Below are 72,089 nucleotides of genomic sequence, written 5' to 3' on the forward strand. Positions count from 1 at the left end.
TCTCGTCCTCAAAGTCATATCAACCGATAGACTTCAATCTACATTTAGTGTATGGTTTGACTGGTGATACATGATTTTTTTCGGCCTTGAATATCTTTCATGATCACGCACGACGCCCCTTACGGGGATTATGTTAACTACTGTTCGTTGTAAACCAATGGGTGTTTTTGCTGGAGTTCAGCCTTTGGATACCTGACCTTAGAACTCGATCGGACTCCCCGATGGTGTGGGAGCGTTTCCCCACTCTTTGTGTCTGCTCCAAATTTGCCTTTTTATTTCATAATGAATAAACTGCTTTACGTTGTACAGTTTGGGGGCTTTCAGTGAGGAGCCAAAAGAGCTTGTTGTTTATTTAGAGACCTACGTGTACTACATGTACGTGTTAAACCCTTGACGATGTTCTCTACTGCATGTACTTTGTTGTCTCATGTACATGCAGGGTCTATATCGCAGCTTCATCTAACATGAATAGGTCGTTTTTCTACCAGTCTTACATTGTGTTTGTTTAATAACGATAGATCCTCGAATTCTCTGATTCAGATGTTTTTGTTATTTCTTAATTTCATCATTTTTTGTTAGCGTTGTCTCGTTCTTTATATTGTACTTCTGTATTTGGTCAAAATTAGATTTCAGATTTTTTTATTGTATACGCTCAGATACATACATAAATGTGTTTCATGAAGTCAATCAGTATAACATACAGAAAACGACACAGGAATGAGCAATAATAAATACAGAGATAAATAGACACATACACTGTACATGTATAGAGAACGAAAGGTGATAAACCTATCAAAGCAAAGCCGATATATTTTTAAAGAACACCGAAAGTCATTTTAATACATTCAAATTGAAGAAGAAAAGTGAACCATTCATTTTGTTGCGATTTTTGATAATCATAATAATACTTTGCCAAAGTCTTTTGTCTAAGATTTTTGACAGTAACTTTTCCCCAAATACATATTAAAAAAATACATGGATTTCGTCGCCAATATTCTCGTTGCAAAAAAGAGTACTATATCTCTCAGGTTTTGAAATGTTATACCAACCTCCTTGAGAAAGTGATTGACTGAGTCATATTAATTAAGCTAAAATAATATCTATTAATTAACATAAGTACATAATGCTCATTTGCATGTTGACTTTTTCTCTACAATCTTTCTAATTAGATAAACAGAGCAATTCGCATTCAATTCAAATATTGACAAAATTTTATACGTAGGTTGAATACCGTGTAAAGGTTAAAATCGAAGACATGAATCACTCTCAGCAAGTAAAACACTGCAATAAAATTCGAAGGTCATGAGGCCAAATGAATATTTCCGTGTGTTTACTACTCTACGGGTATTTTATGACTCATAGAAGGGTACGGTCTCTCAATATAACTCAACTCCTCAGAAGAAAAAGTACAATATCATTACAAGCGTAAAGAACGAGCGAGAAGAAAAAGGTTGCTGCTCTATCACTACTAATTGGGAAATGTAAGTCACGATATATTGGACATTCTGAGATCAAACATACATTATACAAGGAGAGTGATACTGAACAAGTTTCTTTAGCACGTATTTTATGTCTAAGTGCATGCTTTTCATTATTTAATGGACATATAGTTTTCGACACCTCAATTTGTTTTTATTGAGGATAGAAACATATTGTGATTAAGTATATTGTCTTTGTGATACCTATATCTTGCATTCATATATTTGTGATGTGTATTGTATATCTCTTTGCTTTATGACTATAGACACATTGCGGTCTTGCATAATTGCCCGTTTCAGTTACATCAGATTTTCATTTGTAGTTAGACTCACATGTAATTAAAAATTAAACTTTTTAAATCAGTCAGTTACAATGTACCGATATGAGCATGTAACATTCTTTTAAATTTGACATAATGAATTTCATAACTGCATAATTTTTTAAGAGAAAATCCGGGGTAAATCCGTCATTGTTTACGCTGAAGGAGAGAAAACGCTTAAGTTTATTGACGAGATAGTCAAACATCAAGCAGTTTCCGTCAAGATAAGATATAAGTATTTCGATTATAAAACTGTCATATTTGCGGTCTGTGATTTGTTGCTTAAATGATATGCTGAGATTATGAAGTATATGTACCTGACCAGACAGAATTTTCGCAGGATTTGTTTTCTAGTTTAATTTTTTATCTCTCGCATAAGTAGAATTGCATGATCGAGTCTCGCACATTTACATTTTAGAGGATTATTTTCGGTGAACTTGATTTGGACAGTTCTACCATGAAGAAGCTGTTAATTTTAGTATTACTTTGTATTGCTGCAGCCAATGCAAGAAAAAGGAATGGTAAGAGGACATCTTATTGATTTTCATTGGAAGGAGTAGTGGAATAACTCTACCGTTTTAATACACTGTCATTTTTTCGTCGTAATTTTTCCTTCACAGATTCGTTTTCGTCTTTTTTACTCTATATAGGCTATTTTAACACAACGAGGTATTTAGTCTTTTCACCTGGAATTCGGTAAATGTTACAAATGTAGCTGTACTCTCGTTTCCGAACTTAACACCCCCTCGGGGAATTAATAATTAATACCCATTTCTAAAATATGGGATTTTGTGAGAATCTTTCACACTCGTAAATGTAAATGAACATAGCTACAATATAACCTGTTTTTCAAAATGGTTATCTAAGCCCCCTTAATCATCTTTCCCCGATCAATATGTAAGAATTGTTTGTTCTACAACACGTACCCCAATCCTACCTTGCGGAAGTATATGTCACGCATGCTCATCGACTACTTATGCACTTCACAGTTAGCAGGAAAGGGTCTATTTATTGTTTATAGCGTGAAGCCTCCGATTATACCGGCCACTGCCTTTTATGTGAGCATATTAACATTGTCATTAAATATCTACGCAAAAAAATGATTATTAAGGCCATCAAAGACTATAAACAATAAATTTGATAGTTGCATTTATGAACGTATTGTCAGTCTGAAGTGTCATTCATTACCATTCTTTACATTAATTCTTATTCATCGAAAAAAAAAATCCATACTAATCGTTCATTGAGTTATTGCTAGAAGAAACACCATCTAAATTCTAAATTCAGCAACTTTATGATTTATCTTTGTCCCTGGATTACATTCTTCTGGCCCCGTGCAGGTCCGGGTGTTAAAAGAATAGGCCTGCAGCAGCGCTAAGCTTGTCGTATAAGGCGACTAAATAGTGCTCAGAAACTTAGCCGGGGGCTAGGCGCATTGCCCACAGAGCAGCTGGGATGTGTGCCCCAGGTGGTGGAATGGGGTACCCCTGGCGTGTTACATGCTGGGGTTGTCAGGCTATAATACGGAAAACCTGACCGCAAACCATAGTGGTGCACCGTGTTGGGAAAGATGCCATGTTCCTCGCACGTTAAAGAACCCTGCTGTGGTATTCGATAGGAGTAGGAACCTTTGCGCTCCGCCACAGGAGGCTAAATTGCCCGACCTTACCCATCCCCCCTTTTTCCATTGGCAATCAAAATTTGTCGACCCTATTATCCTTGTGACCCATCCTTTCTTTTTTTCATTTCATGTTCATTTTATCATCCATTTCATGTTCATTGTCTGAATATAGCTGAAATATTGCTGCTCGGACGTTAAACCCCAACAACCAACATTCTTCTGATTTCCGATAGAATTGTGGTTCCCTTGATTACCCTTTTAATGTACAGCCACGTACATAAATGAAAGACGTTTAAAAAGGGATTGTACAGGATTCACCATGCCTTTTTAAAACTTATAAGTAGGGAATTACCAACGAACTAAAATATTAGTATATTTATTTTAACTTAGTTCAAAATTATACCGCAATGCAACTTTGCACAAAATCATACTGTAATGTAAGTTTGTACAAAATCATCCTGTAAAGTAACTTTGTATGCTCCCGCTTTTTAGTGGAGTCCGAGTTGCTCATTTGCTTTTGTTACTTTGTATGTATGATTTTAGTTACTTTTTGTTCTTTGTTGTGTATGTCTGTTTTCAATGTCTGGTCTTTGTTCCTGGATTCCATTCTTTTGATTACCGCTATAACCTTGGTTCCCTTGATTTCTCTTTTGTACAAAATCATTCTGTAATGTAACATTGTACAAATATAATTACTGTAACAATGTAATCTCGGAATACGTCATGCAGTAAAATGTGCAAGAATGTTACTAAAGAAAATGTAACAATAAGCTCAGAATTTATGTAGTATAATCTGAAGATAAAATGTTACCATTGAAGTTGTCTTAAGTTTTACAAAAAATGAGAAAAAAGTGAAATATATGAAAACATTATTAATTATCGTTTCCTTTTTTTCTTCAAAATTTTCGCAACTGCGATTTTAATTTAATAAGCCAATTATAATAATACGGGTGTACATATATATTTAATCAAAGTTTAGTTTGAAATCCCTTTCCAACAATGTCCGAGCGTTTTTAACATGTGTAGTCAGAACAGATGCATATGAAACATGTGGATGACAAGACTCCACTGTGTAATAAAATGAGATATTACATTTATCAACAGGACCAAAATGTGACAAGAAAAGCGGTCCGGTGTGTGCCCTGGATGGAAAAACATATAGGAACGAGTGCCATGCTATTAAAAGGTACTGTACGCATACTATTGACATACACGTGTTTTCTGTATACAGATTCAAAACATATTAAGCTTATCCAAAGTGTTTGAAATGAAGACCGGGAATTCTTTACTCCTCCCAAAGTCAAGTAACATGTAACTTGAACCATCTTGTCTTGTCTAAAGACTTTGTTTTATTAAACCACATTTAGGCGCAGACATTTTTTTTCCACGAGAGGAAAGCGGTAGGAAGGGGGAATAGATTTGTCATGAGTGATTTTTGTTTCAGCAGCATGGATTTAATCAAATTATCTGGAAAAATCAATGATAAATTGGGAGGAATGTTGAATGATGATTATTCTGTTCCTGATCGAGTAAAAGCTGGTTTTTGTTGTTGTTGATATATTAATGTTTTATTCGTTAAAACTTGGGTTTAATTTGATTTTTATATGTCTTCTATGTAAGATGGGCTATTTTCCGAAGATTAAGTTTGCACTGAGACGCCATTTACGTCCATTGGTCCACAGTCCGCCATTCAAATCTTCCTATATTGGATTTTAATACTTCTGATGAGAGGAAACACGTGTATGTAGCTTATCGAAATTTACAATATATATGGTTGGTATTGTTGTATTTCATTTTGACAGGAATTTTAATCGATTACATTTATATTGAAATACCATATTTTTATGGGTGGCACATCACTACATGTATTTCAGTTTGGTCTTTTTTGCCTCAGATATCATCTAGAAAACAACCAAAAAGCTATCATGAAGTTTATCATGAAGCATCTATGATGTAGAGTTTTTACCACTCAAAGTGTGGGAATAACTTCCTGCCATTCTTTTCCAAAGTGCTTTCAACTAAATTTGACCTATCAATATCTTAAAAAGGGAAAATTTACAAGAACTATGACGGATATTTCTGGAGGTTATGAGGTATAAATACTTCATGTTTAAAATTAAAAAAGAATCCTTAAATGTACGTTGCGTTCATACATGTATAAAAGCTAATAGCAACAAAATTCCCTACAAAGAAAATAAGACATTCCTATTGTTTACGCGACTTCCGTTTGTGCTTAGACGACCGTCACGTGACTGTAATTATATTACATGTTTCAGTAAAAATGTATACTTTTCTTGTACGGTAACTGTTAATGTGACGAACATTGTTTAACACCATAAGCAAACATATCGGTTTGTCTATAAATATAAAATTTGAATATTGGGACGGACCATGCTACAACTGTTTTTTTCTATACAATCTAACTTTTTTATTCGTGATATACTTTCATGATATAAGCAAATTTAAACTATATAATAATATTAGATGTGCACACGGAAAGTACACGAAACTCTTCGAGGGTACATATTAGAACTTGTACGAAGGCCAAAACTGAGATGAAATAACACAATTAAATCTAAGTTTTAAGAGGTATTAAACGGGACCAGAATAACTCAGTAAATAAATATAGATTATATACAGTCAATTCTGTCTTTTCGACCACTTTTATACAATTACCTGTCTTAAAGTCTATGGTGAAAATATCGCTATGTAGTGTGATAAACTTGTATGTTAAAACCACCTATTTTATGTGGCCATGGCTTTGCTGCCTCTTGGAAAGGTTTCTTAAGACAGGTTAAACTGTATACCATAGTTTAAAACCCGGTTTTACCAAACATTTCACTAGGAAATGCCTGTGTTATCTGCAACAGATTGTTCAAAATAGTAACACTAGCACGGTGCGCATGTATATGTACATATATATATGTATCAATCGAAGTCGCGAGACAAGCGCGAATGTTTTATGCCTTATTATCTCGCGAATGGACTTGTAATATCCTTGTGAAGTGAATATTTCAAGAAATAGAGAAAAAGTATAAATAAAAAAAACACATAAAAAACTAACAAAAACAAACAAAAACAAACAAACAAACAAAACAAAACAAAAACAAAATAAAAGAAAGGTACATGTATTATTTCAAATATGAAATACATGTATAGGATGAAACGGAATTAAATAAATTTGCATTTCACAAAATACCAGTAATCTGTATATTTTAGATAATTTCCCATTTCCATATTATTCACGTTATTATTGCAAAAAGGTTTGTAAAATTAAATAATATCGCCAGTGTGGATTGACCTCTGTGAATGATTTTACAAACTGTCCGGGTGCTGCACTATTTTAGCTAGGCTCTAACCAGATTTACTTTTGTATGTCACAAGTTAACTGTAAATTACTCCTCTTACAGTGTAAATCAACAGTGTGCAAAATGTACCTCATTTTTACATACACGTTTATAACGATGTCCTTTTTGTCTTAACACAGTGTAACATAAATAAGTGTATTCATATTTGGTATTGCAGTTTTCAGTGTCACAGTTGTAGATCCAGGAGAGGGTTTCGGAGTTGGACCTCTTCCCCTATTTGTTGAAACAACTGGTTGAAACTTCCGAAGCTGAACCACCTATTTTTTAAGCTTCTGATTTTCAAATAAAAATTTTAACTGCTGCGGAAAAAAAAAGATTATTTTCGAACTCAACATAAAGTCCTAGTCACCCGCACCCCTCGAGAAGAAAATGGTGTATGCCAAAGTGACAGAAAACCTTTCATTTTATTACAGAAATCAGCTTGTAGGATGCAAACATGCGTGCCCATGTAAACCCTGTGCTTGTACTAAAGATTACACCCCAGTGTGTGGAGTTGATGGAAAAACTTACTCTAACATGTGTCAAGCTAGATGCAAGTAAGATAATAACAGAAGATAAAATGCTATTCGAAAATATTCGACCATTTCCGTCACAGCAAATATAATTTTGGGTGCATTAAAACGAAATTTGGAAGAAGTGTGGCGATCCACCGACCAAAAGGGTCCTGTTTACCAATTGGTGCTAGCATTTTAGTGAGACAATTATTTACTAAAATAAAGAACAGAAACTCATCAAAACAACTTTTGTGCGAATAGACGAGCTAAAAAAGATAAAATTCAGCCAGTAACAATAATTTTATAACTGGATCGTACATTTTTCGGACATTTTTCTCTGTCTATAGAACATACAAGGGTTTTCACAAATGTAAGTGTAACGGGAAAAGCTGCGTAGTTTCCATTAATATAATTACAAAATATTAATATTGTTTAGCATGTTTATGAGCGTTTGAGCATGTTTATGAGCGTTTGAAATTCTTCTATCAATGTGTTTTTATTAATTTGTTAACAAATAACTTCACATTTTATTAAAGCAAATTAAGCTAGCTCAAATTTAATGGATTGTTAGGAGGTCCTTCAACGTAAGAGGTTGGAATTCCGTCCTTCCGGTTACTTCCGACCGCCATATTGCAAACCGCTCATTTTGTTATAATTAGACGTCTCCAGAATAATACTTCCTTTGATGCTTATAATACAGTTTCTTTACTCTGACACGTGAGAAAGTGATCAAATTAAAGAAATAAATATTTACCTTACCTGATGAAGAAAAACTGCAGGCCCTGAAATTCTTTTCAAAAGCAGTTATAAGTAACCTTACATTAATTTCTTAGTTTTTTGAATTGGTACATCCAGTTAACAAAATTGCGGAATTGAAGTTTCGGAACAAAACTGTTTATTTTACCAATGAATAGCCTTTTGTGGTGGCTTTTCATTGTACATGTATAATGCTAGTGGTTAGAAAATAATTTGCCATACCACATCTGAAGTAGGAAACATTTATGTGTGAAATGTTTTCGAATAATACATTGTAACATGTAACTTTTGCAAAAATTAAGCGTTTTCTAGGTTAAATATAAAAAATATATTTTTCCATATAAGTTAAACTGACACGCGTCTTAAGATACATGTACGGACATGTATCATTGGACAAACAAATACACATACTTGTAAACTTGCATCTGTTGTGGCAGTATATTTAATTGACATGTCCTTAGATACTTACAACTTACAATACTCAGCAGCTTGTACGTGATAATAGATTTTTTAAGTTAAATTCGTTCCAATGAGAATACTGTATGCTTCATTATACAATATACTGGTATGTACAATGTAGGACCAAAACGGTAGGAAGTACAGTTTTTTTTGTGAAACGATATAAAATTATAAATATTTTTTAGGGGAATGAAAACGAGATGTAAACGAGAGTGTCCATGTTCTCCGCTGAAGTCATGTGATACATGTGGAAAAAGAAAGAAGCCCGTTTGTGGAGCAGATGGTCTAACATACAGAAATGGCTGTTTAGCCAAATGCAAGTAAGGTCTAATAAAGTAAATAAATAAAATGTACATATATTTCGTATTTTACATTGTAAGTACATTTGTAGGATGGAAGATTAACGTAATTGAGTTTAGATACATAGTATTATAATTACGCTATTTTTATCAAGTAAAAGGAAATATAACCAACTTGCTTCTATGCTTGCTTGTCCGTTATGCACTCCTTTAAGCATGCGCATTCCATGTCAGGTAACAACTAGTATGAGAAAATTCTGCGTCACACTAGATTTAAAATCTCCGTATATTAATGTACATAAAGAAAGAAAACAAAACCGTTTTTACTAACGCTTATCCTCATTTAATAATTTGCATTTTGAAAACAGCCATGTTCTATATGAAGATACAAAACTGTATGTTAAAATACATTTAGCTACATGTACATACGACGCCTATGCTTTTGTGACACTTTCCATCGCTTTTGCGTATTGCTTTTGCTTTTTCTTTTGCATTTTGACCTTGAATGTTTTATTTAGAGGCGTAAAGAAAATCTGTAAAGATATTTGTCCATGTAAACAAGAGGCTCCTTGTGGTTGCACCAAAGATTACGATCCTGTGTGTGGTGCTGATGGGAAGACGCACGAAAACCAATGCTTAGCATCGTGTCGGTATGATGATAGAACAAATTGTTTTTATCTGAATTAAGTAGTCAATAAACAAACCAATTTTAATCTTCAAACAGACTTAATTTATAGAATCTGTATATAATTAAAAGCCATTGAGAACTTTTTTGATACTTATAATTAAGTTTTCATGTTTTCATTTCATGCTAAAACATACATAGTTGTAAACAGGGGCAGATCCTGGATTTGAGTTGGGTGAATTAATTGTCGTGCACAGCAAGGCAAATCTATTATGGGGTGAAACGTGTGATGAAAAAAATTTTTTCTTACCGATTTAGAGGAGGGAGCGTACGCCCGGCACGCTAGTCCTTGGATCCGTGCCTGGTAAATCTTCCAAAGCGGGGATCTCCCTCGGATTTATTATTAAAACGGAAAACTTGCCGAGGTATTGTTTCGAAACATGTCCATTTCATCCAATTTCACTGCGACACTTACTCGTGACATGCATGTACCCTCCCCTGATAAAAATGTAATGTTCCCTTACAATACAATGATACATGTACAAGTACATGTAGCAGTGGTTTTTATCACAGTTTCCAGTTCAAGTTCATTTCCTTGGGAAAAATTAAGTAATTTATTACGATGTTTAGACGAAAAGATCACAATAGACCGGAAAAATCTCCTACTGATACGGGAAAGCATTGAGAGCGGGTGACTCCCGCCAAAAACGGGAGACTTAAAACCTGTGGGTCATATGTCTTTTGTTCTATAGGATCTTTGCGACAGAGGAGGCCATATTCTTCAAATACATGTAGTTCACAAAGTATTTTAATGAATAGAATAGCCCATTACTAGATAACTAGTTTGTATGTATGTGTGAAATAAACGTCTTAATTAGAAACAGGTTGGAACGGTTTTCATATTAAGTGCATGCATTATTGCAAAAATAAAACATCTTTTAATCTTTAAAGGGAACGTTTTTGAAGTTATAATAAGTTCTAGTCACATATTTACAAACGCACAAACAGAAAACCAACAGACACTACACGTGATTCATTGAATACACATTATTTTGCTTCAGTAATACGACGGTATCATGCAAAAATGAATGTCCTTGCCTGCCATGTGGTTGCCCTAAGAGACAAAGACCTGTTTGTGGTAGGAATGGAAAATCATATTCAAATGCATGCTTAGCCAAATGCGAGTAAGTTGTTAAATTTTCACTGTCAAATTTATGTTGTAGATGCAGCAGCTCGCACGCATGTTGCTTTTTGTAGCCTGATTTCATTGCTTTCTTTCAGTGATGACGATATCGTTTCATTTCATTATTTAAATTTAAAAGTTACAAAATGTACGCTTTTGCTTCGAAAATAATAATTAATAATGATTGTTCAAATTGATAGACGATAATCAGGCCCCAGTGCCACAGAACAAGAAAAAACATTCAAGTCTGAGAAATTTCTCATAATTGTTTGTGGTGTCATCAATTTCAAAGATTTCATTGGAGTTACATGTACCATGGAAGTTAAGAGTATTCTAATTTCTTAAAGTTTTGTGGCACCAAACAAGATGGATGCATTTACTAAATGACAAAAACAACATGTATATCATATACAGTAAGCGATTGAATATTAGCACGTGTAGTAAAATGCAACTAATTTCATGCGGACAGCCGATTTAAAATCCTAAAATATCCAATATACCAGCTTCAACTTATTTCCGGAAACTCTAAATGCTTGAATGACGGTTAACATACATGAACTACTAGTAATTACATGCATATGTATACTCTGTATCTAAACAGTGGAACTAAACCCCGTTGTAAAGGTGAATGTCCGTGTAAAGGAGGTGAACCGTCCAATTCTTCCAAACGTCCAAGCCTAAAGCCATGCCGATGTAACAAGAAGAGAACACCTGTGTGTGGTGTCGACGGAAACACATATGGAAATCAATGTATGGCTAAATGCAAGTGAGTATTTACACATTTACATTTCAATGTACAAACACATCAAACTGTTGGGACTTAGATACAACTTTTTGTGAAATGTTAAAACCCGTTTAAGCGTTTTTGTTGTGGCCAGACGGGCGAACGAGTAGCAAAATGATTTAGTAATACAAATGTACGCGTCTTCGTCATATTCATGTAATTTGTATTTTATGAGGTCCCGAAACTAATAAATGAACACTATGTTGATCCTGAGATTTTGAACAGATTGGGTTCAAGGCTAGTTTGCTTAGTTATGCTCAAAATTTGCTCGAAATCACATTGTAAAAAAACTTCCAAAATTAGGGTGAGTTCATCCCACCTTGATCCGCCAATGATTTAGCATGGCACCTTAATACATGTACTAATATATCCTGGCATTTAATTACTCATGTTACATGAGCATAAATAAGTAAAAATTAGCGGCACTTAATAGGTAAAAAGGAACCAATTTAAAATTAAATTAACTAAAAATAAAATGAAGAGAGAGAAGCCAAACTTTTCAGCCTCTGTCAGAGACGAATAACAATAGTTGATAGAATAAGACAAAACTGCCAATCCAGACTAAAAAAATTAAAACGTACTGCTTACGCATGCGTAGTGAACATAATCTACTGAAAGGCCGTTCTTCAAGACTATTATCTGAATATAATAGCATTAAAACCTATGATTTTTCAACACTGTATACTTCTATTCCCCATACTCAGTTAAAATCCCGACTTAAAAACATGATACATCGTTGTTTTTCCAAAAAAAGATGGTACACCTAGATACAAATATATAGTTCTTGGTAGAGATTCCTCATACTTTGTAAGAAATAATTCCAAATCATCTTCCAAATATACAGAGGAAGATGTTTACAAAATGCTGGAATTTTTAATCGACAACATATTTGTCCAGCGTGATGAACGTGTTTTTCAACAAACGGTCGGCATTCCAATGGGAACAAATTGTGCTCCTTTACTTGCTGACCTATTTCTTCACTCTTATGAGGCTGACTTTATAGCTGATTTCATCAGAAAGAAAGAATATCGTTTGGCTAGATCCTTCAATCTCAGTTTCCGCTATATAGATGACGTACTATCTTTAAACAATCCTAATTTCGGGGATTTGATACATCGTATCTACCCAAAAGAACTTGAGATAAAGGATACTACAGACACTGTGAAGTCAGCCTCATATCTTGACCTACACTTAGAAATGGATGGTAAAGGAAAACTATTGACCAAACTTTACGACAAACGTGATGACTTTTCATTCAAAATTGTAAACTTTCCTTTCATCTGTGGCAACATCCCTTCGGCTCCTGCGTATTGAGTGTTCATATCACAACTCATACGTTATGCCAGAGCTTGCCGTAACTACGCAGACGTTTTGTATCGCGCTAGAACTCTAACAAATAGGCTTCTGGAATAGGGTTATGTTGCTACAAGTTTGAAGTCATCACTACAGAAATTTTATGGTGGTCATCATGAACTCGTGGATCGTTATGATGTATCCATCAGCATCATGAAAACTGATTTATTCAACGGGTCATAGTTTGCCTTTTCTCGTTTGTCTACCCCGGACTTGACTTTTTATGAGCAACTCGGCGGGTGTTTCTAGAAAAGCAGAGGACGCTTACCCTACCGGTGCACCTGGTCTATGCTCCCAGTTTTTAGTGGAGTCCGAGTTGCTCATTTACTTTTGTTACTTTGTATGTATGATTTTAGTTACTTTATGTTCTTTGTTGTATGTGTCTGTTTTCCATGTCTGGTCTTTGTCCCTGGATTATATTCTTTTGATTACCGCTATAACCTTGGTTCCTTTGATTACTCTTTCAATTTGCAGAGGATTTTTGTTGAATTAGCTCATTGTTAGATGTATATTTGTAGTCATTATTTTCTAGGAGAGTGCAAACTGCTTGCAGAGGTTCTTGTCCTTGTAAACCGGAACTGTGCAAGTGTACCAGAGAGCGACGTCCAGTTTGTGGAATGAACCACAAGACCTACTCAAATAAATGCATGGCAGAATGCGAGTATGTAAATCATACTTCTTTCCTTTAAACAAAATATTAACATTATAACCGCGCAAAAGTACCTTTCCAAGATATAAATGAAATAATTGTTATTAAACTATGAATTAACCAAAACATGATATTACTTGTACATTTGTACCAATAGTATACATGTAGCTGCTTTCACCCATTTTAACTACTATATTTTTTGGTTTCTATATGTAACTACATATTGGAATATTAAGTGAGAGTACTACTCCAAAACCCTACTGTAATATCTTTTATCATAAAATTATCATATGGCTGTCTTGAAAGCGAGAGTTTTATAGTGACCATAGTATCCGTCTGTCCGTCCATCTATATATTTTATTACAGTTTGCATTGCAATTGTTTATTACAGCAATTTTTATCATGACAGAAGTTTTATATACATATGAAGGTATGCCATAAGATTTGATTCAAACTCCAGCTACCTTATCTTCCTGTTTCACGACTCTTTTTCATGTTTTGAGTTAAGGGGTTGGGAGCGGGGGTAGTTTTACATGTAAGTGAGCTTAGTTCATAGTTCTACTGTGAACGTTACACTTCACCTCATGGGAATTTTGCTTAAGTAAATATGCCCTCCATTATCAAACAATTTTCATTAAATACAAAGTTGAGAACATAGTTTTTTTGTAGCTACAACTTTGGATTAACTTTGAACAGTAAACCATAATATTCAAGTGTTCTTATTTTTTTAATTAGCAACATTGAGATCAAGTGTAAAGGTCAATGCCCTTGTACGAGGCAATGCGCATGTACATTTGACTACAAACCTGTATGCGGCACAGATGGCAAAACATACAGCAACAAATGCAACGCAGATTGTGAAAACGTTGAAGTCGAGTGTAATAACGAATGTCCATGCAGGGAAAATGAACTATGTGCATGTAATAAAAGATATATGCCGGTTTGTGGAGTCGATGGGAAAACGTATGCAAACAATTGTACAGCCAACTGCAACAACGCAGCAGTGGTTTGCGAGGGTGAATGTCCATGTAACGAAACTTCATTAGGACCAAAAATTGACCTTTGTGTTTGTACACTGGACTACAACCCAGTTTGTGGAATTAACAATGTTACTTACGGAAACAAATGCGGAGCAGACTGTGCAAAAATTGCAATAGCCTGCAACGGTGAATGTCCCTGCAAAGACATCAAACCATGCGTGTGTACTATGGAGTATATGCCAGTGTGTGGAACAGACGGAAAGACATACGGAAATAAGTGTGGCGCAGACTGTGCAGGAGTTGATATTGCATGCAATCACCAATGTCCCTGCAAAGACACGAAGCCGTGCGTTTGTACTATGGACTATAGGCCAGTGTGTGGAACAGACGGAAAGACATACGGTAACATGTGTGGCGCAGACTGTGCAGGAGTTGATATTGCATGTAATCGTCAATGTCCCTGCAAAGACAATAAACCATGTTTTTGTACGATGGATTATAGGCCGGTCTGTGGTACAGACGGGAAGACGTACGGCAATAGATGCGGTGCTGGGTGCGCGGGAGTTGACGTCGCTTGCAATAAGGCTTGCCCATGTGAGAACAATAGACCATTGTGCAAATGCAATAGAAAGTACGAACCGGTCTGTGGCAGTGACAGAAAAACTTATACTAATCCCTGCTTAGCAGAGTGTCAGTAAGTATATAAGCTTTTCCTTCACCTCTTTTACTTTAAATACCATTTTGTAGATTATTTTGATCGGGTTTATTTTTTTGTAATCTAATTAGAATAAGACCTATCAATTATTCCGTCACTTCACGTAGGATCTAACACCACTCCATTCTTGCTCATGTCTTCTGATTTTGAAAGAATTGTTCAAAGGGAAAAACCGAGGATTTTGGAAAGGTCATCTGAACTGGTTATAGAATAGAGTGTTGTTAGATCCTACATTTGTACATGCACATGCATTGACTGAATGGAAAAATTAATAGGTCTTATATTAATTAAATGATATTTTCGTAGCTGTGGATGTTATTTCGGTAAAACAATAGATGATTACTCTTACAAAAATGTACATAGTTCACTTTCCACTGAACACCAGTTCGCAAAAAAATATGTTACATTTTCATGAACGGTTCGACAAAATATCAGTTTTTAAAAATAAATTCCATATTTAATTGAAATTTGTTGCAAGTCTACATGTAGTCGTGATAAGGTACATATATACTGTATATGTACACGTATAAAATCATAACTTGATGGTTAATTGCTCTTTCAACAACGAAAAATTGAGAAAAAAAATAATTGTCAGGTTTGGTCGGACATCTAACCTTTTAACGACGCTTCATTAAAGGACTTACCACTCACCATTTCATTACCATGGAAGGCGAAAAAAGTGCGTAGGAAGAGAACTTCCAAACAGTATTCTATTTCCTTGTATTTAATATAGTCAATCAATCAATTAATTAACCAATATGACCAAAAGAGAAGCAGGCAAACACGCCCTCCAGAAAATGATGTAGTCCGTTTCTGAAACTTCCTAAGATTATTATCACATTAAAATAGGATTTGTACATACATGTAGATTGAAATAGTAGAATTAAGGCTTCAGAATCTTTACCATGAGTTTCGTGTTTCTAATTTGGGTATAAAAATATGCTTGCTGTTCTAACATTAACACCGTTTTTTTCAGTGGAGTGTACATAGTTTGCAACGAAACGTGCCCTTGTAAGGCACCATGCATGTGTATGGCAAATTACGATCCAGTCTGTGGCATGAACAACAAGACATATGATAACGAATGTGGTGCAGGATGCGATCACGTGGCTGTTGCTTGCCAAGGCAAATGCCCTTGCAATAACCCACCAAGCTGTATCTGTACATTGGATTACAGGCCTGTCTGTGGTATTAACAACGAAACCTACGGCAACAAATGCGGAGCCGATTGCGACAATGCTGAAATAGACTGCAACGGCGAATGCCCATGTGATAAATCAAAGACGACAGTGAATGACCTGTGTGTTTGTACTATGGATTTCAACCCAGTCTGTGGAGTAAACAACCAAACTTACGGAAACAAGTGCGGTGCTGACTGTGCTAAAATTGAAATTGCCTGTAATGGACCATGCCCTTGTAAGGAAACTAAACCATGTATTTGTTCCATGGACTTTCAACCAGTTTGTGGAGTTGACGGAAAAACTTACTCCAACAAATGTGGAGCTGACTGTGCCGAAGTGGATATAGCATGCCATCGTCAATGCCCATGTATAGACACAAAGTCATGCTTTTGCACCATGGATTATCAACCTGTTTGTGGTTTCGATAACAAGACATATAGTAATAAATGTGGGGCAGATTGTGCAAAGGTTGATATTGCTTGCAACAGTGAATGCCCATGCAAAAACATGAAACCTTGCATTTGTACAATGGAATATCGTCCCGTTTGTGGTATTAACGGGAAAACCTACGGGAACAAATGTGGCGCTGACTGTGCTGGAATAGAGGTAGCCTGTAACAAAGAATGCCCATGCCACGCACCAAAACCTTGTAGGTGTACCAGGGAAAGGGAACCCGTCTGTGGCACGGATGGAAATACTTATGATAACCCATGTATGGCAGAATGCAGGTAGGATTACAGCAGATTTCATACAGTTAAACTTCAAATTGAAATTAATTTTACAGGCACTAATGTGCATTTTAATAAGAAGGTTTGACAGAAAGAAAGGTAAAACAGAACTATGTAAACGGAAACAAATGCAAAAATTGTAGCAGTGTAGCAGTTTATAGCGGAATAGACTTTGATTAAAAAAAATACATTATTTACTTTTTTCAGCAATGTTGAAGTTGAATGTAATGGTATATGCCCCTGCAAGCGAGAGAAACTTTGTCGTTGTACAAGGGAAAGAAAGCCTGTCTGTGGCACTGACGGTAAACCATACGACAACGAATGTATGGCTGAGTGCTAGTAAGTCAACTTTTTACAACTTTAAAAAGTACACAAGTTATTCCGACGCAGTCGGTATAGTTTCGTTTTTTACTCTTTGACCTTAAAGACGCTCTTCCATAGAAACACAAGTCACCCAATCGCAATTCTGTTTCCCGATTGGCCAAATACTGATAACGTAGTGGCGTTCGAAAAAATGTATCGAAAATGCGTGCCATGTGTTATTTTCTTGAATGAAATGTAGAAAATTATTAGTAAAAAGAAAAAGATTTACTGCTTCGGCTATCATTTTTTAAAGATAGTACTTGTCTCTTATACTATACAGTTAAACATGTCTTAATCGAACCACGAATAATCCGAAAATTTCTCTAAACCAGACTTGTTTTCAGGTTTATTATATATACAATGTACTTTAATTCAAATGTATTCAGAGCCTTGGTAGATGTAAACATAATTGTCTAATTAAACAAACGATTCGGTTATGAAATATTTTACAGTAATTATACATTTGTATGTAACAAGAACGAAAACAAAAAGTAAAGATTTTAGTATTGTTATTAAATGCACGTTTTCATCACATGAAGGCTTTTCCTGATTTTTTTTCTGATTTAAAAACAATAACGTCTAAAGTCCAAGGACAAAAATCGTGAAGTTCTGCTCCAAGTGTCAAGATGTGTGAACATATAAATTTCATGCAAAGTGAAAGTTCAAAACACGTTGATGCAGCAGCTGTGCTGGTGATGTATTTTCATTCTTTCTCATGCCAATGGTTTTTACTATTTTACAATGTAATGGCGTTAGGGTTGTTATGATGTCAAACCATTTATAAGTGCCTTTGGTGAAATATTCCTACGATTGTCTGATTGTATACATATGGTACATCTACATGTACTAAAAGTTGTTTTAATTTGATATCCAGTGATGTAGAAGTACAGTGTGAGGGAAAATGCCCATGCCCTGGATCTTTAGTTGTTCCAAAAGAGTGTGTCTGTACGTTGGATTATCGTCCGGTTTGTGGCTTTGACGGGAAAACCTACGGGAACAAATGTGGTGCTGACTGTGCTGGAGTAGAAGTAACGTGTAACAAAGAATGCCCATGCCATGCACCAAAACCTTGTAGGTGTACTAGGGAAAGGAAACCCGTCTGCGGCATTGATGGAAATACTTATGATAACCCATGTATGGCAGAATGCAGGTAGGATTACAGCAGATTTCATACAGTTAAATTTCAAATTGAAATTAATTTTTCAGGCACTAATGTATGTACATTTTAATAAGAAGGTTTGACAGAAAGAAAGGAAAAACAGAACTGTGTAAACGGAAACAAATACAAAAATTGTAGCAGTTTATAGCAGAATAGACTCTGACTTTAAAAAAAAAAGTAAATAAAAACATTAAAAAAATTTACTTTTTACAGCAATGTTGAAGTTGAGTGTAATGATATATGCCCCTGCAAAGGAGAGAAACTCTGTCGTTGTACAAGGGAAAGAAAGCCTGTCTGTGGCACTGACGGTAAACAGTACGACAACAAATGTATGGCTGAGTGCTAGTAAGTCAAGTTTTTACAACTTTCAAAAGTATACAGGCTATCTCTTATACTATACAGTTAAACAGGGCTAAATCGAACCACGAATAATCCGAAAATTTGTCTAAACCAGACAAGTTTTCGGATTATTCGGGGTTCAATCTAGACTTGTTTTAAGTTTCTTTACATGTATGTGAATTCAAATGTATGTTGAACCTTGGTAGATGTAAACAGAACGCCTGTCTAATAGGGTTTGTAAGTCTCGTTCTAATTTCAGTTTCCCTACCGGAATTTTAGATGTAGACGTATCGAAATCCGAAGACCGGTCTGCATTTTGTAGTTTACTTCCGGGAAATTAAAACGCTGTTTCACAATGCAAAATCTTCTATTTTATGCTTTTATTTACGTCTTTATCCAGTAGAACAAGATATTTGTCATTTTTTATCAGTATTTTTTCACAAAGAGATACTTTGCTTTTAACATTGAATGGGAGATGAGGACCCATTCTCATGAAACCACGGAGTCACGTGACGAGACTTACATACCCAATTACACAAACGATTCGGTTGTTACATATCTTACAGTAATTATGTGTAATAAGAATTAAAACAAAAAGTAAGGATTTTAGTAATGTTTTTAAATGCACGTTTTCATCACATGAAGGCTTTTCCTGATTTTTTTCTAATTTAAAAAAAAAAAAACGTCTAAAGTCCAAAGACAAAACAAGTGAACTTTTGTTTAAGTGTCAAGATGTGTAAACAAATAAATGACATGCCAGGTAAAAGTTCAATACACGTTGATGCAGCAGCTGTGCTGTTGATGTATTTTCATTGTTTCTCATGCCAATGATTTTCACTATTTTACAATGTAATGGCGTTAGGGTTGTTATGATGTCAAACCATTTATAAGTGCCTTTGGTGAAATATTCCTACGATTGTCTGATTGTATACATATGGTACATCTACATGTACTAAAAGTTGTTTTAATTTGATATCCAGTGATGTAGAAGTACAGTGTGAGGGAAAATGCCCATGCCCTGGATCTTTAGTTGTTCCAAAAGAGTGTGTCTGTACGTTGGATTATCGTCCGGTTTGTGGCTTTGACGGGAAAACCTACGGGAACAAATGTGGTGCTGACTGTGCTGGAGTAGAAGTAACGTGTAACAAAGAATGCCCATGCCATGCACCAAAACCTTGTAGGTGTACTAGGGAAAGGAAACCCGTCTGCGGCATTGATGGAAATACTTATGATAACCCATGTATGGCAGAATGCAGGTAGGATTACAGCAGATTTCATACAGTTAAATTTCAAATTGAAATTAATTTTTCAGGCACTAATGTATGTACATTTTAATAAGAAGGTTTGACAGAAAGAAAGGAAAAACAGAACTGTGTAAACGGAAACAAATACAAAAATTGTAGCAGTTTATAGCAGAATAGACTCTGACTTTAAAAAAAAAAGTAAATAAAAACATTAAAAAAATTTACTTTTTACAGCAATGTTGAAGTTGAGTGTAATGATATATGCCCCTGCAAAGGAGAGAAACTCTGTCGTTGTACAAGGGAAAGAAAGCCTGTCTGTGGCACTGACGGTAAACAGTACGACAACAAATGTATGGCTGAGTGCTAGTAAGTCAAGTTTTTACAACTTTCAAAAGTATACAGGCTATCTCTTATACTATACAGTTAAACAGGGCTAAATCGAACCACGAATAATCCGAAAATTTGTCTAAACCAGACAAGTTTTCGGATTATTCGGGGTTCAATCTAGACTTGTTTTAAGTTTCTTTACATGTATGTGAATTCAAATGTATGTTGAACCTTGGTAGATGTAAACAGAATGCCTGTCTAATAGGGTTTGTAAGTCTCGTTCTAATTTCAGTTTCCCTACCGGAATTTTAGATGTAGACGTATCGAAATCCGAAGACCGGTCTGCATTTTGTAGTTTACTTCCGGGAAATTAAAACGCTGTTTCACAATGCAAAATCTTCTATTTTATGCTTTTATTTACGTCTTTATCCAGTAGAACAAGATATTTGTCATTTTTTATCAGTATTTTTTCACAAAGAGATACTTTGCTTTTAACATTGAATGGGAGATGAGGACCCATTCTCATGAAACCACGGAGTCACGTGACGAGACTTACATACCCAATTACACAAACGATTCGGTTGTTACATATCTTACAGTAATTATGTGTAATAAGAATTAAAACAAAAAGTAAGGATTTTAGTAATGTTTTTAAATGCACGTTTTCATCACATGAAGGCTTTTCCTGATTTTTTTCTAATTTAAAATAAATAACGTCTAAAGTCCAAGGACAAAACAAGTGAACTTTTGTTTAAGTGTCAAGATGTGTAAACAAATAAATGACATGCCAGGTAAAAGTTCAATACACGTTGATGCAGCAGCTGTGCTGTTGATGTATTTTCATTGTTTCTCATGCCAATGATTTTCACTATTTTACAGTGTTATTGCGTTAAGGTTGTTATGATGTCAAACCAATTATACATGTTCGTGGCCTTGGTGAAACATTCGTAGGATTGTCTGATTTTATATACATATATTGTACATCTACACGTACTAAAAGTTGTCTTAATTTGATATCCAGTGGTGCAGAGGTACAGTGTGAGGGAAAATGCCCATGCCCTGGATCTTTAGTTGTTCCAAAAGAGTGTGTCTGTACGTTGGATTATCGTCCGGTTTGTGGCTTTGACGGGAAAACCTACGGGAACAAATGTGGTGCTGATTGCGTTGGAGTTGATGTAGCCTGTAACAAAGAATGTCCATGCCACGCACCACAACCATGTAGGTGTACCAGGGAAAGGAAACCGGTCTGTGGCATAGATGGAAATACATATGATAACCCGTGTATGGCAGAATGCAGGTAGGATTATGTAGGTTGAAATTTTTGTCAAAATTTTCTCAGCAACTGCTCATCACGGTTGCTTGAAATTTTAATATATTCTTCCTCTAGGTATGCAATATGGTGGGAACCATTTTCAGAAAAAGCCAACAACTTCTTGTTTACCGATGACTGTTAATGACTGTAAGGGGGTGAAGTAGGGGGTGGGGATGAGGGTTGTACTTATGAGCCATCGTTCATATTTTTCTTGTTTGGTTTAGCAACTAGCCTTATAAATATGCACACACAACCTTTTTTCTCGAGAGCCATACGTTTCTGTCTCATTCGTTTATCCGATTTAAAATGATGTTTTTGCCGGTTTCGTGCAAGGTCCATTCATTGAAAATTTTAGATACATGTAAGAAATTCATAATATAACTTAAAAAAAAGCACTGAGACACATGCAGCATCCTTTAAATGTTTTTGAATCACTCTTGTACCTTCTAGAAACGTTGAGGTTGAATGTCATGGTAGCTGTCCATGTTTAACAGAAAAACTGTGCAAATGTACGATAGAGAGGAATCCAGTATGTGGGCATGACAGTAGGACCTACGACAATAAATGCATGGCTGATTGCTAGTAAGTACAGTTAAACCCTAAAATACCGTAATGACCAAGAATATTGTTAAAGAAAATTTGTATAAATTCGAAAAGTATCTTGTCAGAATGATGAATACTACCATATAGGGATTTCGATTTGTTTCGACAATGTTACCATTTTAGGTACGTTTCTACGTGTACATTATGTAGGAAGGTCAATGTTTACATTATCTTCTTTATTCTGATCATTTCTATGATGAAACTATCGATATACTTGCAAATTGATTTTCATTCACAACGCACAGTATCAAAAACTTCTTTGTGTACATGTATTTGTTGATTATTCATTATTCTTTAAGAAAAAAAATATGCTTGCAACTACAAAATGTCAATGGTCCGAGAGATAAGTGCGTATAACTTAAAATATAATGAACTGCACAGGGAGTATGCAAATGGTATAATATTTTATGTTTTATACGGATGTTTCGGCTTGTGAGGGTATCAATCAATCAATCGAAATAAATCTAAATTGCTAATTTTAAATTGGCACAGTCCAACATGGATCGGTTACAAACACGTGCACATTGAATCTATACAGAATTTATAAAATATATTGACAAAAACTTATTACACGATGTAAGGCACACAGGTTCATCACGCAAACATTTATATTCAAATAGCGAAACAGATATACAATGTGAAGGATTGTGTCCGTGCGAAAGGTCTGTAGCTGTACCTAACGAATGCGTCTGTACAATGGAATTCAAACCAGTCTGTGGTGTAAACAACGAAACATACGGAAATAAATGCGGAGCAAACTGTGCAAAGGTTCCGGTTGCTTGTAACGGCGAATGTCCTTGTAAGAAAGAGTGTATTTGTACTACGGACTACAGACCCGTTTGTGGAATGGACAAACAGACGTACGGAAACAAATGTGCTGCCGATTGCCAGTAAGTTTTGATCAATTATAATGAGGATGGAAAATGACAATCTTGAAAATTGGAAATACTATATGTACATACATGACAAATGATTTTCACAATCAAGACAAATTGCAAAAAGAAATCCCGTCGCACGGAATGTGTGTTAGCCATTGTGCAAGCCTCGAACATTTATCAACAATTGCAAAATTAAGCATTTTGAGAATGTATATACCTACTGTATGAATTCTACGTATCTATATGCATTTGGTAGAAGTCTTGCAGTGCTTTCTTGGCCGCATTTGTTACATGTATCTCTATAAATCTGTCAATGTCATTAAATTGTTTTTTTACTCGTGGATCGTTACGGTGTATCCATCTGCAGCTTGAAATCTAATTTGTTCAATATGTCATAGCTTTTCTTTCCTCTTTCGTCTACCCCGGACTCGACTTTTTATAAGCAACTCGGCGGGTGTTTCTAGAAAAGCAGAGGACGCTTACCCTACCGGTTCACCTGGTCCATGCTCCCAGTTTTTAGTGGAGTTCGAGTTGCTCATTTACGCTTTTGTTTTTGGTATGCATTATTTTGGTTAATTAATGTTCTTTGTTGTGTATGTCTGTTTTCCATGTCTGGTCTTTGTCCCTGGATTACATTCTTATGATTTCCGCTAGGATCTTTGTTCCCTTGATTTCTCTTACTAACATTACTGGGTGGATTTTAGAAAGTTAATTAACAGCTTCAAATTTCTAGCTTAAAATATAGTCCGTCAGTTGAAACCACGACCTGCACGTCTTCAACAGTCACTGGCTTATATTATGACTACACCAGTGAACAGTTCTAAAGCAAAGTGTTAATTAGCTATAATTTTGCTTGTTTGAAATTTTACGGTGTGGTGACGTCCCCCCCCCCCAAAAAAAAAAAAAAAAAAAAAAAAATGACTGTTTCCTGCTACGCTATCCCTGCCCACCCTATTATTTTCTTACTGGTAGTAGGAAACAAATCTGTTTTGGGCCTCATATTCAATTTCATAAATAACTTTCAGAGGCGCTGAGATAGCATGTAATGGAGAGTGTCCGTGCCGTAAAGAAAAACTGTGTAAATGTACACGGGAACGTCAACCAGTCTGTGGTAAAGACGGGGAATCATATAGCAATGAATGTATGGCAGAATGCAAGTAAGTAAAAATTGCCCGATCATAAAGTTGAAGTGTCATATTAAAGAGATTTTCATTATTTAAAAAAACCATTTCCCGGCGCAGACATCAGCTATTTGTATTACAGTTCTTGAACGGCATGAACTTCCCATTTACCATCGTCCCTATCCCAATTCCCCAATGTAATTTACCATTCCAAATAGAAAAATCCCCATCCCCCATAGAATCCTCATTGCATTATTTTCGTTATCAAATACTTACATTATCAAATTGGATTTTATACATGTTAAATTTGATACATTTATCATATCAATAAATACATGTACTTTTAAAACTAATTTCCCCCATCCTCCCAATTCAAAATTGCCGTTCCCCATATCCATTGCTGTTGAATGCAGTGAACCTGTCATAAAAATATACAACCGTAACGATTCGTTTGTCCACACACACACACAACGATTCCACTAAAACAATCAGCAATCTCATTGAATTATTGTGTTAACGTGAAGAAATGACGATGGGCTTTGAAGATTGAAGTTGAAATAGAATTTAACTTTTTGTTTTTGAGGGGAAGTCCAGTAATTAACTCTATAAGGGGGAGATCCAGGCTACCAATTGAAAATATTTGTCATAATTTTGCAAAGTTAAAACTTTTCAAAAAATAGGGGAAGGAGTTATAAAAAAACCCTTAACCCTTCTACTGACCAGCCATTGTATTTTAATGCAATATTATTCCAGTGATGTTGAAGTAGAGTGTAGAGGAGAATGCCCATGCCAACAGGAGAAATTATGTAAATGTACAAGAGAACGAAAGCCTGTTTGTGGTAAAGACGGCAAACCATACATCAACAATTGTATGGCCAATTGCTAGTGAGTGTTTGTACAATTTTATTTTTCAATTACATTTATGGTGTTGTTTGACGAATCGTCAGTGAGTCATTGTGATTTTACATTTACATGTATGGAACAAAAAACATTTAGATTTAATTTCTAATCTAGAAAGTTTTCTGTAAGCTAATATATTTTGTAAAGAATACATATATCTATAACATACTTTAACTTTCATTGTATAAATATATGTACATGTATTAATGAAGACTTCTTATTGTAAGTAGTGAACTTTGTAATGATACAGCTTATTAAAACATGATGAGATAATACAAAAGACCGGTAGTGCCATGACGTATTTTACATTAACCGATTGATGCTAGACATTTCTCAGTTCCAGCTTGACATTTCTCACTCCCAAGTTGGAACTGAAATTGTCAAAATAGGACAGCGACATGTCAAGTTGGAACTGCGAAATATCAACTTGTAAGTAAGAAACGTCAACTTGGAACTGAGAAATGTCTCGCATCAATCGATAAATGTGAAAGAAGTCATGGCACTATCGGTCTTTCGTAGATAAAAGTCGAATGTAAGAATCCAGTAATTGCAACGTAATTTATTCTTCATGATTAAAAAAAATAATTGTTTTTACAGCGGGACCCAGGCAGAATGTGCAGGGAAGTGCCCCTGTTCAACAGCAACACCAGCATGTAGATGTCCAAGGATACGGAAACCCGTTTGCGGTTTGGATGGAAAGTCTTATATGAACAAATGTTTGGCCGATTGCCAGTAAGCACTTTTTCAAAACACATTATTCGAAACGACTATATTTGGATACTTAGACTATATTCATGGCTTCTTAAAATTAATCATTTTCTGCAAATTAGATAAAAAATCTTTGAAGATTCTTTCTGTATTAATATCTGAACTATTGAGAAAACCAAATCATACCAAATCAAGAACCATAACTCTTGCAAAGTACTAATTTCATTTACAATCTGTATACATTTGACCTCAAAAGCGCAATCCTCAAATGATAAAAAAAATAAGAGTGGTTATGTGGTCTATAACGGTTTCTGAACAAGAAATACAACTGATTTCCGTGGGTTTTTTGACATGCATTAATCATCTCCTGTCTGATTTTTGTAAAGATTGATACTTAAAAGCACGTGTTGGGAATTTACACAATTCACCACAAATGATTTTTTTTTCCGTTTGAAACTAGTGTAATATTGTAAATGGTGATAAAACGGATTTGAAAATAAATAGAATTACGTTTTTTATAGAGATATTATACGTGTGTAATACAATTTTTAGTATGATAGTACGAAGTTAAAGTCACGATACACAGTATTTGCTTTACTCGGAAAAGACCACATTTGCATAAATTTAGGCAGTAATGAAAAATCATACCCACGTTAACAAAAATAAATAACCTCTAATACAAAATCCGCTTTTATAAAATGCTCAAGGCTATGCAAAATTCGAAATCTTTGAAATATAAGTGGATAGCCATCTTGCAGAACTCTCCTATATGTATCTGAAGGAATATCATAAGCAGACTTTAATTCATCAAAATGCAGATCAGTTTTTGTAGTTGAATAAATGAATGTATCCTATAATTATTAATAAGCTTTCTACTATACAAAAAGGGCTGCCGAATAACTTAAGGCTTTATTCCTCCACTGCATAACATCGTCTCCTGGTTACCTGTTCAGTTATGAGCAACGTCAAAACAGGAAACAGGTAACAAGTTTAAAGATGACCTCGCCGACCGCTGCGATCAAAAGATTACTGAAAAAAATTCCACGTTTTTTTTGGTTTTTTTAGAGAATGTTGTACGATAAAAAACAAGACATGAACATTGCCGAAAATATCAGTATATTTATTTGTACTCTCTTCGAAACAGTCAGATTAGCCCGGGAACCCTCGCTATCTGACTGCTCCAGAAACTCGTCAAATAAGTTTGATATTTACCAGCAATATGTATGCATTGTATATGTATTTAAAGTGTTTATAAAATTATACAAGTTACAAAGAATGTGCTGGAATCAAAACCAATTATTTTTTACAAAATATATTGTCTTTCTTTTCAGAAATGTAGAAACTGCATGCAGTGGAAAGTGTCCATGTAGAGTGAGTAGGCCAAAGTGTAAGTGTACACGTGAAAGGAGACCGGTCTGTGGCGAAAATGGCAAGACCTTCAGTAACAGCTGCATGGCAAGCTGTCGGTATGTATGGCAGTGAAAACAAGGAATTAATAAATGAAAAAAAAAACATTAAAACCAATGTGTTGGAAATCCTGGAGATAAATATATTATTTTGAAGCTTTGAGGGCGTGATCATGTCATAAAAAAACACTTCACATTTTTTCTACAAATAAATGGATTCATTGACACAAACGAAAGCGTGGAATATGACTAGACTTTTTTGTGCTTGCTTTGAGCGTGGGATGTCAATGGTTTGGTCACCTGGCAAATCACACCTAAGACTTGGAAAGTGGTAGTCATTGCGGAATATAGGAGAAATAGTGACGACAGGTTGTAATGTGTTCTCGTGACCTGTGTCGTCTACATGCGTGGTATTGCCTCTGTAATATCACACCTTTACGCATCATCATGTCGTATTGGTCAAACGTTTTCATCTTTAAATTCTTTTATACTTCTACAACAGGACATTAAACCATTATCAGTCAATCTTCATGTCGGAATCTTGTTGAACTCCAGTACTTTTCAAATACTTGAATATAAGTTGCACTCTAGAGTTCAAGAAAACGTGAATATGAAATTAAAATTTCATAGATAAATAATGTGATTTGTCGTTACAGAAATGTAAACGTAAAATGCCCAGGAAGTTGCCCTTGTAAGAAGACATGCAAGTGTCCCAGGATAATGAAACCTGTTTGTGGAGGCGATGGTAATTCATACAATAACGAATGCCTTGCTATATGCCAGTAAGTTTTATTATGTTTATTTACTGCTTTTGCAATTGTTTTTAGCACATGGCATGTAAAGGGGAATAATACACACAGGAGATATACTGGTTGCTTTCCTCAATGCAGGAAAATAACAGTAAAAGTTCATTTAACTATAAAATCATGAATAAATATACAAAAAAACAACTAAAAAACAAAAAACAAAACAAAAACAAAACAAAACGAAAAACAAAAAACACAAAAAAAAACAAAAAAAAAAAACACACACACACACACACACACACACAAACAAACAATCAAACACAATGACTACAATATCACAAGTAACTACCAAATTTGCTATAAATATAAAGGACATTTTTACTCTTACTACCACTGAAAGAGGCAGTAAACATTTCATTAATTGCTTACGTGTTTTGTAAATCTTCTTGTTGATAACCGGAATTATCTATATAAACAACTAACCATGTCAAAGTGCTGTCCGTTTCATCCATCCAAGTATCTACTGGTGGATATGACGCATTATATTGATTTAGTTAGGTCACACAACATGCATGCAACAGTCTGTTTGTATAGTCTAATAAGGCGAGACCTATATAATGTAAAACCTGGCTTTAGTGACTTGTCCAAGGGCGAGCAAAGTCAGTCATTTAAAACAGGCGGTGTTTATACACAGGTTAATTTTACATTCAATACAAGACATAGGAATATTATTGATAAAAATAATGATAACGTAATAAAATACAGAAAATGGGCCCAATTTTGTCTGCCTTACGGCCTTCGTCAGGGGCAAAAAGTACTGAATATTGAGAGACATCTACCACGTGCACCGTCGATCTAGACTGTGGCGATGAGGTTACCTTCATCTTTTGCAGATATTATTGTTATCATCGTCTTTTAAGTCATGCTATTGCTGAATGCAGTTGTTTGTTAAGACAGACGTCACTGCATGTGACCCGTTGTAGGTTGCATTGCAGGGTGATCGTAGTTAAAATTGATTGCGTAGTTTAGATTGTGATAACGTTGAGGATACTTATTGTTCATTATTTTCATTAACAATAACATTCTTTATTATTTCAGAAATGTAGAGATTTCATGTGATGGCAGATGCCCTTGTTCCATCTTCCCAAACATGTTTTCGAAAAAATAAATATCAAATGACATTAACGAACAATAAAAACATGTCATTAGCATACTCAGCCATGTATAATATGTGAAATATCAATCTTGTTTATAAAGTATATAAAGGACAAAGAGGTTTGTTGAAAAAAATTTAAGGAGAATTGATCTCCTTTAAGAAGGTGACAAAACTAGTTCTCCGCTAAGATACACCAAATCTATGTTTGTATAGATTGACAGTATCATTCTGATGGTGACTTGTAATACTTTTTATCATGCTTCGTCTCTGTACTGATTTGCAACATTTCACGAGATCATAGCTAAACTATCTTTTAACGAATCTTACAATATTAACACCCATCACATGTACCACCCCTTACCAAAATGTATTTCTTTGCTTAAAAGTGATGCGAGCCATACTTAATATATATTAAGTATACTGTACACTGCATCTTTCAAATACAGAATTTTGGCGGAACATACTATGCGATGATGTTCAATTTCAGACGTAAATTTCTAGATTATTCTTCTAAACTTAAAAAAAAGCCATGAGATTAGGACTTCATTGAAATACATGTTTTTAGATTTGTTGGTTTCTGCATTCCATAGAACAATTCACTTAATTGAAATGTTCACGCAAGAGTTTTTTAGACATCCTATTTCGTTAAAATATTTTAGGCTTTGTATATAACGGATTGGAACCTCAATGGGTCATTAATATCATATAGGTTGTTTAATGGATAATCATCAATGAAAATGAATAAAAGTGTTGATTGAAATCTTTGATCTTGAAGTTGCTGTATTTTTTATTTGAGAAAATTCTTTTTATAAAATTGTAAAATGCCAATATCTCTATGCAATCTATGTGAAACTTTCATGATAATAAAATATAACGATATAATAAAGCCTTTGTGTGACAAGAACTTTGATGGACCCTTGAGAACTTGAGTTGTATTTTATGAGTTACATCGAAATAAGTTGTTATATATGCACCTTATCTGGTATAATATTCCATGAATTGGGAGGTATTGGAATGGAATGGTGAATGTAGGCTTCGATGTTTGAATGCAGGGATGTTTTGAAGATTATATTTTCAAGTTTTTACTCCCCACTTTCTACGAACAAAGTTCATGGGGAAATGAATAGAAATTACCCTGTCTGCCTGCCTGCCTGTCAATTTGTATAGATTCGTGTCCGGGCTACAACTGTTTTGCTCTTCGGCATGTGCGTATTAAGTTTAGGGTGTTTCACTATGAGACAATTTGTTACGTACATGCATGACCTATACACTCTCTTACTCTTGACTTCGAGGTTTCTTACCAATTGTATTGTTATTAAGATGTTTTTCTCATATTTATTTCTGTTTATATTTTGCTTATTCGACCGACTAAGGCGATCGCGTATAAGCCTTCCAAAGCATCTATATGTATTTAAGGACAAGTATTTTAATCAATTAAACAATACCTGCTTAAAACTTTTATTGCATTGTAAATATGTAGCGAACAAGTCAAGCAGTCGATAAAATCTTAGTATACATGTTCATCTCTATAGAGCTTGAAAGTTTTATTGCTTTCGTTTCTAACACATCGTGTCTAATACATACACAACACTATTCAGACAGAAACATTAAATGACCTGATCATAGGTCACCAAGGCGTTTACATGCCGAAAATGAATTCTTTCATGTTTCTAACCAATAAAATAACCGACCAGAAACGAATTTTAAGACATTGTTTCATCATTATAGCGAGCTCATTACCTAAGCAATAATAAAGATACAATTTATGAAAGAATTGTTCTGAATAGTTTCGCTTTATTTACAAAACAAAATAAAGATAGAAAAACAGATAAGAAACCTTCATTAGTTCTAATAATTTCAAGTTACTGTGGCAACAAGATAGATTTAATTTTCATTGATTCTTAATTATATGCTAGTGAAGTCTAGATCTGTTAAAAGATAATGATAATGAAATTGATCAGGTTACTCCTTAGTGCATTGGAATTTATTGCAGCTTCGTTTGAAGATCATTTATGAAGATACATTAAATAGAAAGAAGTCAATGCTTTCTATTATTTTTGAATGTAGGGACTAAATACAATAATCGATAAAACTGGATGGTTACATGTATCAGAAGCGCCTACAGTATGTGGAATGTGATACTAGTGTCTATTATTGATAAATTGGCAATAAAATTGCTTGTACCAACACACTTATTACAGTTAGGGATGCGATATAACTGTCAATAATCGTTTACAATAGTGAACGAAGGGTAGTTGCCATAATCTATCAAAACGTATAGGACATGATTACACTGTCAATTATCGTTAGTAATGAAGGTGATACTTAAATCCATGATCGACTAAATCCTTTAGAATAAGGATGAGAAACTAGTGCTTCAAATAAACGAAACTGGGTAGTTACTGTAATAGTCATAAACACTAAGAAAAATACCAATAATCGATATAATCGGATGGTAATCAGGACGTTTTTACGAGAAGCCCTTCCAAATGATAAGGGATGTAATATTTGTGTCAAAAACCAGACAATGCCAGTTTGTTACTATGAATTTTGTTTGAAAACTAGGGACTAGAAGTACCAATAATCAATATAAATGTATGATCACCAGTAAATCCGTTAGTTACAGTACCTGAACCGATCCATGCAGCAAAAATTGCAATCGGTCATCGATCACCGATCAGCTTCCGGTCAGTCATCGATCCGTCAAACCGATCCATTTAACTGGTGATCGCATCACGTGACCACATAGCGGTCAATGTATTTTACTGTTTTTGTTGTTTTCTTTATTAATTTGACACATATTTACATAATGTAATAGATATAAACATTCATTTATACTTTTATTTTACATTTCTTTAATTTAAAACAGATCTTACGTCATTTTACATAAAATAATGGGATCAGATCGGTCATCGGTCATCGGTCATCGATCCGTCAGTGATCAATCAGTCAACGGTCATCGATCCGTCAAATCGTTGCGTGGATAGGTTCAAGGACTGTACCAGAATCCTTTAAAAACATTGACAAGTGATACTAACGTCAATGATCGATAAAGCTAAATAAAATATGTGAAAGTGCCGATAACACTGGGTGTTTAATAAAGTACTCTTAATAGTCAAAAATATGATACTTATAACCATAAAAACTGAATGCATATGTGACGCATGAGAGTCTCCCCGAAAAACATGTATTGGACGTGACATAAGCGTAAAAAATAGTTGAAGCATGATAATAACAAAAACCCTAAAAAAAACAAAGGACGCGATGCTTGTGTGCAACAACTGCAGTTTCTTTTATCCATTGTCTTAATTTAACAAAATCACTTGGTATATAAGTACGCAAATGTCTGCATTCATTATTATCATTATTATCAGAATTGATTTGAACCCAAATCGTTATAAAAACACAACAGGGCCGGGCGAATGTGTAAACTGTCACAAATACGAGTTATCAAAAGCGGCAATTTGCAATTAAAGAAAAAAACATTTTTGAATTAATTATTTATAATCATTAAATTGGATAGCAGAGACAACATTCATTTCAATTCATTAGACATTTATTTATTGGATTTAACTTCTTCCCAACATAATCTATCAAAATATCATTGATAGATTTTATTATATTATATATTAATTATTTACAACATTTAAGTGAATTACTTGAAGTAACACACACTTGGAAAATGCCGTAGGACATGATGATAACTAATTCTTGAATTATCTCTTTCTGTATTGCGAGTTTTATTAGACATATTGAAGGTATTGTATTGTATTATACAATTATGGCAGCTCAGTGCATGCGATTTTATATACTAGATATTATATATCAAAATTTGTATCACATGCGGTATCAACCCGAGACTCCTATATCACCCCAAGGGCAACAGGCCCGCGGGGTGATATAGGTCGAGGGTTGATACCATGTTGACATGTGATGTTCATTTTATCATACATTTTAACAATACTTCAAGTGTGTTCTCTGTAGGGTGCGATATAGGGTATGCGATGTAGGTTTAGGGGTGGGATATAGGGTATGCGATATAGGTCTAGAGGTTGATATAAGGTATGCAATATAGGGTTAAAGATACAGGGTTTACACACACATTTATAATGCATATACAAAAAGGTTTACTGTAATCTAAATATGTGATATAAAGTTATTGCATGAATACATGTAAAAATTGCACGAGCGTGCGAGTGCAATATGATACTCTGTGAGGGCAAATACTCCACAATATTCGTGGAATAACCCTTTCATCACATAGTAATACAGGTTCTTTTGTTCCTGTAGTATTTTGGTTTAGCAGAGGTGTTATTTTGTCACACTGTTTAATATTACAATAGGTCCAATATAGTGATATAGCACTGATGCAATATAACTGAAGTTTTCCTTTGACAGTTTTATTTTCAATAAAAATGCAAATTTCATTTAATTCTTTTTACTGAAATATTATCAATAAACTTTGATTTTCACTCATTCCTGTAAACTATCAGATGAGTAAAATATCAAAATATTCCTATACTTTCTCGGTTGGTTACAATCAGTACTCTGCTTGGACAATGATATAACATTGAAATAAAAATTAAATCCACAGTTATTCAATACGGTTCCTTGTCCGAATAAGTCACATCAAGAGTGACGAAGTTAGATAACAGCCACTTTTACAACATGTTTTAAGTCCCTTTATGTACAGTTTACGGTTGTATACCTTTTTGACAATCTATGCAGTCTTCACTTAGACTAATTATCCTCTGCTTAAAAGATAGGCGATGTCTTATTCAGCTATTGAAGTTGTTTGCACGACATGAATGAACATTTGGAATATTCGGAACGTCTCCCTATTTTTACCGGAACATACTATATTCATGACTTAATATGTTTTGTGGAGCATTCAAAAGGGATATTGACTGAAGCCGATGGTCGAGGTCGATATATCGTTTGAGTGTTCCATAAAACATTATGTTGCATGAGCGGAGCTGACATACTTTTTTATTACATCTTCTATAGATATCTTAAAAAAATTTCTCACTCAAGTAGTGAGTATATTTTCATCTGGATTTTAAAACCAAATAATTTGTATGTATTTAATTTGGTCGATTTATGTAACTATATTAAGTTTTTTGTTTTGTTTTGTGGTGTTTTTTTAAGTGATAGCAGTTAGACGAATCAATATTGATTCTGATAAAACAGCCGTCGTTAGACATGCAATATCACTTGTAATCAAAACGCAAACAGCTGCGATCACCTCTAACCTCTGTCAGGATTCGCTCTCATAGAATAGTTCTAAACTGTCAGAAACTGTTCTGACCCGCGATACACCTTGGCAGGGTCTGTCAGGACTTTGGACAAGCTCAATCATAATCTGTCATACGTCCTGACACCAACCTGTCAGAAACTGTTCTGACTCGCGATACACCCTGGCAGGGTCTGTCAGGACTTTGGACAAGCTCTATCATAACCTGTCATACGTCCTGACACCAACCTGTCAGGAACTGTTCTAGATAGAACAGATACGTGGATTAGAAGAGTTCCTGACAGATTCTGACAGTCATTAGCTCGAGAATACTTCTCCGACTGAATTACATACAGTACATGTTCATATATATATATATATATATATATATATATATATATATATATATATATATTGACAATTTAAACAGTTTATACAGAAACTTTAGACCTTTATGAAAATTTAAAGTGTTCATACTTATACACTTTGAAAGAATATGACATGAAATGTGTAAGTCGCAGTCACCCACATGGTAGTTTTATTACATAAAAAATAGCATTTTAGTCAATAATTTTAGACTCTCATGGAAATTAAAAGTGTGTGCACTCATACATTTTGCAAGAATATGACATTTTCAAAGAATTTTGACTCAAATTAATATGTCGAACCCCTTACATAAAATATATATTGAAATAATTAACATTTTAGTCAATAATTTTATACCCTCAAGCAAATCAAAAGTGCTTGCACTCATACATTTTGCAAAAATATGATATTTTCAAAGAATTTTGACAGAAATATATGCGTCACAGTCACCCACATGATCAGTTATATTGAAAAATATTAGCATTTTAGTCATTAATTTTAGACCCTCATAGAAATTAAAAGTGTGTGTACTCATACATTTTGCAAGAATATGACATTTTCAAAGAATTTTGACTTAAATTAATGTATTGCAGAGACTATATGATATATTGAAAAAAAAGGGCATTTTAGTCATTAATTTTAGACCCTCACAGAAATTAAAAGTACTTGCGCTCATACATTTAGAAAGAATGTGACATTTTTTAATAATTGTGACTCAAATTAATATGTCACAGCCACTATATTATAGTTATATTAACAAATTAAGCATTTTAGTCATTAATTTTAGATCTTCATAGAAATTATAAGCGTGGGCACTCATACACATGATGGAAAGTGACATTTTTAAAGAATTTTGACAGAAATATCTGCGTCACAGTCACACATGATCAGTTATACTGAAAAAAATAGCAATTTAGTCAATAGTTTTTGACCGTTATGAAAAATAAATCTGCTCGCACTCATACAATGTATGTAAACAATGATAATTTTGAACGATGAGTGACTGGACGGTGATCGACGAAAATTTTAACATGATCAACGATCGAGTGATTGTGATACGATGATCACGACGAACTCTCGATCTATATATAAAATTGGAAATTCAATGAAATTTTGGAATCAAGATTTTTTCCCTAATTTACTGATTTACTAAATTTACATTAGTCACAGTTTCATTTATTAATCTTCTTGTTCTAAATTATGTCACACAGAATACAAAGATTTAGTGTCAGGAACTGTCCATGGGTATGACAGTTTAGAACAGCTTTTCGTATTTTTTTGCCACCACCCACGACAGTTTCTGTCAGGATCTGTCAGGAAATAGGGCAAAATATGTCATGACCCAGGACAGCCTCTGTCTGACACTGTCAGGATTGCTGTTCTATCTGCTGTTGTAGAACAGTTTTTCTGACAGTTTCTGGCAGAATTTAAGAGAGGTTAGAAGTGATCGCAACTGTAGCTTGCAATATCACAAAGCATGGATGTGTCAGAAATACATTGTTTAAATGGAAGCTATGAAATGGAATAACTTAATGAATTCACTGAATTACATTTGTTTAGTTTTGACGGTATAACTTATACAAAGAGACAACCACAGGAGCACAAAGGTGGCAGGAATTTCAAATGATAAAAGGAAAAAGGACAGGAGTACATTTATACCATAGGTTGGGAGGGTCCACCGTACATTCAAATCGTCAATTTCATGATTTTTAGGTATCTTCATACACTCCCATTTACGAATAAATTTGGAATAAACTAAATATGCATGCATGTAGGATTCTTATGTAGCCCAGTGCTTCAGCGTTCAAATGGTTTCACAAAACGTGCGCTAACACTTACGGTAAATGAGCCATATGTAAAATGAGTACCCGTTCCCACCAAAAAATCGTTGAAACGGACATATACCCCTAGAGTCTTCATTCTTCAATAAAATTGGGTTATGTGGTATTTTCTGTTTAGTACTAATACAATTGATTCATCTGAGGTTCTTTTGATAACTTCCAGATATTATCAGTCAGAATTTACCACAAAAAATGTTGAAATTTTTACCATATGGCTTATTAGATGTGAAACGATTGAACCATTTAGTCAGCTTTGCTCACGGGAGTTATTTTGCACGAGTTTGATATAACCATTGATTGTCTTCTTGAAATCGTTTCGATGCATTCAATTCCCATTCTTACAGGGGCTGGTTGATACACACGTAGTTGACCCTAACAAGTTTAATTTTCTGTTGAAAATAACTCTCACTTTGATAACTGCTCCGAACCATGAGATTGTCTATTTCTGTGAGGAGATGTGAAAACCTACACTGGTATATCCTGTGCGGGAAATGATTGTGCAGGATTTGTAGGATCTGATAACTCAAAATGCATAGATGGATTCTGCCATTCCTACAGACAAAACGGCGTCTTCATTTGGCACAATAACGCATGTACGACAGGTAATCACATATATGTATATATATAAGTGTTTGAAACATTATTCTTCAATACTGGTCTACTTAATACTTGTGTAGAAGTATGTCCATATTTTGGACAACTTTTTTATACTGTTGATGCTTCCAATCTGCCTAAAACTAATATTAGAACCAATTAAAGAAATATAAGGACTGATGCGTGTCATTTTGAACCAGAGTCTCGGTACAAACTAAACTGACAAAATGCCAATAAATATAAGGGTATTTTACACGTCGTTTAATACTCACGCAGTGCCAGTCAATAACCGTAGTAAAGAGCATGTATTTTTTGACTGTTGCATTTTGTGTATTAAACAGTGGCGGGTCAAAAGGAGGTCCGGCGACTAGAACACCTTTTTGTTTAAAAACTTTGTTTATGAAATATCAGGGACTTATAAATCGAATCATATATCCCTGATGATGTTTGAAAATTTGAAAAGAACAGTCCGGACCCCCAACCATCTCCACCAACCACTGTTTTAACATCCTTGGATTCTGGATTCGCCTTGTATTAGTGCTTAAATGTTTAGCATATTCACAAGATGCTTCCCACCACCCCCCCCCCCAAAAAAAAACAAAAAAAAAAAAACGTCTTTTCAATACTTACTTTATTAGAGTTGAAGACGGTCGACTCAAACGCTCGCAATATAATATTTTGGTAGTTCCCACAGAATATGTTGGTACTAACTAATTTATTCGCAGGAAGTGATCCAATTAACCCTGACATGAAAATGACGTCTTTAGATATAATGCCATACCTTTTAAGCGTCCTGTTTTAATATGTAGATACATGTACATGTAAATGCCATGCATATATATGAATGGGTTGCAAAAATGTATTGCATATATATAAATGTTAGCCAGTTTTTTTTTCATTTTCAAAAATATGAATGGGGGGTGTAATATTTTTTGGGGCCGCACACCGTACACTTTTACCTGCGTTTACCACCACCTCACGGCCGTGGTAAGAACGTCTCAGTCTTGAATGACCTTTCGGATCTCTCACGTCCGAAGAAATTTGTCACCGTATGATTCTCCTAATATTGCAGTTGACCTTTTCCCAGACCCAATGTGCTCTTCACTTTATCTGTGTGAGAGTAGGTCAACCGATGAGCGTGATTAAAATATAATTTCCTTACGCGTATAATTTGTATGTAGTGCATTCTTGTATATATACCAATTGTCTTATAAGTGACTTATAAATTTATTCTCCATTGCAGGATCACTTAATATAGGTTTGACTGTACTCAGTGCATGATCTATTGATTGCATATTTCAAACCCCAGTGCGCTGATTAATTATGCATATGAATTGTACGATACATGTGATGCATATAAAATGTGCCTCCGTTCCAACTCTCACACAATGAAAATCATTAAACGTTACGGTAATTCCAACGTTTATACTTGAGCTGTTTTTCCTTGAATAGAATGATAAAGGATAATTAAAACGGCACGTAAACTTTATACATGTATTAGTGGAGAAAGGGAAGAGCCTTAAATCTCCATTCAAATCGGAATCCTATTAATTTTCTTAAAATCCTTTGTTAAAAGCGATCTACATGTGTAAAAGGTTTTTATTCATATTATCGTCTTCGTTTCAATTGGGCAGTACTAGATTAATAATAATAATAATAATAATGGTGATTGGGAGTTTTAACGACCTTGAATGCCAATACAGGCCTCTTACGGTCGATGTTAGTGGGTTAGTAAACCAACTAGTGTTGTTGGCGGAGCCCAGCCTGAGGGATACCTGACCAAAGAACTCGGTCAGAGTATGTCCTTTTAGCGGCTGAGCTGTTGTGTAGAACTTCTGGCCTACCCCCAGACCCAACATGAATCTGGGATCGTTTCCCCACTCTGTCTAGGAAGTACGTCTACGGAAGAGAGAGTACTTTAATACCAAAAATGAACTATATTTACAAGAATATCGCCAGTATACTACATGCATAATTCCAGTCAGTATCTATGTAATGTCGATATTATCTGCACAATTTTGTCCAAAATTTATTAGGAAATTATCTGCGTTAAACATTTCCAGAAGGGGTTCGGTCCACGGGAAACTCTGATTCTCTCTATAAGGAAGCGATACAAGGTATAAAACAGAAGTAAGTTAGCAAAAACTGATATATTAGTCGCCTCTGTCTTTCAAGAACTTTTTGTTTACTCACTACCCTGAAGTCCAAGACAGCACCCCATAAAATAGTTAAAAACTCAAATAAGAATGAAAAAATAAATCGTTCTAGTCAATGGAAGTATTAAAATTTTCAGAGCATATTTTTGTTTGAAAAATGAAATACAACTGGGTCCGTCTAAACATTGCAAAGACCGGTCTTAGTGCACTAAGACCATAAAAGTAGCACTAAGACCAATAAGAATATACTTTTCACAAATAAAAGTACTACCAGTGTAAAACTGAATGTAATGCTCCAAGTTAATTATAAAAAAGTAATTACATCGTTAGATTTTTAGTCTTTTGTGTAGAGTTTTTTCTGGCACGTGTCATCCATTACGTTGGTACATGTAACATACTCTGATCCGGACTCTTTTTTTACAGTGGAGTGTGGATATTTTTATTTATTAGTTGAATATTGGTTTAAAATATTCAAAATCAGACTTGTGGACATCCGATATCGCCTAGGTTTTCATTTAGTATTCAACCGTAGATAATTTATTCATTAAATATTTCATATAAATATATTTCATTTCATGAAAATTCTCTTGTGTCTATTTAAAATCATCCATGTGGACATCCGGTAGGGCCTATTTTTTCATTTACTAGTATTAAAACTTTATGAGACAACCGTGGGTAATTTATTATTTCATTTAATTTAAAATCTAAAAAGAGTATCATTTTTTTTTTTGGGCTCTAACAACAAGTGATTTTAATACATGTTTAACTTGAAAAAGTGACATGTTCTTTTCATAGAAATGCATTAGAACGAGGTTAAGATAATTTGAAATAGTTCAGGCTGATTTTCCTTTTAGTGTCCAAAAATTAAGATATAATGGCTAATTGGATGGAGTAAAAAAACGAAACATGATCACAAGTGTCGAAGAGCCCCTCTAATTAATAATTAAATCTAAATATTATTATATTTTGGTCACTTACGATAACCAATCGACTATATATTTATCTGATAGATTTTCTCAACAGTTTATGCAATTTTCAAATAAATTTTAAATTCATCAGTATTTTGGCCAAAGAAAATACGAGAGAGGAATTACAGGCTTTATTTCACATGTGAAATTAAGAAATTTGTCACACAAAAACATTCGATAATTCATTGTCACCTATATCATAAATACATTGAAATCAATTTGTGCCTGTCGTCTGTGTGTTTTCCGACAGAAATAAGTTCTAGAGATGAAGTCGCTATGTATCCGTGGTCTTTGTCCCCACAAACAGATATTTGAAAACTAAACAAAAACAATACGGTACTCGAGGCTTGGGATATGGTTGAAAAAAAAATGCTAAGATGACATCATTTGTACGATGATAATTTTAAAAGAATCAGGTAGTAAATGAAAAATATCCTACAAAATGAAAAATATCCTACAAAAATAATCAAGGACAATAATATTTACAAAACAATAAGACTTTAAATATTAATTTTTCCCAAAACACCAAAATTTCTTGTGTCTTTTTAATTCAATGGTTTCTAATTTTAACTTTACCGGGGAAAACAATCGGAACTACTCGGCAATTTCCGATACACTAAAAAATAACCTCGTATGCAGAAAGGGAAATTTTGTTTTGGATTTTTTTTCTGGAATAGAAGACATATGCGAATCAAAGTAGTTCTATCCACCAGGTGGCGATTAAAATTTTAGTTAGATAGCACTATAAATAAAGAACAACAACTCTTCCAAGAATTTGGACGCGAAGCATTGTACATGTACCTAATCAGGACGTAAGGAAAAATGACCCAAGAAGAATACAATAGGTCTGCGTATTTTCAATGCTTTTTTCTTTTTTATTTTGATATTGGAAGGTGTTTCGATATATTTAATTTCGTCAGACTAATTATCAGGGTCGAGATATAATTTAAGTCCAGTTGACACGTTTGTTTATTTATGGTTCCGAGATATCGGTATCAAGCTCCGCCCCCTTAGTAATTGTTACCATGCACCACAAGCTACATCCAAAATGGCGGCTCAGCATCAGCAGGCCGTTACAGATTCTTTACAAAAAATTCCCGATACGATAGCCGTTTCGTTCTTACCTAATGCTGAATCAGTGTCCAAAAAGGCAACTGAAAAGGGTTTAAACTATTTCACCCAAGGTTAAATTCACAAAATCAAAATATCAGAAGTTAATTCCAGTGTTCGTGCGGATGCCAAATGTTAACAGTCAATGAGAAAAAGTCAGGATCCTCATAACTTGCACATCGTGATTGGAGAGGAAAAATTGACAGAATCATATTGTTCTTGTAAAGCCGGGTAAGACAATGTCTGTCTTTTTTTTTATTTTTCCCCTAAAATATTCGTATGATTAGATAAAAGTTTATACATGTAGAATATATCTTGAAAGATGCATGCACAGCGGGTTAGCTTGTGTATAGAAATATTTGCGTACACGTGTAACAAGACGACAATTGCGTAATTAAGGATGTATGTGTGTTTTAGATTAGAATGTTATCATATTATCTTAATGAGCAGACGAAAGATGTCAATATTAAGTTGGTGTAAAGGTGTAAACATTTGAAAAACACAGTCGTGAACAAGGAATTTTTTTAGTCATACGCAAATGATCATTTGCAAATTGTAACAAACTGTTAACACCTAATAATTAAAATCCTTGAATTACGGAACCTATTATGGAGTTGACTATTTGTTTTTTTTATTTTTATTTATTTATTTATTTTTTATTTTATTTTATTTTATTTTTATTTTATTTTAATTTTTTTTCCAGGGGAGGGGGGGGGCTATGAATTCTTTTGCCGATTGCAAAAATAATCTTGCTAGTGTATTGTGTGAAAAAAAATAATACAAAAATTAACAATGATAGTATTTGGTCCTCAATTTTCAATTTGAGAAAGAAATTTATTAAATTATTTATAATGTATTAAACAAAAAATATAGGGAAAAAAATAATATATAATTCATACAGTCAAACATTTTCTCCCTAGAACTAAAACCCTGAATTTATATGGGTACTGTACATGATTTATAATTTTCTTTTTTTGTTTCAAAATGAATGGCCACTGCTCACATATAATTGGTCTATTAAAATCTCTCCAAGGATTCAAGCTCCACAATTTTTCTCATGTACTGGATGAACAGAGTCGCACAAGCATCCCACAGCAATGACATATTCCACGAGGAAATAAAATACTACCCGTTCCTGTGAACCATATAGTTGTTGCAAGACCAGTTGAAAACAGGAAGAGGCGCCCTGTTTTATGCCATATTGATACAAGTGAAAAGCAAGTATATACACATATACTTGAGTATATGAGTTTAGGAAAATTGACTTGATTGGCATGACCATTATACATGTATTTGAAATATGTTTAATTTTTTTTCGAACCATATATTTGTATCATTTAGGAGTCAACTTGAATATTTTCAAAACATGCACACGTACATTGTATATAAAGTTTAAGGTTTGATTCTACACTTGGTCAAATCAAATACTCTATAATTGGTGTATGTGTAAATGCCGCTTCTCTGCCAGTAGCCAAGCATGTGGAATTACATGTAATTGATTGAGGATCAAGACAAGAGACTACATTTTGTTGGTTATGATCTGTATTATGTGTCCGAGTAGTATGTCTTCGTTCTGTACCAGTACCTTATGAATTGTATGTTCAAAATCCTCACTCATTTGCGTGCTCTCATTCTTTAATATGGATGTAAATCTGCCACTGGATATTATTAAGCCATCATCACTTACTCACTTGTACATTTATTTAATAACCGCAACAAGTACATATGTACTTCAAAGAATTTACAAACATGTACTAAAACTTATTATTCTGCTTACAGCCTTTATGATGACAAAAATGACAAAAGCACTAAATGCATGAACAAGCCTTTATTCAACATCGGAATTTTCATATTTTTTTTTTAAATTTTAGGTTACCCTGTGTAAACAAAGAGGATATACAGGCTTTGAAGGGTTTGAATGATACTCCTCTACAACATATTCTGTCTACAGAAGCACCTAAAATAAATACACCACTAGGCAAAGTACAGATTGGCTCTTTCTTATCATCTCAGGTAAAATTTATTCTTTATTTGATTTTTTAACAGTTACAAAAGTATCTTGAAATAAAGTTAAAAAACAGCATATAGACCATATATTGTTAATGCTATGAAACAGATTAGTTGGAATTGTATTCGACAAAATTTAAAAGGTTTTTACTTTTGCTATCACACGCTCAATATGAACTCGATGTTTTGCAATTTTTAAAGTCTGATAAGAGTCGGCTGAAGACATCTGACTTCCACTAGAAGAAAATGGGGGGGGGAGATATTTAGCAATAACCCTATCTTCTGCAACTCTCCTCCTATTGTAAAGCCTTTATCGGCCATTACTGCATCTCCTTCGTTGATATATCTACATTCTTTCAGTTGAGATCATAGAGCATAGAAGCCACAAGGGTCACATCCTATCAATGCCTTCAGTGTTGTATTACCTTTATAGTCACTGTACAGCTGACCTTGCAGTCCTAAAGCACATGAAGTTTGAGTTTTAAGTTCCGTGCGGTCAATAATGATAAGAGTATTTGGAAAATCATTTTTAAAATCAGTCGGCATATTTTCAATAATTATATCTCTGTGGGGCCAGATAGAAAGTTCACCAAATCACAAGTACATATGATCAACCCATGTATTGAAGATACTGCTGGCAGATTGGACTGTTAAATCAAACCTCATCGCAATATCCTTAAGTCCGAAATTATGCCTCAATCTTACGAGAGTTAAAAATAAACAATCTTCTTGCAATAGTTTTTGTTTATATCGGTTCGTCCCTTTTCATACCAAAGGGAAAAGTTTTCAGGATGTAGGAACTCAAATAGTGCCTTGAACCTATCATATGTAATTGCAGTGTAGTATTTGAAAAGTCCCTTAAATTTCGACTCTTTATCCACAACACTTCCAATGTTGAATTTTGACATTTGGTTTTCACTAAGTTTATCACAAAGTTTTTCATTTTCTATTGTTAGTTTGTGTATCGTATTCTCAAGTTCTTTTATTTACATTTCATTACAATATGGTCATCTTAATGTTGGTTATGTGAACTATGACTTTGGGGAATTGGAATTAAAAACCCGAGAGCAATCAAATACCGAGTGTTGGTTTGAAGGGCGAAAGAACAAAAGACTGCATCAAATTTTGGGAAGGTCTTACATAGAAGTCTTTACCTTCTACAAAATTTCTTCAAAATTCGTTTGTCAAGAAAAACATTCATGCAGCACCGATAGATTATGGTAAGCGCCATGAAAGTGTTGCAAAGGGTAAATACTTACACACTTACTCTGAACGTCATGTTCACGAGTGTGGATAAGTTAATAACAAAAATTTTGCATTTCTGGGTGCTACCCCTGATGGAAAAATTTGTGACAATGGAGAAAGTGGAATTGTAGAAATTAAATGCCTATTTTCTGCAAGGAACATGGAAACGAAAACAGCCTGCACAACAGTAACAGACTTTTTCATGAAAATAGTGGACCATAAAATCGAACTTGATAAAGATCATGATTATTACTCTCAAGTACAAGGACAGCTAATGATAAGAGGTGCAAACTATTGTGAATTTATTGTATATACACAATGTGACATGGTAGTCCAAAGGATCAAGCCAGATGTGATTTACATCAGAGACATGCTTGAAAAGCTTTCAACATTCTTCAAAGAGTTTGCAAAACCATTCCTTAATTCTTTACCAGTAAATTTAATAGCAAATAAAGTTTAAATACATAAATATTTACATACAGTGTTCATCAGTTTGAGATTACCTGTTCCAGTCTCTTCTTACATCATAAAGGAATGTGTTGTTTCATTTCTGAATATAAGATAAAAGTAAAGGATTTATTTATAAAAAGCTATGGTGAAAGTAGCATGATACAAAATGCACATCTTGTACAAGCTCTGAGTTTAAAATATGTGGGTATAGTTGCAATCTAGGTGCAGCCCTGTGTTGTACACATTAATGAAACAGTCATGCTGTTCACAAGCTCACTAAATTTAAACATGCAATAAAGAATTCAGCATTCAGGCTCTGATTGTCAATTCCACTTGCAGTTACAACAAATGTACTTAAAATCAAATCTACATATAATGTATATACATTAAAAACACACAGAAAAGCTTCTTTTAAAGTACATGTACAATTGAACATGTTTGTGTATACAAACTGGGAAAAATTTGCAGTTTTATGCCATGTTTATGTAACAAACTACCTAAAAAGAACCGTAATACTTTACTTACTCCTCAGCAGTAAAGTCAAGCCTTTGTCTCTTAGTATTTTTCTTTGAGGGCTTAATCGTTGTGGTTTTTTCCTTCTTGGTTTGCTAATAGAACCATCAGCCTGTATAGGATCGGGAAACTCTGGAGTTGGACCACTTCCTCCAACAAAATGCTGAAACAATAAAAGCCTTTTATTATATCATCACTACACTGTTTTAATATTACAGTCAAATGCAAGGCAAAATCAGGTTTAAATGCATATATATGCCAGTGCTGTAATTAGCAGTTGTTTTTTAATTAACCTACAAATGTATTTTTTTAAAACATGCTTCAATTCTTCATATGTATATTTATAAAGGTATGCATGTTGTTCATAATCACTACCATACATGAAACAACATTTATATATCATGTTTGTGTAATGCTTAAATTTCTCACTTTCAAATAATTCAACAAAAATAAATACAAGAAAAACAAGATTTCGTACAGTCAGACTCATAAATGTATCCTTAACTGCTACAACGTAAACAGAAATCAGGTACAATGTAAATTGCTCAACGTACACTTCTTTATCAATGTATAAACACGGTATCGCGGAAAATGGGCTGAATGTATATTATTTACATCGCAAAGAAAACAACAAAATTAAGTAACTATTCTTACCTTTGAACAGACTGCTTTATGTTTGTTGATTCTATTTACATTCAGTTGGTCATGGGGACGCCCGCATGCTTTTATCCAATGTAAACATTTGTCCAAATTCTTTTAAGGTTTTGGAAACGGGATGAAATTATGTCCCTGCATTCTCTCTGGGTAACGTTCGTCGGAGTTACATGTCCCCCAGGCACAACGGCGTACCATTTTGCTTGTAAGCGTCGAAATCTACTTAGAATTTGCTTGTAAAGATACGTCCCCATAAGTGAAGTACACGGTTTGTTTGTGTGACAAAGATTGCGGATTGTTTTTGTCACGTGATCTAATTAAAAATACTGTGCGTCGATTGGTCAATATAATTATTAAGATTGACATCTCGGAAGCATGAATTATACCGCCTGTCCCCATACATGTGAATGTATCCCAGGGCGTGTTCACTGTAACGATTAATACAGGTAGCGCCTCGCGTTTTGTAAAACAAAGAGCATCTATGTAAAATCATATTATCCCAAACATTATATATGACGAAGATGATTGTCTAATTTTGGCTGAGTTTCTCACACATTTTTTTTCACATTCAGATAAGATTTTAGAGAACTATTGGACATTTTTTAGCAAAGAGGTAGAAAATAACCAAATAAAAGCAACCTTATTATCCTTATAACTTTTTATTATAAGTTACCAATCCATTTCATATATTTTGATATATGCTCCTGTAATTTAAAATAATAAACGTCAGGTGCTACGTTTTAAAATGACAGTATTCAAGAAGTTTTCGATTTCTCATTTTTTCAGGTTATTGCTCTCTAGTAAAAAGCAACTTCTGAATTATTTTCTATTGTTCTGATATAGATTTTATTATCATAGGCTTTCACAAGCCGACGTTACAGTTGGCATTTTCTTATTTTTCATTCATCTCGTGTTATTTCCATAACTGTTCTATATCTATGTCTAAATAACAATTATCATTTTATTAACCATAGATAATAAGTTTTCTTCATTTATTAATTATTCAATTAGTTTATTTATTTATTTATTTATCCTAAAATAATATTTTAAAACAAATAAAAAAAGATAATGACTTTACGCCCACCAAATTTGGCCGTCCATGGGACAACGGAAATGAGTAGTCAATAAAGTTTTAAAAAAAACCTTACCTACTACACTACACTTTAAATTTGCATTTTAAATTAAATGTAATTTAATTGAGATAACTCAATCTGATTTAATGTCTAATTCTAGTATAAATATAATGTTCGACTTTTGAAATTTGTGTACTTACCAATACTAGACGTATACTTGTTTTTCCTTGACAGAAAATTCTAAATACTCTTAACGCGCTCTGAACACTACTGAAATGATGTTGAATGAAGCTACAAAAGGATGCGGGTACAAAAGGCTCTGTAGCGCCTACTGGTACGAGACCACAATTATCTGTCCTTAGCTTTTCGTTGTATATAGTTCCTATAATGATAGGGGATTTTTCAAAAATTTTTTAGAAACACTTCCTTTCAGAATTTCTCATACTTTTTGTGCTCAAATTGAAGAGGAATAATGAAATTATTTTAGTAGATGTGTTGAAATGAGAAATTTGACATTTAGGATGTGATTTGGTGAGGTCAAAAAAGGTCAAGTTTGTGACATCCGGAAGCCATTTTGGGTCATTTTTAGGGTATCTCTGTGTTTATGCATAAAATGTGAAAAAAATAATGGTAATTTTTTTTATATTTTTTATATCAGTTGTTGGAAGGTTCAAATTAACATCCCTGAAAATCTGAATTGAATTGCGCGGGTGGAATTTTTTTAAATTACAGAAAGGCTATAAAGAAGACAGTGGGAAAATTAATTGTGGTTTCGTGCCTACTGGAAGAAACGAAATTATCTCCCTTAATTAAACTCAAAATTAGTTTATTCTTTAAATTAAAACAATTTATTCATAAATTAAGCATTAAGCATATTCAATCAGTATATGTTGAATAATGTGAAAAACAATTACACCGTAGTGTTATGTTTTACGTAATCTTTTAGACATATAATATAACAAGATGTATAAGAAAACCTGGTGATACATGTCTGATGTATTAATTCTTCTTATATGTTTAGTGTTGATCTGTGTGTGTGTGTGTGTGTGTGTGTGTGTGTGTGTGTGTGTTTATATCAATTAAACACAAAATGTTAACATATCAAACATGTAATGTTAATATTTTATAGTTTTGCATTCTAGAATTAGCCAGGCAAATGCTTTATGTAGCGTTTTTTTTTGTCTGCGAATGAATTGAGCATTGAGGCCTCAAATTAAGGAGGCATATATATTAATTTATCTTCAGTGCCCGATGTAATTAAAATTAAAAGCATCGAATATGTTCCGCTGAAAACAGAATCAACAGAGATGAGGCAAATATACAAATTATGCGCTACCGTTTCCTCCTCAACTACATGATAATACTACATGAGGAACTATATATCATCATAACCAGTTAAAAGTCACTAATCTTTCTTTAGCTTAACTACAGACAGACAAACAGACAGACAGACAGATAGACAGGCAGACAGACATATCCCTGCGCAATGTGTTAAAAATTTTCTGAGTACATTAGCTGAAACAAAATAAGCACGTACATGCACAAATCGTATCAACACTTTTAATCAAATCAACAATTTCTATAATATTTGCAAAGCTTTAAAATATATAAAGGAGACAAATAAAAATGAAACATTTTTTACTGGAATTTATGATTACGAATAATGCTAAATTAATGTTGGAAAGTTAGAAATAAATGCATCTATATAGGTATTAAACATCCCGCTCCCGGTCGTTTTCGGCTGGAGCCTCCCGACATTTCATCATACATTCCGTAATCTCCAACGGTCTTGTCCGTCTCCTGCCGCTTTTGATTTTTTTCCTATTCATCAGTCAAAACAATGAGGATGAAACTGGGAAGTTAAAAAGTCCAGAAGTAACGTACTTCAAATTCGGATAAAAATAACAGGGGGTCTCTTTTTGTAGAGTTTTCCGAAGATTAACACCTATGCGAACCATATCTCCGCTACAATGCATGAAAGCTCAGGGATATACACACAAAAAGACATTAGATGATTCTAGGTCAGACCATGCTTATTTTCCCGACAACATACATGTGTAAGGCATTGTCGCATCCCATCCAATCCACCACCGTCGACGCGCCGGTTTTTTTTTCTCAATATTTTCAAGAGGCTGATAACAAAATTTTGGAGACATAGAATGAATACAAACGAAACACAGCTTGCACTGTCTAAAATAAAAGGCAACTTCGTTCACATAAAATAGAGTCGCTAAAATTTGCATTAAATTTACGAAAAGACGACAAAAAGGTGAACAACAGAAAAAAAATTAGCACGACATGCAGGACCGCTTGGCACAAATATCATGTAAGACCTGTTATAACAAATACTAAAAGTACATGTACCTATTAAGCACAGATATTTACCCATGAACGTGAAGAAATTACATGTACATCCATGCTCCTCCTGAGCGATGCATCAAAGCAACAGGATTTTATACACACCAAGTTGCGTACAATTTACCAGCAATTTGTATATACTAAATTTGCAATATCGAATACATTTAAGGACATGTTTGATATGTGCACATTGTGAATGTATATGTATTGAAGATTTTTTCCCGGATAAAGAAAGCTGTGTTTAGTTTAAAGAACTTTTTTTTATAAAGAACTGTGCTTAATCATTGCAATAAATAGATACCCAAAGCCTTGATCGTTTTACAGGCAAACAAAGCAAACGGCTTATATTTTTCCTACTTTCAAAATAGAAACAGGAGCGAGTAAAAAGTTTTATTCGCGCTTGATATTATAACAGTGTTTCAAACTTTGCCACATCGCCTAAGGAAATAAAATGCGTTTCAGCATTTGTTACAATCAAAATTATCTTTAGACAGCGTGTTACCTGTTTCTATACACTTATGCTTATACAAGCTTGTTTAAAGCCTCTCATGTTTGTACTACGTTCGACGCAAAAGTAAAATCATAATGTAGAACAATCTTTTATCGATGAGATTTATACGGATATAAGGGCAAAAAAGTATTGAAAACTATTGGATTCAAATATTAAATCCATAGCAAAAAATCCCACGTTATGGACAGTAACGCGGTTCGAAGTATATACAGTCGAACCTCGCTAATTCAAAGTCAAATGGACAATGCAAAATATGTTCGAGTTATCCGAGGTTCGAGTAATCCGAGGTCGAGGATAAACAGAAAGTACTAGTAGTTTGGTTTATGATTGTTTCTGTATTTACATCATTTGTTATGCTTGTACATATACTTTACACGGTACTTCGTAATGTCATGCGTTTCATATCGGAAGATATTTTGTTTTGTATGTATTTCATGTTTGAAATACTGAATGACAGCGAGTGTTTCAGTGAAATTTCCTTTTTATTTTTTCTATATCAAAAACGCCATAGTTCATAACATGCTGCTTTGTGAAACGAATGTAGTCGTTGGAATACTCTTACTATCGCATTGTATCGTCTGTTTGATGTTTCATTCAATAGTCAGATACCATTACAATGCATCTGTATTTAAAAAAAATATTCAAAATATCAAATAACCGATATCACTGATGGTGTAAATTTCGACGTGTTATTAATAAAATTCGTTTCGTTTAACAACAGCCGCAATTTTAAATTAATTAAATAAAGAAATCAAACCATAATAAGTGTCAACAAATTAATTTTAATAGCCACGCTAATTGTTGTTAGAACACACTCCGATCATGGTTTGTAATGAAACTATCAGTTTTCCGACTAATTAGTTGACTTTGAGACATCAGGGTTAATTAACCTCGAAGTCCTATCGAGGGGACTGATTGATTACCTCGAGTTATCCGAGGTTTCGATTCATCCGAGTTCGAGCCATCCGAGGTAAAATTGTATTTGAGTCAGAGGAGTTTTGCTGGGACTTTGTAATTAATTCGAGTTATCCGAGATTCGGCACATCGAGGTTCGACTGTAAATGCATTCACGTACATGCATGTATCTTCATAGCAGTGGCTATATCAAAATCGACGTCTGATCAAAATATACTTCATTCTTTGGCATAAAGGTGAGATAAAAGCTCTTTAATAAATATATCTACATCACTTGCTACTGTATAATTAGGATTTCAGTGTATATTAGACGGGTGGCCAGGTGCTTAATCATGTGACCGTAAGGTAGGTCACATGATACATGTACAGGTAAAGTACTTTTTTGAAGAGATTTTAAGCGTGATTTTTGAAGGTTTTTGTTAAAGTCACATAGAGATCCAGCATTAACCAAAAAATCCTTTTTTTCTGTAGAAAGAATTTATTAATGCACACTTTCAGTTTCAATCTTTTTTTGGTTAACGCTGGATTTCACTATAGAATAAGGGGCAGAATAGTGAAAAAATGCTGTTTTATTTACATTTACAGAATAGCCTTCCAGGCGGTTTTTGTGCATTCTTTTCTGTTTTGTTACTCTTTAAATCACAAACTGAATGCATAAAATTGAAATTTACTATACGTATTACATTATTACTTAGTTTCCTTCCGAATTGAAGTTATTTTTTTAATTACCTCAGCAGGCAGAACAAGGCCTTATGGACCCTCATCCTTTACTGAAATTACTCTTGATAGCTCTTAACGACAGACTGAATTCGCACTGAATCGCCACTGAACAGACACTGAAACTCTTAAATCCACTGAAAACAAATTTGTTAAGAGTATTCAGTAGATGTTAAGTATAGGAAATGGCCGGTTCAGTAAAAAAAACGGCTACTAGTGTGATAAGTTTGTTTGTAGTAAATGCAGCAATGCACTCTATTCCTTAATGCGATCAAGCAAAGTTGGGAACCGTTCATGAAGTGCATTGACTTACATGTAAAATATTAACAATCATGTGTAAATATCTACACATGTACATGTCATTTTAGTATTTGCTATGACAGGTTTATTTTGAAAATTGGTTCCAAGTGCTATTGTCCTACTGTTTGTTGTCAGCAGTTCAATCTTTGGTTTTATTTTCGAATATGTTCATACAAATTTTAGCGTCTATATTTGTGTTTAACAAAGTTTTATTACAGTTAGCTACATAATATGTCACGTTTGTATTCAGTTCATGTCTTTCCAGAATATTATTATCTGCATCTTAAAATTTTGAAAAATAAAGACAGGCGTGTCATGGTTTGTGGATGTTAGGTTATAAGAATGACCTGGCCGCGAACCATTTGAGGTTTTGTGGTAAGAATATCCAAGGGACATTTACAAGAAAATAGTTTTTGAACCTGACTTTGAGATTTGACAAGCTTTTTTTTGCATTTGAAGGGAAATACGTTTGCGTAGGCATTTATATTCGGAAACCAAAGAGAAGTAGACCTCCTCCCCATCTTATTAAAATTACGACATTAGATTGGTTTCTAAACAAAAAACCTGGTTTTTTTTAATCAAAATTAAAGTGTTTCTATTCTGAGATTTATTACTTAGACATCTTCAATAATCTTTTTACTTATTTATTTCTTTCATGAATACAATTTTATTAAAGATTTAAGGAAGTTAAGAAACAAACAAAACGTTCATGTAATGCCTTTTTATTAAGTTAACATTGGTCTTCAAAATGTAAACCCTTATTAATTTACAAGTTCGCCTAAATTTGAATATGCCATAGTTGTCTGTAAAAACCATTTGAAAAAAGATTACAATAACACAACATTCTTTCAGACGTTCGTACCGGTCTTGTTTATGATCTAGTATGATTGCGGAGTTATCCGTAAAACAAAATTGCTGATGGTAATCAATGCAAAATACGAATGCGCATACATGTACTTCCTTATTTAAATAGTAATATTATTGAATATGTATATTCTTAAATGACACAAACTATCTATAATCAGCGTTCATTGATACAGAAATGATAGGACATGTCATAGAACATTAATAATGGATAATGTGTTAAATATTTCCTTTCTTATTGTTGTATTTCTTGTTGTAAACTTCATTAACTTTTTACAGACATGACAATTCTATCAAAAACCGTTTTGTTTTATGGAAAGTAAACTTGATATATTGCATTTGGCCAATTGACACCATTACCGTAAGAATCACAACATATACATATTTTGATAGAAAAAAGCGAACTTTGAAAATTGGTTAAATCCGTTGAAACATATCATGAAACAAGTTTGTGATTCGAACAAAAGATAATTATTTTGTTTTATGTGGCTTTGTATAAAGATCTGATTAGCCAGGTACTTTTTGTGCTTATGTGAAGAATTAGTTATGAAACTTTGAAAAACAAATACCAAAAGCCTCAAATATTGAGATATTCCCATTGTCATCTTATTTTGATATGATGTATTAAAAAATTATCAAAAATGAAAATTTATTTTGCAAAAATTAAAAATTTTTATCATATATTTCCATAGAATAAAAACGTAGGCAAACTTACGAATTGAAAATTACATATATATATGTGTGTGTTATGGAAAATAACATTTACAAAACAATAAGACTTCGAATATTTATTGCAGTAAATCATTGGTAGTTTATAGAACAAAAATGTGTAAAACACCAATAAATTATAAAAAAATTGAAAACATGCATATCATTGAATAAATTAAAAAATGACTCAAATTTATACAAATACAAGATCAACCTCTTTTCGATTAGTATGGAATTTCCTTTGCGATCATTGGACATGTTTATGGTATTTAAGGCCGTGCTTGATAACATTGTACGTTGCATTGTATTTTATTCTGGTTTTATGAATAACAACATAAATCTTTTTACATATAATAATAGTTTGAACATCACAAGAAATCAACGCGAAACAAAAGCCAACAGAATATCATCGAATTGGGCAAAAACGATGACTTAAGCGAAACGCTATCCTAGTAAACACAATCACGTAACAGTAAAGCTGTATATACAAATTTTCATTTCATCAATTAAATCATTCTATTTCATAATTGCCAGGTTACAGTTACAACAATTTCCCTTTACAAACTTTTGTTTTTATTAACATTACATTTTAAATATTCATGTAGTATTTTGCTTTTAAAGGTTAATTCATAAATATACAGTAGATATCAGTACGCTATAAATCATCACGTATCTGATGTACTATAATTACTTTGTTATTTTTGATTTTGTTATAATTATTGTAAGACCTAATGACAAATTTCATCAATCTCACCTTATTTATAATTCATACCGCAACGAGACCGTCTTTATTGTAATAAAGTATTGCTTCCCAGGCGTCAGCTTCACAAAAAGTCGTAAGTGTAAAATTGATCGTAAGTAATGACGTCATAAACTAAAATAGCATTGTGACGTCAGGGGAATATATTTTTTTTGAAAGCTGAAATATGAAGCTATAATCTGTGTAACGTATACATATCGTGACATTGAAGAGTAGAGCATTTTAAATGAGGTATTCAATATGTATGCTTTTTGATGTATACCGGGATACCCTATGGTCAAAATGATATTCTTCCGATCAAGTTACCGATCTGACCAGACGACGCTAATATTATTTATATAAATATAATTCGGTCATTCCTGTATATTATGGCATGTGCATGCCTTTATTTAATTATTACACAAGTGAATGTAAATCAAATGTCGACTATCCGCCATTATTGTTGTCGTGCCCTACTTCCAGTTCAGAGATTTAACAAATATGGTGAGCCATATAGGATACAATAAAATTCCACTAAACAAATAGAAATATGCTAGTATTTAATTTATTGATAAAAATATAGTACCGGACACAAATGACAAAAATATATTGAATCTATTTTTTAGCCTAAAAGAGAAATATTTATTTGTGGGAAATTAAACACTTTGTTTTTTTTAAGATTAATTATTTATAATGATGTTAATTTTATATCAATTTCTATTAAAATAATTATTTGATTGAAATTTTTATATAAATATTTCATTTATATTGTTGTACCATTTTTTGTGCAATAGTGTTTTCATTTGAATCAATTCTAACTTACATGTAGAAAATCAAATCATTTATACATTTGAACAACTTTAATAAAATCAACAAAAATCAACAAAATAAAATAACATAAAATTAAAAAAATAGTGTCTAACAAAAATATCCATTATGTACAGAATTAAAGGCAGATTTCTAAGCATCAGTGTGATGCTGTTTTTCTTCATTCTTTAGTTCACTGTAAATGATAAAATATTCTAAATTACTTTAATTTTGTTCATTGTGAACTTTTTTTCTATTTTAAATACTGTATATCTATTCATTTCCATTGAAGTAAAATGTTTTTAAAAAGAGGGTAATATGTTTTATATTTTAACTTGTCAAATCCTCAGAAAATATGAATTTTTTGTGGCTTTCTTATGACACATGGCGTTTTTTGGTCATGTTATTGTTGTTTGAGAAGATTTGCAAATGGCAGACGATAAATCAATATCAATTTAGTGGTTTCATTTGTATTTTGTACATTGCTAAAAGGGATTAAATAATATGGCATACAGAGGTTTTTGAAAAAGTTGGAAATATTCTTTAATTTAATAAAGTTTTGAAAAAAAAATTACGAACAATGAAGAAAATCTATATAATAAAAAAATATAGTAATTTCGTTATTGGAAGAACCAAAATATAATCACTCGTACCAAGACAATAACTCACTTAGATTCAGCTGTTATGCAGAACAATTTCCGCACACTCATTAAATCTAGATGTCTTCAATTTTACATTTTGGTCTAATTGAAAATCGTATTAAGACTGTATTTAACATAAAGAATTAAAATTAGTTCAGACAAAAATGCTTTGGAAGGTTCTAAAAGAACAAAAGATGAACCCTTTACAGATTTTGCAAAAAATGAAGTTTCGGTTATATTCAACTTTTTGAACGTTCTGAATTTATTACTTCGTTATATCATTGTTAGCGATGCTAATATTGTTACAAAAATATATTCAATCCAAATGAAAGATTTTTGTTTGTTTCTGAGCAAAGTATTGATTTATTTTGTGAATGTAGAGATGTTGCAAAATTAAATCCAAATGGGAGATTTATTTTGAACTGATCATCTTCTGAATTGTGCTTCTGAAGCAACGTTTCCTTACACACAATGACATCAAATATGAACTGTTTTTCAAGTTTTTTTCTTCTTAAAAATGTGATACACATATTGTAAAACCGTAGAAATTGTTGTCACTATTTCCATGTTTTTTAGTGTCAAAGTGTATTGTTTGGTGATAAAAAATATTCCTTTTAAGTTTTGTATAGTTATGGAATAATTTTTCGGCTCTTTTACTGTAAATGAGCTATTACTGTTTTAAATTATGCACAACATCATTTATATCAATTAACATGCATAAATAGTTGGACTTGTGACTGTCCTTGGTGCAATTTGTTACCTAAAAGTCATTTACGGTTTAAATATTTAATTCAGATTGTTATCACGAACCTTATATGTTATAATTATTCTTAAGCAACATCTCCATCTTGGTTCAGATTGAATTCAGACATCATTGCTCTTATGTAAACATTGCAAGCATTTTGTGTGCCCATTTATTTTTAATAGCATTCAATTTTAAGAATAAAATCTCTTATTTATTCCCGCATTTTTTTAACTTTCATCCTATAAAGTTGTCTCATATAATTAATCGCTATGTTACATCTAGTTCAAGACCAAATTATCTGGCATTTACACATAAATAGTTGATTATCCAACGTTTTACGGTGACGCTTGTTTATCATAACTAGATTCGTCTATTTCGGATGACGATTCACCATTTCCACATATTTTACTTAATTCACATCATGATTTTTGATTTGTCTGATATCGATCAACTGAACAATTTTTTTTTGAATGTGACGCGTAAGAAGTTGCATTATTACTACTTAATGACAAGTGCCATTGGAAGAGTAGGATATGCATACTCTTTCGGTGTGTCTGGTGTCACTTCCGGTGTTTTTGTGGAAGTAAATATTGCCAGATGGTCTGATCTACGAAAATCTTATTTATTTCAATCAATAATTAGTTACCCCTGATAAGTGTGTTGTCATGTACTACCTATGTAGTTGTTTACCTATTCTTGTAACTGCAGTCAAATTCATCTGCACAATATCACTTTGAACCTACATTTGATGACAAAAAAAATATATATATATATTCAACGCAGCTAGCTTAGTGTACATAATCGTTCTTTTATTATATCATATACCAAATGATAATTTAACAGTTTAAAGTCGCAATAAACGTGATATAGCTCAATTATACAGGAAGCTGGTATATAAGATAAGATGGAACAGATGATTGCTTTACCTAATTACTAGCTGTACACCTAATGCAAATTGATTGAAGTAACTCGCATTTAGTCTTCATTTTGAATTATAATGGTTTTAATTCATTTATTTCATTCATCTCCCAAACACTAATATCTTTTCAAAATCACATCATTATTCACAACGTACTACCAGTTATTTACCATATGTTGAACAGCAAACAGGGAAATGCAAATAATTCTTCTGCCAGCTTTATTATTTTTCAAATATTTTAAATAACAAGCGTGAAAATCCATTTCCATGTGCTTAAACATAATATGAGAATAGATTAGTGGATTCGATGCTCGATTCCGCCTACATATGACTACATATAAAGAACACGCTTGACACTCCTCCCTTATAGAAACGTCTTTACAAAGCAATTTACAAAAAATGTATATAGAGCATGGAAATTGGTACAAAGAGCAAGGTGATTGTCATTTAATTAATTCACTTCTTGTATTTTTTCTGTCAAAGATGGTAATATATATTTATTCATGTCTGTATTTAATGTACGGTCAAATTAGCTATTATCTGTGATATATTTAATGTCAATGTTATGTATGGGGGTGTGGGGGTATAAATTGCAAAATCAATTATTTTATGCAAAATTTTTTGCAGTCCTTTAATCACATCTTCGTGATTGCAAAGTTAAATGACTAGTTAGTGTATGTCAAAGATACTATATCCTTTATAATTGGATTTTTGTTGTAAAATGCTTCTGCCGTAGATGTAAATTTTTCTTATAAACTACAAAATGTAATTACTATAAAGTACTACGATAAAATGAACATAGCATACGGATAGTAACCAGATAACTGACAATGTTTCGTTCCTTTCATTTAGCTGTCCCACCTTCTGAAAAAAAAGCAACCAATACAAGGAATTTCACATGATATTCCCTGCTTATACAGAAAACAACCCAAACTGATTTCATTGTATGTCATATTTATATAATTTGAAAACAATCAGCCAAGTTGATTCTAATATACTGTACAACTTGTTTGACCCCTTAGACCCTTACAGCTCGAAAACCATAAGAGATATCTGAAAGTTGATTGTAAAGCACAGGCAAGGATTCTCATAAGGAATCCAATTAAGACAATTCTTAAATAGACCAAACTTATAAAAAGGTAAGATGGATCAAATGTCCCATCCTGCTTCCTCTTGAATTATTTGGATGTTTATTATAACTTTGGTCAATTCAAACCAGAAATGAAGCGAAGGAAATTCTAACAGTGAAATCATGCATTTCCAAGGACAATGCAATACTTGTGAAACACTGAATTTTCAAAACAAATGTACAAGGTGTAGTCAGAGCATACTATAAATGTATAAATTTAACTGAAACTAAACGAGGAATGAGTTCTTATAGTAAAATAACAGTTGATAAAGTCCTTGGTCTCTTGGATAATTACAGAAAGAAGAGACCAAGAACCAGACACGTTTACAGAGTCCAAAAGCACTTGGAATGTAAAAGGTGTTTGATATCATTGAAGAAACCATCGATGGAATAAAGGACAGTATGGGGTTCATAGTTTCATGTGTTATATCATAGAAGAGATCATTGGGTATTTATGACAGTCTCTAGGGTTCATGTTCTCATGTCTTATGTCACAGAAGAGACCATCGGGTATCTATGACAGTCTTTGTGGCTCATAGACTCGTATCTTTTATCAAAGAGACCATTGAGTGTTTATGACAGTCTGTGGGGTTCATGGTCCCATGTGTATATAATAGAAGAGACCACTTGGAGTTTATGCAGTCTATAAGGTTCATGGTCTCGTGTATCATATCATAGAAGAGAGCATTGTTTTTTTTTAAGTCCATGGGGTTCCTGGTTTTATATGATAAAAGAGACTGATGCATGTTTTTAAGTCTCTGGTGTTCATTGTCTCATGTCTTATAACAAAGAAGAGACCATTATAGATTTATGACAATCTATGGGGTTCCTGGCCTCATGTCATATCATAGAAGAGACCATTGGGTTTTTCATGTCTATGAGGTTCATGGTTTTATGTTATATCATAGAAGAGACCACATGGTGTTACGACAGTCTACAGGGTTCATGGTCGCATCTCTCTCATCTAAGAAAAGACCATTGAGTGTTTACGACAGTTTATAGGGTTGCTGGTCTCATTATCTATATCATAGAAAAGACAATTGAGGGTTCATGGTCTCATGTCTTTTATCGCAGAAGAGATCTCTTGGCAGTCTTGGGAGGGGGGACGTGGTCTCAAGTGTTATATTATAAAAGAGACCATTGGGTATCTATTATAGTTCGTGGGGTTCATGGTCGCATATGTTATACAATAGAAGAGATCATCTGGTGGTTATGACAGGCTACTAGGTTCATGGTCTCATGTATTATATCATAGAAGAGCCCATTGGGTTTTTTTTATGTCTATGAGGTTCATGGTTTCATGTCTTATATGAAAGAAGAGACCGTTAGATATATATATATGTGACAGTCTCTGGGGTTCATGGTCTCATGTCTTATATCATAGAAGAGACCATTAGATATATATAACCGCCTATGGGGTTCCTGGTCTCATGTCTTATATCATAAAAAGAGACTGTTTGGTATTTATGTCAGTCTATGGGGTTCGTAATCTCATGTATTATATCATAGTAAAAATCCTTTGGTATCTATGACCGTCTTTGTGGTTCATGAGTCTCATGTCTTTTATAAAAGAAGAGACCATCGAGTGTCTATGACAGTCTATTGGGTTCATGGTCACATTTCTTTCATCAAAGAAATGACCATTGAGTGTCTATGACAGCCTATGGGGTTCATGGTCTCATGTGTTATGTCATAGAAGAGACCATTGGGTATTTATGACAGTCCATGTGGTTCATGGTCTCGTGTCTTTTATCAAAGAGACCATCTAGTGTTTATGACAGTCTATGGGTTTTATGGTCACATGTGTTATCATAGAATAGACCATTGGTATTTATGACAGCCTATGGGGTTTATGGTCTCATGTGCTATACAATAAAGAGACTCCCTTGGGGTTCATGACAGTCTATGTGGTTCTTGGTCTAATGTTTTATACAATAGAAGGGACCATTGGGTATTTATGACTGTCTGGGGGTTTGTGGTCTCATGTGTTATATCATTGTAGAGACCTTTTGGTATTTATGACAGTCTATGGGGTTCATGATCGTATGTCTTTCATCAAAGTAGTGACCATTGAGTGTCTATGACAGCCTATGGGGTGCATGGTCTTACGTCTTCCATCAAATAAGTGACCAATGAGTGTCTATGACAGCCTGGGAGGTTCATGGTCTCATGTGTTATATTATAGAATAGACCATTGGATATCTAAAACAGTCTATGGGGTTCCTGCTCACGTGTGTTATATCATAGAAGAGACAATTGGTATTTATGACAGTCTATGTTGCTCATGGTCTCATATTTTATACAATAGAAGAGACCACTTGGTGTTTATGACAGTCTATAAGGTTCATGCATATGGCTCATGTATTATACAAAAGAAGAGACCACAGGGTGTTTATGAAAGTCTATATGTTTCATGGTCTATGTGTTATTTCAAAGAAAAGAACAGTGTCCATTTGGTTCATGGTTTCATGTGTTATACAATATAAGAGACCACAGGGTGTTATGACAGTCTATGGGGTTCATGGCCTCATGTCTTTCATCAAAGAAGTGACCATTGAGTGTTTGCTTGTCTCATGTCTAATATCATTGGAAAGACCATTGCGGGTGTATGAGTCTATGGGGTTCATGGTTTCATTGCTTTTATCAAAGAAGAGACCATTGAGAGTTTATGATAGTCTGGGGGGGGGGGCTCTCATGTGTTATATCATAGAAGAGACCTTTGGGTATTTATTAGTCTGTGGGGTTCATGGTCTCATATGTTTTACAATAGAAGAGACCACTTGGTGTTTAATACAGACTATAAGGTTCATGGTCTCATGTGTTATACAAATTAAAAGACCACTAGGTGTTTATGACAGTATATGGGATTCATGGTCTCGTGTGTTATATCATGGGAGAGACTATTTGGTATTTACGACAGTCTGTGGGGTTCATGGTCTCATGTGTTAAACAATAGAAGAGACCATTGGGTGTTTATGTCAGTCTATGGGATTCCTGGTATCTCATTTGTTATATCATAGAAGATAGAATTGGGTGATTGGCAGTTTATGGGGTTCATGGTCTCATGTATATCATTAGTTGGGTCAACTGAAAATTGTCCTGTCAGATTGAGAGATCTACTGCTTTGCCACTTAAACTGGGCATACCACGGATATGCCCCTGCCTGAAATCAAGCTGGCAGTTCCCCCTTATCTTATCCGTTTTTTTGGAATCGATGCTAGAACCTCGTTGCTTGAGAAATGTTTTTTAACCACTTGTGACCTAAAAATATATATTCGTTCAGGGCCGAATGCCCCCGTATCATAATCTTTGAAATTGTTTAGTGTCTGTTCATTGCTATTTCAAAATGACCCTTTTTAAATGCAATTTTTTACAAACATTCAATTTTTTTATAGTGATGACAAATCGATTCAGCCCCTAATTCGACTGACAGTTGTAGACCATGCTAGTTGTCAAAGTCAAAGTAGTTTTCATTCGGAGCCTTTACAGAGCGTTTCGAGTAAGCTAGAAGAAACCACGGTCTCATGAATGATTTTGTACTGTAGATATACCTCTAAAAAAACGATAGAGTAAACGCAAATCAAAGTGAACACAAACGCAGTGAACGCGGCAGCTAACGAGCAAGTGAACGCGGAAGCTAACGAGCAAGTGAATGCGCGGTTACTTTTAGTTTTCACTCTTGATGCACCTAATGTTCAATAAAAAGTAAATAAGCGTTCACTTTTCGTTATTCGTGGTCTGCACGAACTGATAAATTCATCAATATAAAAATGTCTTAGTATTTTCAGTAATGGTTATTGTTCTTAAATCGAGCACAAATTTTTGTTTCAGTTATTAGTAGAAACAAAATCAGGGAAAGATTAATCAAATTGAAGGTGAATTATTTTTCTTTTTTTTTCTGGAGCGCAGTTCCCATACGAAATGAGTTGTCACTTTTCACCAGCAAGTGGGATAAATTAAGTTATCAAAACATTTTATGGAAATAAGTATAAGTGAATATCACTAAATATAAGCTTATATTTAAAAAGAAATGTACCTGTGTTTTCAATGTACTGAATCGATCACCGTTTTACGAGATCAATAAAGAAACATGTGACCGTGTTATAACATAAGGACACTGAAACATTTCTTTCTGTTTTTTACACAGATGGCACTGAACGTTACAAAACTTAAGCTGTATGACAAATGCTGTCGTTAAGACTTTCCTTATGAAATAACAAAATCTCAGGCTTTTAGATTAGACCTTTTTTTAACTTTCCGTTTAGTCATAAAAGAAATGTATACAATTGAATTTTGTAATCAATCTATTCCTTCCAGCGTGTTAGCTTGTATGTGATTTGACGTAAATACATGTATTACATTTCGTATATAATAAGCTTCTTTTTTAAACGATGTACTTCTAAGTGGCAATGCGCGGCTGACCTCGGCTGTTTATATTTTCGACAAAATTGTATACTGCGGTAAAATAACCGAAGTCAATAGTATTGATCGAATATCTTATAAGTATTTGCTTATTTGTTTGTTGTACACCCCCCCCCAAAAAAAAAAAAAAGAAAAAGGAATGAAAATCTCAAAATTTTTACAGAGAAATGTAATGAAATAATTATGTCAGCTCAGTGCATGTCATACCATGTTTTGTTTTATGGCACACTTTGTTGTGATATCAATCTCGGGCTTTACATCTCGTACAATATCTCTTTTAAGTTTCCACAAAACATGATATCGTATGCTCTTATGAAATTAAACAATTCATATATATTTTTGTTATGTAGTGGTCATACATCTTTGTATAAAAGGGTACAACATTTAATTGAGATGGGGTTAGTAATTGATAATTAGATACATGTAATAAATTTGATTCATTTTGTTTCGTTTTGTTTTGTTTTGTTTTGTTTTTTTTGTTTTGTTTTTGTTTTTATTTTTTTTGTTTTTATTTTTTTGTTTTTGTTTTTGTTTTTGTTTTTGTTTTTGTTTTTTTTTTTGGGGGGGGTTCCTCTAATTGTTAATATTTGTATTCACAATTTATACTCTTAACAGCGACCATCACTCTGATATGCAATCATTTTTATAATTAATCATCATTTATTAATGACATTGATGCTGTCTTATTCTTGTGGCCAATCCTCCTTTTCAAATGATTAATGATTATATATTGCTTAATCAATTAAACGGTGAATCCTGAGAAAAAAATCATTCTTATTTTAACATACTTATTTGCACATGGACAAGGTGCGCCCTACCGGTGCACCTGGTCCATGCTTCTGGTTTTAAGTGGAGTCCGAGTTGCTCATTTGCTTTTGTTAGTTTGTATGTATTATTTTAGTTATTTTATGTTCTTTGTTGTGTATGTCTGTTTTCCACGTCTGATCTTTGTCCCTGGATTACATTCTGTTGATTACCGCTATAACCTTGATTCCCTTGATTACTCTTCCATTTATACAATAAGGGCAAATTAAGGGTAAATTTGAATTATAACTTGGACTTTAAAGCGATATTTCATTACAACAAAACCTTCACAGGTTTAATATTTAAGTCACCGACCACGAAGTGGCGGTGACTTCTTGTTTTTACTGTGTTTCTTATTATGTCGCCCCAGACGAATGTCGGGGCGACATATTGTTATTGTACTGTTTCTTCTTCTTCTTCTTCTTCTTCTTCTTCTTCTTCTTCTTCTTCTTCTTATTATTATTATTATTATTATTTTTCAAATGATTTTTGTCCGGATTTTTTAGAGACCATCACTGAAGGGAATAAATTGGAACTTGGTATGGATGATGATGAAATTGAGAAGGGGTGCACCAGAACTTTTAGCGAAAAAAATGGCTACCGTTTCCATGAAACTTGAAAAGTTCATAATCTAGGACATTGCATTATTTCTGAAACCTAGGTGACTAGAAACTTGAAATTTGGTATGTGGTGGAACTCAATGTGGCTTATAAAATTAAGCCAAAAAAAAGTGAATCGATATGTTCTCAATTACCATGGCAACGAAAAATGTGAAAATTTCATGGATACCAAAATCCAAAATATATAACTTTTTTATTTAGTAGGCAATTTTAATGAAACTTTGTTGTATGCTGTGTATAATTAATATCTCGGAGTTCACATATTTTTTTCGCCCATATGCCGCCATTGTCAAAATGGCTACCAAAGTTCATAATTCAGGACATTGCAATATCTCGGAAACCTAGGTTGCTAGACACTTGAAATTCGGTACGGTGTTACAGTTTAGAGAGCCTAATAATATACAGCAAAAAAGTGAATCGATATGTTGTTTGTTGCCATGGCAACGCAAAACTGAAAATTTTATGGATCCCAAAATCCATTTTTTTCACACGGACGTAAGTTTCGTCTTCATTCAACAAATTCAATGAAACTTAGTAATATAATGCGTATCAGTCAGACCTCGGAATCCCAGCAAAAATTCTGACAAAAAGTCGCCATTTTCAAAATAGCTGCCTTAGGTCACAAACTAGGACATAGCATTATCTCAACAACATGAATAGCTACAAATTTGAAAATAGGTCCGTGAAAGGAGTTGCATAGGCATAACAATACAATATTAAAATTGAGAACTTAAATGGTTGCCTGGAGCGACATTCGCTTTTGCTCGCAATGACAAATCTAGTTATTATTATTATTATTATTATTATTATTATTATTTTAATTCTCCTGTCATAAAAGTGTCCGCGCTTTTTCTCAAAAGTGGCTGATTCGATTGAGATGAAACTTTTCAAGATGTTAGAACTACTCTTCGAAGGATGCAGAATCTCAAAAAAAAATTTCCAGCTGCCGCCATTTTTTTTCAAAATGGCCGCTGGACTAAAGGTACCCATTGTTTTACAATGGAAATTGGAACATCATATATCTCGAAAACCGCTGACCATAATTTGACGAAACTTGGTATATAAATCAAGCACAATAGTCCAAACAAAATCGTGAAAAAAATCGCGTGCGTCTCGGCCGCTATTTTCAAAATGGCCACCAACGCAGTCGAAAATTCAAAGTTGTCCGATTTGGATGAAGATTGGTATCTAGGTTCTTTAAGATGTTCCGATTAATAATAATCTGCGGCTCAATCGGCAATTTGAACTACGTATCGACCGCCATTTTCAAAATAGCCACCACCGCGATAAAAAATTCAAAGTTGTTCGATTTCGATGAAATTTGATATCCAGGTTCTTTACACTGCGTCGATTAATTATATACAGTTCCATTGACGATATGTTTATCAAAAGACTGATCAGGAAACGGGAGGCGACTTCTACACGTTTCGTGGAAATGTAAATTTTAATTGCATATGTTTTTGCTGTATGGTATTGATATATTGCGAAATAAATTATGACATTCAACAAAGTCTATAGGCATCTGTAAATGCATTGCTATTATATTTTTTTTTGTTCTATTGTTAAGAAGGTGATTCTTTCATTTCTTGAAATACAGCGTTTACTCATACTGTCTACATACAATTGTTACCATTAAACCAAAGAAAAGCACCGGTTACATAATGAGCGAAAATTGAATATCGCGAAATATCAATCAAACTTTTTAAACTACAGTATTCTGAAAAAAGACAGTGTCGGGTGATATAGTAGAAAATTCTAACAATCCTGAAAATTCCCATTTTTCTGATCTTATAGCAGTTGTCAACCCAAAAGGAAAATCTAAGCGCCTAAATTAATCAGATATGTTAGGTACATCATTAACTTAATTAGGAATGGCTAGAATATGGGTTCTACAATGTCAGTATGCTGTAAATTAGAATTCTGTGTGATACTGAGACCGGTTTTCTAGAGATAGGTGTAATATTTTTAACATTTCTTGAATATGCCTTCTTGAAAATTAGTTTTTCGTGGTTCATTTAAGTAGTAAATTAAATTATCTATCGAATGATATCAAGTTTGAGACGTTTTATTTAAGTAATAACTTGAAGAGTCGATTTTGTGACTTTTGACCGAAAAATCGAAAATCCTATTTTTCGCATTTTTTAATAAATTCTGACAACAAAAATCGCCAAAATTCATCAAAAGAATCCTAAAGGTAGAAAGTGTTATAATATTAAACGGAAAATATACCAAATAGGCAATTTTTTACTGGAGCATAAATACTCAAGGGGTTTTGAAATTGAAAAAATATGTCAATTTAAGCGATTTTTCGGCGGGATAGGGGTACATTTTTTTCATTTTACCACAAAACCCTAAGTGTTTCCGCAACTTTCTTGGTACTATTATAAAGGTGTGTTTAGTTTTTGTACACATATTATCCCAGAAAAGCTAAGACGCTCAAACAATTAAGTCACAAGAATCCGAGAATATTCTTTGGCGACAAATTGATTCGGTTATGGGAGGTAAAAAGGTACCATAAAATCACCATGAAGTTGATGATGGGGGGTGCACGGAGGATCCTCCCAGTCCATGGACTACAAGGAATGAAGACAGTAACATAAAAAATGAAACCATTAACAGCGTTTTTTGAATATAATTTGCCATTGAATGGTAAAATCTCTTTGAAACATATATTGAATGCCAGTTGCATATTAAAAGTAATTTGATTCTCTACTCTTGTGAAAGATACACAGGATTTAAAAGTTGTCTTAGTGCAAGTTTTGTCAATAATTTTCCTTTACCATCGATCTCTAAGTGTATGGCTAGATATGAGGCTGACAGTGTATGTAGTATCCTTTACCTCAAGTTCTTTTGGGTAGATGCAATGTATGAAATCCCCGAAACTAGGATTATTTAACAATATTACGTCATCCATTTAGCGGAAACTGATATCAAAATATCTAGCAATACGATGTTCCTTCTTTGAATCAGATTAGCTACAATCAGTATCATAAGAGTGAAGAAATAAGTCAGCACGTAGAGTAGCACAATTTGTTTCTTTTGGAATGCCGACTGTCTAACAGGATAGTAGATTTTCGATCAATAATTTTAGCATTTTGAAAATATCTTCGATTAAAATATGATATGATATAACCATAAGCCAAAAACTCTATCAAATTAGAGCTTAATTCAGTACTTTTAAATTTGGTCACATTCGTAAAGAATCCAGCACTTAAATTCGATATTGTGGAATTTCTGTTACATCTATGGCAACACCGCCTGCACAAAGTCCAGCGCCCTAGACCACTCGGCCACCTATATATATATATATATATATATATATATATATATATATATATATTGAAAATTAGTTTTATATGAGATTGTTTCTAACTTTTCGTTTCAAATGTATATGGTTCATAACTTAATGTGTGATATTTTTTTCTAGATAATGTGTTTGTTACATAGACGTTACATTATGTCAGTAATATTTTCGTGACATTTTTCCATTAGATGCATCCAGACACAATATGTTAATTAACAAATTCACTTTCTGATTTTTAGTGGCTGGAGGATATATTATTTTTATTTGATATTAGAATCAGACATTCTAATTTGAGAAACAAAGTATAAACCATAACTTCCATCAGTTTGTGGATTCACTAAATCAACTGGTACAGTTGGACTGAGGTTTCAACTATTTGATTTCATATCTAATCCAGATAGTTGATGGATTCTATTTTAAATTTTCAACCATCAAATACTTTAGGATGATATAAAATTACTATTGAAATTTATTTCCTGCTCCATCAAGAGAGGTCTACAGCTATTACTATTTGTAATTATACCGATTTTCATCAACTTAACCTAGAATTTAGTTAGTGAGTAGTTATTTGCATGAATTATATTATACATAGTTACATATGCAATTGTAGGATCAATAGTGAAAAAATTCAAACTTCAATTTAATATTAAATAGTTTGTGCCTTTTTTTTGCAGTAGTAATATTTTGTATTATACATATATCACTTAAGTTATGATTATTCTATGTATATTTCAGCTGTTCTGATAAAACTAGATATGGGTAGACATTAATACCATATAAATCTTTCAAAGAGTTTATATATCTCATTTTATAAATGCCAAAGTTTGAGAGTGTAAGTGATCGTTTCAGAGCGATCTGTATTCTAACATTACAAAAAACTTATTTTTGAATAAGTTGGAAGTGTTGATTTTAGTAGAAATATATCTATCTCATTTTCGCCTTTCTAGTGTGTTTATTTTTATATGTTATGTATGTAGAAGCAGCTTCAATGAATGTAAGTCTGTACAGTATTTGTATAGAACAATCATATAAATGAAACTGCTGTAGGTGTTTAACTAGAGTCTCAAGTTTGAAAATTGTTCAATTTGAAGATTTCTTTTAGAAATTAGCCATTATTTCTATATTTACAAGCATCATCAATGGGCGTTTTGGCACTAAATTTTGCTTGTGCATGTCCCTTGACCTCATTAACTGTGTAATTTATAGTATGTGTTAAGTTATGGTTTAGCTCTCCAGAGTTAATAATACGTGTGCATTTATCAAAACATCTTTTTATACAGACGCTTTACTAACCCCCAAATACTGTTAACCATATTCAATCAATCAATGAATTTTTACAAACCAATTTAATGTTTATCTGTTGTACAATATATTTTGAAGAATGTTGTTATAGGGTAAGTCAATGTTTTTTTACAGGATCAGTTTGAAACTGATCCAGGCTATGTTATGTACATGTGGACACTTGAATTCACCTGGGTTTGTGATTAAAGCCAATAACCTTATATGCCTGAGTTTAGTAAGATTGGTTCAGGCTAATAGAATTTAACTTATTTGAAAAAGAAAATTGTTGGAATTTATAATTCTAACTAGTACAAGCAATGTTTTTTTTGGCTCAGACTTAAACTTCTAGAAATATTATAAGGACTTTGGTTTATCCTAGGATGCTGATTTTGTTTTCTTGATTCATTAAGATTTGATTTCTGCAGTTGTCTAATTCATGCTTATATTTTACAAAATGGATATTTTATCCATATCCATAAATACACACATACTTATCTATTAAGTTCTTCATAAGTATTTTTGTCAGTAAGTTTTGGATGATTCTGTATATTACCTTCTGATTAATATTTCTCTTATTTGTGTTTCTGAATAAGTTTAAAGATCTCACTTGGATGAGTCTTTTAAAACATCTGGTAATTTCCAATACAATTTATAAGGAAAATTGCTTAAATAATTCGATTTTTCACATATGGACATCTGGTTCATGGAGGAAGATATCTGTCTTCTGAAGAGACTGCCTAAATGACATTTTTGGTCAAAGAGTTGATATGTAATCTTTCTACTTTCTTACTATGTAATGGATAGTTCATAGTTTTCTGGTCAGCTTGATCAGCAAGACTGGTCCTTACCACAATGGTTTCTATTACTTTAGGTTTTGAATTGTGTTTTAGACTTAATATCAGTCCTTACACAAGCAGGTAGAAGAAATTGCACCTTTTTCTTTGCATTATTTTTATTGTACTGCTTACTAGTACATCTTTATATGAATTACAGTTGTTTACAGACCCTTATTTTGATTTTTGGTAGTATTGCAGCAAGTCATACTTTAAATATTTTCTGGCAGTTATTGTTACTTTTGATTCAGCATTTATAAGAATCTTACAACCAGAATACTATAATTGAATCTTGTGTCTCATATTCATGGCATTTTGAGATGTTAACTATGCAGTGTATTCACTTCATTTTATTTGCTTGATGTCTGTGGATTTAAGCTCATCTAAGTTTCAATCGGTTCTACCTAATTCTTGCTGCTTTTTTGTGCAGCATTATTTTTGCTAGTTCTATTCAGTAAATAGTTATCCCTTCACTTTATGTGAAATATAAAGTAAACTAAGGTTTCTTTTCTAGCCTTCAATTATCAAAGTGGTATTTGTGTTTTCCCCTTTCTGCAAAGATGAAAACACATTTGATTGCAAAGAAAATAGAACCATGACTTTAATTCTAACTGTATCCACATGAATATTTGCTTCTTGGTTTGATGCTTCAGTTACATTTTGTTTTATTATAAATGTAATTCATACTGTATGTATCATATACTTCTTTAATCCATCATGTTGTGGAGAATAAGATATGAAGACAGTTGAAATATTTTGTCTTCAGAAGTAACCCTTAATAAAATGATTGTGGTTGGAGACTGTTTTATAGTAATTTGAGGTTTAGTAACTGCTCATTGTAACATTTATAAAATCTTTATGGTTTGATTGATATATCGTAGATTATTAACAGGATCTGACCTTTTTTGTATTTGATGGTATATGTATATAAACATGTGTAATTGTTACTAAACACCATTAGTGCTGATCATACTCCTTCATCAATTTCTATTTCCTTGGCCACATATTTTAGTGAAGTAATTGCCTTTGGTCATGATATGAAGAATATTTTAGTTGATGTATATATTGACAAACAAGCAATATAACAGGTTGATTAATATTTGTTACCGTTTGAGCTCAGCAACAATTTTCTGCTAGTTCACCTGTTTAAATCAGTGAGAAAATAATTTAAGAATTTCTATTTTGATTTTATCCATATTGTACTGAACTTTTATTTGGTGTAAAGCAGTTAAGTTATCTATATGGTATTCTTGCTATGATCTTTGCACTCATTACATAAATTCTCATACAATAATCAAGGTTATACATTGTATGTTCAACATCCTCAATAATATTAATTTCAATTTTTACATTTGAGTATATATGGATCTTTCGATTATAATGTTGCATTATATACTTATACATTGTAATCTTTTATTTTGTGACATTTTTCTGAGAAGGTTCTTTATTGGGCAGTAAAAGGATTGTTTACTGACAGCAAACTCATTTTATGTAATACTTTGTTCCAACTCTTTGAACATGCTATATTCTACCCTTCTTTAACGAAGGCGAATGTAAGATAATGTTCCCTCATCCAAGCATATCGTAGAGATGTGAAGAATGAGGGGCATTATCATAATGAGCTTGAGGCTCAAGAAGGGTAGAATATACTCTCCTCACATGTTTGTCATAATTATTGTGACTGTCTGGTATCTCTACTAATGTCAGTACACTGTATATTTAAATTTCTATTAAGTTCTTTCTTCTTGTCACATTAATTCCCACCCTATCTTTGCACTGTTGGAACAAACTCTCTTTTAAAAGTGAATATAACAAGTGGAACAGGGCTCATATACGGGCTTAAGGTCACTGTCATGGTATATGATTTTGACCTCTTTCAACGAGACTGATATGGCTTGTCTTGCGACACAGCTCAATTAATATGCTATATTATACCCTTCTTGAGCCTCAGGCTCATTATGATAATGCCACTCATTCTTCACATCTCTATCATACGCTTGGATAAGG

General features: G+C 33.4%; 1 protein-coding gene and 2 pseudogenes across 4 annotated transcripts; 1 reads left to right on the forward strand and 2 right to left on the reverse strand.

The window, feature by feature from the left end:
* The first annotated feature begins 1,352 nt into the window (after positions 1 to 1,352).
* Positions 1,353 to 30,141, forward strand: LOC148613363 (uncharacterized). 3 transcript variants are annotated; one of them, XM_088586771.1, is made up of 25 exons: positions 1,353 to 1,481; positions 2,217 to 2,319; positions 4,524 to 4,605; positions 7,201 to 7,323; positions 8,682 to 8,816; positions 9,314 to 9,445; positions 10,482 to 10,604; positions 11,205 to 11,369; positions 13,273 to 13,401; positions 14,125 to 15,063; positions 16,061 to 16,993; positions 17,201 to 17,332; positions 18,231 to 18,506; positions 18,729 to 18,860; positions 19,835 to 20,110; positions 20,333 to 20,464; positions 21,447 to 21,722; positions 22,188 to 22,319; positions 22,961 to 23,230; positions 24,244 to 24,375; positions 25,093 to 25,224; positions 25,837 to 25,971; positions 27,279 to 27,413; positions 28,010 to 28,135; positions 29,198 to 30,141. In XM_088586771.1, exons 2-25 carry the CDS (start codon positions 2,256 to 2,258, stop codon positions 29,265 to 29,267), a joined length of 5,181 nt encoding a protein of 1,726 aa, XP_088442897.1. In that variant the 5' UTR covers positions 1,353 to 1,481; positions 2,217 to 2,255; the 3' UTR covers positions 29,268 to 30,141. The 3 variants fall into 3 exon arrangements, with proteins under 3 accessions (XP_088442897.1, XP_088442898.1, XP_088442899.1); XM_088586772.1 differs by lacking the exons at positions 1,353 to 1,481; positions 9,314 to 9,445 and having other exon boundaries at positions 2,011 to 2,319; XM_088586773.1 differs by lacking the exons at positions 1,353 to 1,481; positions 9,314 to 9,445; positions 10,482 to 10,604 and having other exon boundaries at positions 2,012 to 2,319.
* A 10,376-nt stretch (positions 30,142 to 40,517) lies between these two features.
* Positions 40,518 to 44,516, reverse strand: LOC148613364 (uncharacterized; annotated as a pseudogene).
* LOC148613365 (uncharacterized) lies at positions 44,197 to 46,680 on the reverse strand (annotated as a pseudogene). The gene is made up of 3 exons (XR_015923352.1): positions 46,393 to 46,680; positions 45,751 to 45,901; positions 44,197 to 45,325 (listed from the first exon to the last, which is right to left on the reverse strand). The product of XR_015923352.1 is annotated as an uncharacterized LOC148613365 (transcript).
* Between the last annotated feature and the right edge of the window lie 25,409 nt (positions 46,681 to 72,089).

Source organism: Perna viridis, chromosome 6 (assembly GCF_037379345.1).
Source record: "Perna viridis isolate PV_CMFRI_1.1 ecotype Kerala chromosome 6, ASM3737934v1, whole genome shotgun sequence".
Lineage (NCBI taxonomy): Eukaryota > Metazoa > Mollusca > Bivalvia > Mytilida > Mytilidae > Perna > Perna viridis.

Excerpts from the sequence above, each read along its gene's own strand:
- LOC148613363 (XM_088586771.1), top strand. The coding sequence starts at position 2,256 with ATGAAGAAGCTGTTAATTTTAGTATTACTTTGTATTGCTGCAGCCAAT. Across the intron at positions 15,064-16,060 it reads CCCTGCTTAGCAGAGTGTCA|TGGAGTGTACATAGTTTGCA; the intron begins GTAAGTATATAA and ends CGTTTTTTTCAG. Across the intron at positions 24,376-25,092 it reads GAATGTATGGCAGAATGCAA|TGATGTTGAAGTAGAGTGTA; the intron begins GTAAGTAAAAAT and ends ATATTATTCCAG.